The sequence below is a fragment of the Arachis duranensis genome, chromosome 2, assembly GCF_000817695.3.
Source record: "Arachis duranensis cultivar V14167 chromosome 2, aradu.V14167.gnm2.J7QH, whole genome shotgun sequence".
Classification (NCBI taxonomy): Eukaryota; Viridiplantae; Streptophyta; class Magnoliopsida; order Fabales; family Fabaceae; genus Arachis; species Arachis duranensis.
In genome coordinates this window covers 65,340,461-65,412,549 of record NC_029773.3, presented here as the reverse complement: position 1 = coordinate 65,412,549, position 72,089 = coordinate 65,340,461, and the positions used below count along the sequence as shown (strand labels likewise).

The 72,089-nt window shown below is 35.8% G+C and overlaps 3 protein-coding genes across 5 annotated transcripts; 1 reads left to right on the top strand and 2 right to left on the bottom strand.

Moving 5' to 3' along the window:
* Nucleotides 1-3,999: 3,999 nt before the first annotated feature.
* On the bottom strand, nucleotides 4,000-5,911 carry LOC107474673 (zinc finger A20 and AN1 domain-containing stress-associated protein 8). Of its 2 annotated transcripts, none has more exons than XM_052257544.1 (2): nucleotides 5,517-5,911; nucleotides 4,000-4,869 (listed from the first exon to the last, which is right to left on the bottom strand). In XM_052257544.1, the coding sequence occupies exon 2, from the start codon at nucleotides 4,866-4,868 to the stop codon at nucleotides 4,350-4,352; it is 519 nt and encodes a 172-aa protein (XP_052113504.1). In that variant the 5' UTR covers nucleotide 4,869; nucleotides 5,517-5,911; the 3' UTR covers nucleotides 4,000-4,349. The 2 variants fall into 2 exon arrangements, with proteins under 2 accessions (XP_052113504.1, XP_015949799.1); XM_016094313.3 differs by having other exon boundaries at nucleotides 4,000-4,882; nucleotides 5,517-5,908.
* A 35,776-nt stretch (nucleotides 5,912-41,687) lies between these two features.
* On the top strand, nucleotides 41,688-44,784 carry LOC107474672 (chaperone protein dnaJ 6). Of its 2 annotated transcripts, XM_016094312.3 has the most exons (8): nucleotides 41,689-41,999; nucleotides 42,863-42,961; nucleotides 43,212-43,313; nucleotides 43,565-43,624; nucleotides 43,713-43,819; nucleotides 43,901-43,983; nucleotides 44,185-44,275; nucleotides 44,359-44,784. In XM_016094312.3, the coding sequence occupies exons 1-8, from the start codon at nucleotides 41,892-41,894 to the stop codon at nucleotides 44,561-44,563; spliced, it is 855 nt and encodes a 284-aa protein (XP_015949798.1). In that variant the 5' UTR covers nucleotides 41,689-41,891; the 3' UTR covers nucleotides 44,564-44,784. The 2 variants fall into 2 exon arrangements, with proteins under 2 accessions (XP_052113434.1, XP_015949798.1); XM_052257474.1 differs by lacking the exon at nucleotides 43,212-43,313 and having other exon boundaries at nucleotides 41,688-41,999.
* An 8,088-nt stretch (nucleotides 44,785-52,872) lies between these two features.
* On the bottom strand, nucleotides 52,873-53,301 carry LOC127744951 (uncharacterized). The gene has a single exon (XM_052257847.1). It carries the CDS (start codon nucleotides 53,299-53,301, stop codon nucleotides 52,873-52,875), a length of 429 nt encoding a protein of 142 aa, XP_052113807.1.
* Between the last annotated feature and the right edge of the window lie 18,788 nt (nucleotides 53,302-72,089).

The window sequence follows — 72,089 nt, the reverse complement described above, 5'->3', positions numbered from 1 at the left end:
CACATCGACGACTATAAAGTCGATATTCAGAGTCTTGGATTTTATCCCCTTTCCAAAGGTTGTGTATAGGAGTATGAATCCAAGTGGCTTTATTAGAGTATCACCCAGCCCATATAGGGTATCAGGGTAAGCTTTTAACTCCTTCTCATCCAGTCCCAGCTTATCAAACACTGGCTTGAACAGGATATCGGCCGAGCTCCCCTGATCCACTAGGGTTCTGTGTAGATGGGCATTGGCAAGGATCATGGTTATCACAACTGGATCGTCATGTCCAGGAATGATGCCTTACCCATCTTTTTTAGTGAAAGAGATGACTTTGTGAGACCACCTTCAGCAAACCCTCTTGAGATCATGTATATATGTCTTTCCGGGATCTCTGGTGGCGGGTCTCTTTGGTCCTCGTCATCTCGCTTTCTCTTGCCATGATGGTCCGGCCTTTTCATGAGGTATTTATCAAGCCGACCTTCTCTGGACAGCTTTTCTATCACATTCTTTAGTTCGTAACAATCATTTGTTGAGTGACCATATAATTTATGGTACTAACAGTAGTCGCTATGACTTTCTCCCTTTTTGTTTTTGATGGGCCTAGAGGGAGGTAGTCTTTCAGTATGACAAATTTTTCTATAGACATAAATTAGGAAAACTCGCAGAAGAGTATAGGAGTGATACCTCCTGGGTCTTTCAGGGCCGACCTCCTCTTTTTTTCTGGGTTCTCTCTCTTTCTCTTTTGATGAGTGCCCAGGTCGCCAGTTCGGCTCCCGCAGGCTGGCATTTTCCTCCATGTTAATGTACTTCTCAGCTCTCTCCTGTACATCACACAGAGAAGTCGGGTGCCTTTTTGAGATGGACCGTTAGAAAGGGCCTTCTCGGAGTCCATTTACTAGGCCCATAATCACTGCCTCCGTGAGCAGGTCTTGAATTTCCAAATACGCTTTGTTGAACCTTTCCATGTAGTCCCTCAAAGGTTCTCCGACCTCCTGTTTTACTCCTAGAAGACTCAGTGCGTGTTTCACTTTGTCCTTCTGGATGGAGAATTGCATAAGGAACTTCCGTGAGAGGTCGTCGAAGCTAGTGACCGACCTTAGGGGGAGGCTATCGAACCATTTCATCGCTGTTTTCGTCAGGGTTGTCGAGAAAGTCTTACAGCGAGTAGCATCAGAAGCGTCGGCTAGATACATCTGACTTTTAAAATTGCTTAAGTGATGCTTTGGGTCAGTAGTTCCATCGTAGAGGTCTATATCAGGGATTTTGAAGTTCCTTGAAACTTTTTCCCTCATTATGTCCTCAATGAACGGGTCTTCTCCTCCCAAGGGAGAGTCTTCTCGGTCGCTGCGAGAGTTTCTGCCTCGGAGAGCATATTCTAATCTTGAGAGCTTTTCTTCAAGCTCTTTCCGTCGCTCGACCTCTCTTCTCAAGCTCCTTTCTGCTTCTCGTTGCCGCTCCAATTCTTGCTCCAGTTGTTCCAGCCATCATTGGTGACCGTGGAACAATCCCATTAACTCAACTGCATGGGGTTGTCCTTCCTTTCCGTATTCGTGACCCTCAGAGGAGTTTTCCTTTGGGCCTTTTACCCCTGAAGTGCCTTTTCTATGCTGGTTAGTCACCCCTTGGTGAGTGACTATAGCCTTGTCGTCGTTACCAACGTCCTGATTCTCTTGCTCAGAATCAAACGCTGTGTTTCCATCCTCGCTCAAGTCGTCCGCCATCACTGGTTGATCTCTCGGATCCCTGGCAACGGCGCCAATGTTATGTTGGGTAACCGGAGATTAATGGACTGGGCTTGTAAGGCTGGCCCAAACGTTAGGAGGAGATGATCTCTGACTTGGTTTGCGCCTGGGAGCCGCCGTCCGACTTGCGTGTATGAAGGAATGGGGGTGTACCTGCAAAGACACTCTGATGCCTAAGTCAGCAAAGGGTTTAGCAGGTTTAAAGAGAATATTGGAACTTAGAGATACCTGAAAGGTGTCGGTGTATTTATAGTGGTGAACCAATAACCACCGTTGGAGTGGTTCCACCTTTTGAGGGGGATAACCGTCTCTTTATCTGAGGGAAGTTGAGATATGACTCCTGGAAGTGAGTTGAGAGATTTTAGGGGCAGTTAATTATTTGAATAAGTGTTATCTTCCAGCTATCATTCAATTCTGACTTCTTTAGAGTGGGGTCTGTATTCAATCCGACCTCTTATGGGGAGGTCGGTTGGTAACGAAGGCCAATTTTTGAATCAGGCCTTTTTTGCTTTAGTTGAACCTGGGCCCTAATGTCGGGCCAGGATATGAACAGATATGTATTTCAAATTTTAATTTTAAGTCTTTTAACTATTTTGTATTTTGTATTTACATAAAACCAAGTCAATTGGTTCAACTAGTAATTCATCAATTAAACCAATAAACTAGTAAATTAACAATCTAACATGTTCAATCACCAGTTCGGTCTTACAACTATGTGCCTGCCTATTAAAATTTTAATTTATTTACGTATCCTACGTTTGTGTCATAACTCATATCCACACATCAACACAAACAACCTCAACTACATTCACCAACCTTTGAAAAGAATGGCACCAAATTAAAACAACGCCCTTCTCTGCTACTTCATACATAAAACAAACACCTCCATATGCATCCAAGTTGTCGTCCATCATATACATAAAAAATGGGACAACACAAACAATCCCTTAGAGTGACATTAGCAGCTACATTCAAGGTGGTGAAAATGGCAGTGGTGGCGTGAGAATAGTGACTGAGTGGGTAAGAAAAAGGTAAGAGAAATTAACAGGAGGGTGAGTCCATCATTGTAGTATACAGTCACATACACACCACTCCGATGGTGCATCTCACTTCTCCCTCCCCTTGCCTCCGCCTCCTCTCACCAACCACCCCTCGTCACGAACCCCACCACCGCTCATTTTCACCATCAGTAAAATTACTTGAGTATACATAATAGATCAACACACATTCGAGCAACGACATTTTAGTCACTAATCAGAGGAGCGTCTTGGTTTTGATCGCAAACTAGAGTCTCTGGTGACGGAGATGGCAGCAGCAGCTTCTCCGCACACCACTGCAGGGGTCCAATATTTAAAGTCAGCAATTGCCTACTATGCACCTTCACACATGATGCTTTGTCAATGACCACAATCGACGAATTTACTAACCATACGTGAAATTGAAATCCATATAGGAAACGAAAAGATAAAGAATAGAGAACTAACTTTAAGTTAGCCAACTTTAAGGTTTAGGTTTATACTTTAGAATTTAGGATTAAGGATTCATGATTTTTTTTAGAATTTAAGATAAACCAAATAATGTTAAAAAGATTAGCTAATGTTCGCCAAAAAAAAATGATTTCCTAACATTACTCAAGAAATGACCAACTCTAAACTCTCAACATTTTTTGCCCTCCTAAGGATTTCATTCAAGTTCATTCTCAATTTCTCATAGTATGAGTAGTTGAGAACAATTAGAATAATGTTCAAGAAATTCATCAAGCTAATCAGTTGTGTGTCATACCAGAAAGACCAATGGAACAAATTCTCAGGTAAAACATGACATCACATATTTCATACTTCAACGACCCTTGCCTCTATTTGTTCACAATACACAAACCACAATGATTTTGCTGATTTCTTATGATAAAATAAATCATCACTGTTAGACATATATATAGACCCACCAAAAGTTAATGCATACTTCTGTAATCAGATGCAATTTGTGTCTATCTGAACCTAACCATCCCATTGTCGAAATAATCAATAAGGTACACTAAAAAGAAAAAACGAATGAACAGAATCATTAGAGGCAGTGAGTGAAGCACTCCAAAATTAATATTCAAAATTAGATTCACTACCATGTTCTGGAATAAAATAGAATAGTTCAGATACCATCAATCATTGAGTGAATGTACCAAATGAATGAGAGTAAATATCAAGGACATAGTCCAGCAAACATCTTCAAACTGCTGAGATTGCACATAATCGACACATGAGAAGACGGGTAAACATGATTAAAACAATTAAATTTGGAAACCCCATCAAAGGAACAAATTACAAACTAAATAGGAAATTTCATAAATGCAATAAAGAGAAAAAATAAATGCAGACCAACCAGTCAGATTACAAATTGAGTGAAAGACGTCCATTAAACCAGCACAAACACTCATACCACAGCTAAAAAGTGACGCTCACCAATCAACAACTGAATGCAGTGTTTCTAAAACTGTGCTTGCTATCATTACACGGATCACCCTATACCTCTGCAGTTCGAAAGCCAGAGAACCAATATGCAAGACATTTTGCAGGTAAAAGGCGAACCATCCAGCTGAATGCAAGGAACCGTGAATCTCATGCATGCCTAGATTTTATCAAGCTTATCACCCTTGACCACAGGGTTCGCTTTAGCGATAGCATCCCGGCCAACACTCTGATAATCAAAGGGGCAGTCATGTTTGTCAGAATAGCGATGCATTGAACAAAAGAGGTTTCCACATTTGCAGCTGAAACCAGTTAATCCAACACGCTTTTGGCAAGTCGCGCATCTGCTGGGGCCTGCCTTGGCTTTCGTCTCCAAATTCTCAACAGAGGTTGAATCCACAGAAATCTCAGCAGAGACTGTCTTGGCCTCCACATTTTCAACTTGTATGTCCAACCCACCTGCACTCACAGCATGTTTGCCAGTGCTGCTGGAAGCACCATTCACGATGTTTTCAACCGATGCTGCTGCGAGCTTGTCCTGTTCCTGCTTCAACAGCATGTCCTTGTAGCATTTGGAACACATGTTCATGGTGGCAGCCCTTCCAAAGAAACCACAATTATTAATGCAAAGTATGGGACGTTCAGCAGCCTGGCATCCTGTCTCGTCGTGAGACTCCATTCTTTTGCGGCCACCTGCAAGCGTAGCACCTCAGCCTCTTCAGAAAAAATAATCAGAGAGAAACATATTTCCTTAATAAAGACTAATAATTGTTAGTAAAAATCATTGCTGCAGGCGAATTACCTCTTGGATAACCGCTCAAATAGCAACAGCAAAATCACGAATAAACCCGAGGACTACTACAAAACTATGTTTAATAACAGGTGATTTACAACGCACAATTGATATCATATTAGTCATACCAATCTCAAACTCTAAATAATGATAGCAAATGAACTAGCAATGTTCAATCCCATTTGTTCACTACTCTATGCATCTCACAATTGATAACACGTGAATTTCTTTTTCTTCCCCCAATAAAGAACATAGAGTTGTTAAATTAGGAACTCTGGACACTGAATTCCAAATTTCAACCAATTAATCAATATCAATAATTGCAGTATTACACTAACAAATCAACCAGGCTCAACAAAATCCATGAATCAAAATGTTTTACAAATAATTCTAGTATTAAAAAAGAAATCTTTAAACACCGCGTCATCTGAAACCTAAAGCCCCAACAAGAAAACTAACTAGGCAAATAACTAGAATCAAATTCGAATTTTTCATGGGAAACAAAAGAGAGAAATCAGAAACAAAAACGATTACCTGAACAGTGGGCTTGGCTTCAAGAGCGCTGACACTGTGATCAGGTGATCACTGAAATTAGGGTAATTGAAGAATCGAAGAAATAATAAAACCAACCTAGAAAGAAAGAAAGAAAGAAAGAAAGAAAGGGAAGAGAAATAAAACGGGGTGGAAATAATTGTGACCTTGGTAACGGGGGAGGAGAAGAGAAAACAGTGTGTAATAATAATTAATTACAAAAAAAAAATAAAAAAGAAGAATAATGGAAGGAGAAGAAGAAAGAAAGCAAGAAAGTGCAAAAAATATATATAAAATTGAATTTTGAAGGGGATGGCCAAAAGGTGAGAGAGACGTATAAAATGGAGAGATAAGAGATGAGAGAAGGTGTTTTGTTTGGTTGGGTTGTATTGTATGTCGTGTCTTGTAAGAAAATGAGTGCTGAAACCCCCTTTTATTTCCCAACATTTTCACTCAGTCGGTGACCGTGGCCCTTTATGAGTTTATGCTATCACATGAAGCTGTAGTAGTGCTGTACTAACAAAAATGTATGATTAACACAATAAATTAGTTATTAAAAAAATGATTTTATCTATTTTTAAAAGTGCAAAATACCAAGATCGCTCTCCATTATTGAGATTTAAACACAAAATGTTATATAAATCGCAGGTGTTTTTTTAAATAAAATAAAAAAATTATTAATTTCCTAAATTCCATTTTTTTAACTTCTCAAATACGATTTTTTTTTAGAGCAAGTTCGTTACACTCTAATGAACTCTCCTTCAAATTATAAAAAATGGCTAACTCAAATTTTTAAGCTTCACAACCATTATTATCGTCTCCAAATATATAAGAGTACACGAGAATACACAGGAATAAGTCATATTTTTAACGGAAAATAATAGCTTTTTTTAATTTATAATGAGAAAATTTTTTTTAAACATGGCTTATTTCGTGCATCTGTGTATTTCTAGACACGATTATAATGGTTGTCATTACCGCCAGTAATGTTAAAGGAGTCATGTTTGTTGTTTGTGTATTTTTATTTTCTCCTATATACTCTTGGGAGACGATAATAATAATTGCCATTGTTTATTGTGAAGCTTTAAAAATTTGAGTTAGCCAATTTTTTTTATAATTTGAAGTTTGTTGGAATTAGGCGAACTCTATCATTTTTATAGAATTCGCGTAGGGTGCAACGAACTCGCCCTAAATTCAAGAACAAAATCGTATTTAAAAAATTAAAGTTAAAAAATAAGATTTTAAAAAATAATAAATTTTTTTATTTTATTTAAGTAAAAAATTCATAAATCGCACCAAGCCAATGTAATTTATGAATTTTTTAAGAAGGGTTGTGCTATTTTATCAAGAAAAGACGTAGTGTCAACTACAAACACATAGCATCTCTTGCTTATTATTTTATCGAATCACTCTTGATGGAATTTTTTTATCTCTCATGTGTTTCTTTTTTTCTATGGACTCATTTTTTCTGAAAAGTTATATTTCGCATTAAATTATTTTTTTAAAAAATAAATTTCGTTGGATTGATTTGGCTCCAAAAAATATATTCTCTTTTTTTTCGTTCTAAAACATAAAGCTTTTTTGTACACTATTTATCCTCTTCAACGCCACAACGAAATTATGCTGTGATAGTCGACTCCTCCAACAATTAGGCTACTGCTGTCATTGAGATATGTAGTCTCCGATCTTTTGTAGTTTTATGTTCGTAAGCATTAATTGTTTAGACATGGCTACTAGTGGTTTTACCTTAATGAAATTAATTTTGAAATTCGAGTTTTAATTCGATAATTATATTAATACTGGTGATTTTTACAATTTTGGAGTTTCTGTTAGATTGTGAACGGCACTAGATGGGAGAAAACACTAGTGTGATACATATAGTTTTTGCTTGGGGTTACATCAATTTAATACCAATTTGTCTGTGAGTTCCATTGGCTTGTAGCAAGGACGGACACAAGAGGGGTCCGTGGGCTGTCACACGACCCGTATGATAGATGGGTGGGATGTTAGATGGCTCGTGTGAGAAAGTAACTAGCTGTGACACGACCTGTGTTAAAGATCAAATGGGTGTCACACAGCCTGTGTGAGATATCAGGTAGGAGTCACATGGCCCGTGTGAGAAATTATAGTTGTTTGTCTAGCTTATAAACGCAACATTCGTTGGGTTGGAAATCCATGATGGATGTGGCTTAAGGTAGTTGCAACTCATATAGTGGCATTGAAATATTTTTTATAAATTATTAATCATGGATTATTTTGGTTGCAAAGTTTTCAGTAATTACCTGGACCAAAATATGGTTGTTTTGTAGAGAAGTCAGTTAATTTTTTATGCAAATTCTTTTGGTTTCATTTATGTTTATTTATTTGATTCACTGTGTTTTGTTTGATCTTGTGTTTATGTTGTTGGTAGAGACATTTGTATTGAGAGGTTAATTTTTTCGATCCTTTTGTGATTTTCTTCCAAGGAACTTTCGAAGTGTGTTATTAATTTAGGCAGGTATTGTCATAGAATGTCAATAAAAAATTGGTGATGATGTTTCTGTTGTTGGTATGGAATTTGAGTCTATGGATGCAGCAATCGAATTTTACAACACCTATGCAAGAAGTGTTGTGTTTGACTAGAGGAATAGAGGTTCGAAAAAGGATACAGATGGAGTTGTGTACTACGTTATGTTTGTTAGCAACTAAGAGTGCAGAGCTGAGTCCAAAGTTGGTGAAACGGAGAAGACCTATCGATAGTTTGATTGTTAGGGTCGTTGAATTTTAACAATCACAAACTAAACTGCACTAACTCAAGGTTGTTGAAGAGAAATAAGGTTATTTCTATGCAAGTTAAAAGAACTTGTCAACTTGATTCTTAGTCGGCATTCATGTGTAAAACATTTCAAAAGCTGCTTCATCACGTTGTCAGACCTGATAACTTTACTTTTCAAGAGAAAGATATGAGAAATTTTATTGATTTGGATAGGAGGTCAATTGGAAAAGAAAACGGTGGTAAAGTAGTGATGGACTACTTCAAAAATGTTGAAGGAGCGAGACAATCATTTTTATTATGAAGTTAGTTATGATGCAGAATGTCAAATTAACCGAATATATTTTGTTGATCCTCGCAGCATTGTCGCCTACGAGTGCTTTGGAGATGTGGTCAGTTTTGACACAACATACCTAATAAACAAAGTACGACATGCCATTTTCTACCTTTGTCGTGGTTAACCATCGCGGACAATCTATACTACCTGGATGTAGGTTATTTAACTCTGAAGAAAAGACTTCATTTGTGTGGTTGTTTAATTCTTGGGTAAACTATATGTCTGGATGTCTGTCAATAACTATTGTAACTAATCAATGTTCCTCTATGTGAGTTGTTATTAGGAAGGCACTGCCACAAACTAGGTACAAGTGGTGCTTGTGACACATAATGAAGGTGCGTGAGACGTTAAAAGGATATGGTTTCTATGAAGATATTTAGGTTACAATAAGTAAAGTCATCCACCAACACCTACTCCTTTGAGGATAACAAATCATTGCAAGGACCGTGGAATGATCGTAGATTATGGGTTCTAGTATATATGAACTCCAATTTCTGGGCTGGAATATCATCCAATCAGATAAGCAAGAGCGTCAATTTGTTGTTTGGCAAGTATCTGACTTCAAAGACAAAATTTGGTGCAATTCGTAATCTAGTACAACAATGCTCTAAAAAGGAGGTCATGAAGGATTTTGACTCTAAATAAAATTGTGCCCTATTGCTCCAATAGCGAGATTGAAATGCAGTTTCAACTCAAATACACAAATGACATTTTTTAGAAGGTGCAGCGTGAGTTTTGATAGAAGATGAATTGTGTTGTATCGTTGACCTAGGATGAAGACGGTAACATTGTCCATGAGGTGGTCTATGATGTGAACATAGTAGGCGGACGATGGGAGGTGAGGCACTGAGTCATATTCGAGAGGTATGATAGGCATGTATGGTGTGATTGCAGTATGTTTGAATTCAAATGTATTATGTGTTGACATTCACTGGCTGTGTTTCAACAGTAGCGAGTCTCAGCTGTCCCTAACCAGTATTTGCTTTAGAGGTGGAGCAAGAGGATTTTAGAAGGCATTCCACCATCAAGAGCTATTTCATGGTGGACCATATATGGCTCCATGTGAAGCGTTATGATCACCTTCATGACCAGTTTAGTACTGTTGCGAAAGTAGTTGTACACTCTAAAGAGTACAACGACCTCCTGCACAACATGCTTAAAGAGTTTCGTGCCAGTCTTTGCCGATATATTTCATGCAGTGATTATTGTGCATCAGATAAACCATGGGAGAAAATGAGTAAACGATTATGATAAAGTTAAAATGAATACCAATCTGAGCCTCCATAGTCCCATGAAGGGTAAGCATAATGGTATCCCCTCAAAGAATAGAAAGGTTTTAATTTTTGAACATGAATCTGTAAAATATAAGAAGCGTGCACAAAAGAGGTGTATGGATTCTAATTCCGACAATGAGGGGTGTAACACTGGCCGGAAGCGACGAAGAAAGAATTCCACGAAGCACATTAATGAGGTAAATTATCATTGAAGTTTTGGACTGAGTTGTTGCCATGTTTTGGCTAGTTTAGTAATTGAATGATAATGTTTAAATGTTTTCTAGTATTGTCTTGACAAAGGCAAATTGGTGCTCCCTATAACAACGTCACAGGGGAATTGTCCATGAAGGTGATAGCTAAAAAAGAAATGGGCAACATAGCCATTATAGTGTGCTCTAAATCATCAATCTCAATTATTGTGTGATTAGTTTTTTAGAACTGAACATATTGATAAGTCACTAAGCGGATGTACACGTTTATGGTGACTCTTTGTTGTTTATCTTATTGATTTGTATTTTAAGTGTGGTATCTTTGTTGATAGTTAGATATGGTTGAGTTTTACATAAGCTATTATTTTTGTAGTCGATATTGGTGTATGAATTTTTTTATTACTGATGTTCCTTTATTTAGGTAGTTCTCAACTGATTATTTATTTTTCTTCCTATTATACATACTAGTAGTAAACCCGTGCACTTGCACGGCTTTAAAATAGATCCCTTTTTTTAATTTAAAGAATAACTATAATATTATTGTAATCAATTTATACTTTGTATGTAACAAATCTAATTAATGTGCAAATAGCATTGTTCCAATTCACTTTTTTTTTTGTAAAAATTAGTTTAATCAAATTGGAGATATTTAACCTTTGTAATTCAAGGAGAGGAGGAATCCATCTTTTGAATATATACTATTATATTTGAGTAAAATATTTCTCACATAATAAAAACAACAATATAATTAAACTTACTTAAACTATTGTACTTTTTCAAGATAACTTTAATCTTTTTTACTATTTCAAAGTATTTAAATAGATTGAAAAAAAAAACATAGAAGTTTTGAAATAGGAGAATAAATTTCTTAATATCTTTACACAAAATTTGACTGTTTCTAAAAACATACATAATTGTTTACATATTATCTTTAACTATTACACATTGTAAGTTGTTTTTTACTAAATTAAATTATAATTATTGTCTTTCATATACTTTAAACTTTCTTAAACATGATACGGTCAATAAAAGTTAGATATTAAGCACTACATTTATCCATATGCTCATCCGAAATGCTATTCAAATATTTCCTAAAAGCAAACTGTAACTCCCGTCTAATTCTCAATGGGGTAATATGTTGTGCAACATGTTTAAGCTATATGAACACTTGATATTCTTATAAATAACATCATGCATAACATGAAAAAATTATGTATTCAATACAATAAAACTAACATCCATACAACGGACCTAAGCAAGATTCTAAATATAAATTAATATAATATCTTTTATTGATTACACAATTTTTTATGAATCATATTGAACTCTGAATCTTTCATACATGTAGTATGAATTCTTGAACTACTAATAGAATCCTGTATTTTTTTCAAAAAAAAAAAGATTAAATAACATTAATATAGTTATACAACATAAATAATACACATTAAAAGAATTCAAAATCTCAAACCATACAAACAACAAATATATTAAGATTTTTATATAAAAAAGCAAAATATGAAAGCTTTGTTTTAATTAGTATACTCAATGATTTGATCTGAAAACAGACTAAAAAACATTCAAGTTGTTAAAATTCACATAAAATAATTAGAAGTAAAAAGTGAAGATATCAATTTTTCATATGGTTCCAAGAATTAAAGAATAATACTCATTTGCCTAAAAGCCTCTCCACTTATGGACTAAACAGATCTCCAATTTTTAAATGATTTTTGGTTCTGGGAATGTTAGGGGATTAAGGGGTGATAAAAAGTTTAGCATGGTATAGAACCTTAAGAATAAACATAGATTAGATATATTGGACTTGATTGAGACTAAAAGGGAGATAGCTGACGAGATCTGATGTGGCAAGAATATGGGGGCAGGATGGTGCGAGTTGGGAATATATAGGCTCTGAAGGTGCAGTAGGTGAAATTCTATTAATATGGGATGAATCAGTGTTTAAATTGAATAACTGCTATAAAGGGGAGAGATGGCTGTGTGTTGAAGGGGTATTCGTAAAGAGTAGTTCCAACTGTGCATTTTTCTTTGTATATGGTGCACATGACAGGGATGCGAAGTTGCAGGTATGGGAAGAGTTGATCTATATAGCTGGGTTATGCCAGGTGCCGAGTTGTTATATAGGAGATTTTAATGAAATCGTACATGTGGAAGAGATACAAGGTGCTGGTGGGTTACCTCGGTCTGCGAAAGAATTCAAGGATTGGATATAAGATATGGAGTTAGTACACTTTCCGCTCATTGATCGTATGTTCACATGGTTTAGGGGATGTTCTTGTAGTCGTATTGATAGAGCTCTGGTTAGCCTAGAGTGGTTAGAGCAGTTTCTGGAGACTCGGGTATAAGGTGGACCAATGGAATTGTCAGATCATTGTCCTATTATATTAGAAGACAAAAAACAGAGGGGAGGTCCAAGGCCTTTCAAAAGCTTATATTCCTGGTTTACACATGAAGGATTCCTCAGAATGGTGAAAGTGGAGTGGAGAGGTTTGGTGCAGATTCAGTTCACAGATAAATTAAAGGCGTTGACAATCCCGATGGGGAGGTGGCATAAGGCCAATTTTAGTGATATGGACAAGAAGATTACGACCTTTGAGGATGAAATTAAGAAGATTGATGATATGGTGAGCAGTGGAGTGTATGATGGAATGATGGACGCTAGACGAAAGGCGCTAGTCACTTGCTGTGAGAGGTGGTATGTGAGAAAAGAGATTCATTTGAAGCAGATGTCCCGATCGCGACAAGCTAAGGAGATGGACAAAAATACAAGATATTTTCACAATATAGCTTCAGCAAGAAGGAGGAATAACAGGATTGATGCATTGCTAATCAATGGCAGACTGGTCAGGAATCATGCTAGGATAAAAATTGCTATTAGAGATTTCTATAAGGATTTATATCAACAGGAAGAGTCTCCTATGATGGGCTTTAGGGACGGTCTGGTGGGTAGAATAAGTCAGGATGATGCTGTGAAGATGGAAATGATGCTGTTTGCTGAGGAGATCAAGAAGGCTGTGTGGGACTGTGAGTTTTCTAAGGCACCAGGCTGTGACGGGTACAACATGAATTTCATAAAGAGGTGTTGGGACGAAATTGGGCCGGAATTCACGGCAACTGTGATTGGGTTTTTTCAGACATCCAGGCTATCGGTGAGTCCAATATCACTTGGATGGCGCTGGCTCCGAAGTTCGTTGGTGCAAGGGAGATTAAAGACCTACGACCTATTAGTATGGTTGGGTGTGTATACAAGGTCATTTCTAAGGTATTGGTTAGGAGGATGAGACAAGTAATGCTAGGGCTAGTAGGGGAGACTCAGAGTGCATTTGTGTAAGGCAGAAAAATATATGATGGAGTACTTATTGCATGTGAAACTGTAGACTGGCTTAAGCGGAGGAAGGAGGAGGCAACGATAATCAAGATAGACTTCCAAAATGCAGATGATAGAGTCAAGTGGAGCTTTGTTGACTTAGTACTGCAAAAGATGGGATTTGGGCTCAGATGGAGATCGTGGGTTATGGAGTGTGTGACGACAACTTCTATGTCAGTCTTGATAAATGGTTCGCCATCAAAGCCATTCAAAATGGAAAGAAGATTGCGACAAGGTGACCCACTTTCACCTTTTTTGTTTGTACTGGTTGTAGATGTGCTACATCGGATGATTGGAGAGGCAGTCAGGAACGGCCGTATATTACCATTGTTAGTCGGGAGAGATGGTGTAGAGTTATCATATATCCAGTTTGTAGATGATACAATTCTATTTAGTCCACCAGATGAGGAGACTATAAAGAACTACAAGCGACTCTTAAGGGAGGCTCCTTTCCAGTTAAATACTTGGGAATCCTTTTAGGAGCAAATCCGAGGTTGGTGAAGACTTGGAAGCCCATAACAGACAAAGTGGAGGAGAAGCTCAGCCTGTGGAAAGCAAAAGTACTAAACAAAGCTGGGAAGTTGGTGCTAATAGGGGGTTCCTGTGGAGGAAGGATGACGGAAGAAATGGGATGGAATTAGTTAAATGGGAAGTGGTGCGGGCCCAAAGAAACTGGGAGGGTTGGGAGTTGGTGATGCTATGATTCGTAACACAGTTATATTGTTTAAGTGGTGGTGGCATTTTGCCAAGGAGGATTGCCCATTGTGGAAGAAAGTGGTGTGCTCCTGTAACAATCTAAATCCTAATGAGCTACTGTCAACTCAAGTGCTACCTACTAGAGTAGGCCCCTGGAAGGATATATGCCAGTTACAAATAACGCATCAACATGTAAGGGATAATATGGTTGTAGGATTATCCATGGAGGTTGGTGATGGGCGACGTACTTGTTTTTGGGAGGATGTATGGTTACTCTGTTGATAGTTGAAGGATCGGTTCCCCAGGCTTTTCTAGGTTTCAAACTGATGAGCGGATATTTTATATGCTTTTTGGGGGTATTTTCATATAGTTTTTAGTAAGATCTAGCTACTTTTTAGTATATTTTTATTAGTTTTTATGCAAAAATCACATTTCTGGACTTTACTATGAGTTTGTGTATTTTTTTATTTTAGGTATTTTCTGAGCAAAAATCTGATTCAGAGGCTGAAAAAGGATTGCAGATGCTATTGGATTCTGACCTCTCTGCACTCGAAATGGATTTTCTAGAGCTATAGAAGCCCAATTGGCGCGGTCTCAATTACGTTGGAAAGTAGACATCTTGAGCTTTCCAGCAATATATAATAGTCTATACTTTTCCCGAGTTGTGATGACGCAAACTGGCGTTTAACGCCAACTTTCTACCCTATTCTGGCGTTAAACGCCAGAAACAAGATACAAGCTGGAGTTAAACGCCCAAACTGGCACAAAGCTGGAGTTAAACACCAGGAATAGCCTCTACACGTGAAAGCTTCATTGCTCAGCCCAAACACACACCAAGTGGGCCCCGAAAGTGGATTTATGCACTATTTATCTTAGCTTACTCATTTTCTATAAACCTAGGTTACTAGTTGAGTACAAAAACTACTTTTAGAGATTCATTCAGTACCTCATGATATTTTACATCTGAATTTGTATCTTCTACGGCATGAGTCTCTAAACTCCATGGTTGGGGGTGAGGAGCTCTGCTGTGTCTCGATGGATTAATACAATTACTTCTGTTTTCTATTCAATCACGCTTAATTCTATTCTAAGATATTCACTCGCACTTAAACATGATGAATGTGATGATCCGTGACACTCATCACCATTCTCAACCTATGAACGCGTTCCTGAGAACCACTTCCGTTCTACCTTAGATTGAGTGTTTATCTCTTGTATTCCTGGTTCACGAGTTTGACTGCCTCTCCTGACAACAGAGCGTTCAATCCGTGAGACCAGAATCTTCGTGGTATAAGCTAGAATCGATTGGCAGTATTCTTGAGATCCGGAAAATCTAAACCTTGTCTGTGGTATTCCGAGTAGGATTTGGGATGGGATGATTGTGAAGAGCTTCAAACTCACGAATGTTAGGCGTAGTGACAGACGCAAAAGGATCACTGGATCCTATTCCAGCACAAGTGAGAACCGACAGATGATTAGCCATGTATATGGACCTTTTTCACTGAAATGACAGATGGTAGCCATTGACAACGGTGATCCACCAATATACAGCTTGCCATGGAAGGAGCCTTGCGTGCGTGAAGAAGAAGACAGTAGGAAAGAAGAGATTCAGAAGACAGAGCATCTCCAAAACTCCAACCCATTCTCCATTACTGCATAACAAGTATTTATTTCATGTTCTTTTATTTTTCGCAATCAAACTAAGAACCATTATTGATATCCTGACTAAGAGTTACAAGATAACCATAGCTGCTTCAAGCCAACAATCTCTGTGGGATCGACCCTTACTCACGTAAGGTATTACTTGGACGACCCAGTGCACTTGCTGGTTAGTGGCACCGGAGTTGTGAAAAGTGTGAATCACAATTAAGTGCACCAAGTTTTTGGCGCCGTTGCCGAGGATTGTTCGAGTTTGAACAACTGACGGTTTATTTTGTTACTTAGATTAGGAAAAAAATTTTGTTTTTTGGTTTAGAGTCTTTTACTTTCTTTTCAAAAAAAATTTTCTTCAAAAATATTATTTTTCTTTATTAATTGTTAGTTTTTCATTGAGTCTAGTTGCATGTTTTAAGTTTGGTGTTCTTTGTGTTTTTGTCATCTAAAAAAAATATATATATAATAATTAAAACCTTTTTCAAAAATAGTTTTTCTCTATTTAATCCTTGCATTTATTGAATGTGTCTATGTTGTTGTGAATAGTTGCTCCTTTGAGTCTTCCTTTCTAAAATCTTTTTGAAAATAATTTCTCTTTGTTTAAATCTTGCTTCAATTTTTAAGTTTAGTATTTTCTTGTTATTTTCCATGTGATTTTCGAAAATTTTATTTTGTTTTTCTAAAAATTTTAAGTTTGGTGTTCCTTTTTATGTTCCTCCTGTTCTTGAGTCTTGTATGTGTTTTGATCTTAAAATTTTTAAGTTTGGTGTCCCTTAGTGTTTTCCTCCAAAATTTTCGAAAAATAAGGGAGTTAGATCTAAAAGTTTTAAGTCTTGTGTCTTTTGTGTATTTTTCTCTTTCCTCATTAAGTTCAAACATACATATTTTCCATTATTTACTCATTAATTTTCGAATCCCTTGGGCTGACTTGGTCAAAATTTTTCAAATCATATCTTTTTAAGATTTTTAAAATCATATCTTTTTCAAAAACTTCCTAACCACTTTCTCTCTCCTCACTTTTTCGAAAATTCTCATAAAACATTTTCAAATATTTTTTTATTTTAGTCTTTTTTTATTTTATTATTTTGAAAAAAAATTATATATAAATAAATAAATAAATATAAAGTAAAATTTTTATCCACATCATCTCCCTTACTCCATCATGGACCTAAGTGGAAAAGAACAGTCCAAAAAGACTCTGGGGTCATATGCTAACCCCACTATTGCTTCATATGGGAGTAGTATCTGTATACCCCCCAAAAGAGCTAACACCTTTGAGCTGAACCCTCAGCTCATTATCATGGTGCAGTAAAATTGCCAGTATTTCGGTCTTCCACAGGAAGAACCTACAGAGTTTCTGGCACAATTCTTACAAATTGCTGACACAGTACGTGATAAGGAAGTGGATCAGGATGTCTACAGATTATTGCTGTTTCCATTTGCTGTAAAATACCAAGCTAAGAGGTGGTTAAATAAGCAACCCAAAGCCAACATAAGAATATGGAAACAGTTGTCAGACAAATTCCTGAATCAATATTTACCTCCAAAGAGGATGACACAGCTAAGGCTGAACATCCAAGGCTTTAAACAAGAGAATAATGAATCTCTTTATGATACCTGGGAGAGGTACAGAGAGATGCTAAGAAAATGCCACTCTAAAATGTTTTCATAGTGGGTTCAGTTAGACATCTTCTACAATGGGCTTACAGAAAAAGCTCAGATATCTCTAGACTACTTAGTTGGTGGATCTATACACATGAAAAAGACGATTGAAGAGGCTCAAGAGCTTATAGATACGATTGCTAAAAATCAGCATTTGTACTTAAATAGTGAGTCCTCCATGAAAGAAGAAGCTAAGGCAGTATCAACTGACTTTAGTCCTCAGGAACAAGTTGCAGAACTCAATCAGCAACTATCTTCTATAACAAAACAGTTAGCAGAATTTAAGGAGATGCTACAAGAAACCAAAAATGCTAATAAAGAGATGGAATCACAATTGAATCAGACAAAACAGCAGTTATCAAAACAGATAACAGAAGAATGCCAAGCAGTTCAATTAAGAAGTGGGAAAACATTAAATACCTCAACTCAAAGCAGCAGAAAGCCAAGGAAAGAACAACTGACAGAGGATGAGCAAACTGCTACCCAAAATCCCTCAAAGGACAGTAAGAGCCCAGAGAGGAATAATTCTGGCGTTCAAACGCTAGAAAAGGATGAAAAGTTGGCGTTAAACGCCCAACCCATGTCCAGTTCTGGCGTTCAAACGCCAGAAAAAGGTAGGAATCTGGCGTTAAACGCCCATTCCTCCTCCCATCCTGGTGTTCAAATGCCAATGAGGGATCAGACACATACAAGTGCTGATAATAACTCCCTCAAGAAGGCTTCTCAACCTGCTTCTGTAGGAAATAAACCTGCAGCAACCAAGGTTGAAGAATACAAAACTAAAATGCCTTATCCTCAGAAACTCCACCAAGTGAAACAGGATAAATAATTTGTCCGCTTTGTAGACTATCTCAAGACTCTTGAAATCAAGATTCCGTTTGCAGAGAAACTTGAGAAAATACCTTCTTATACTAAGTTCATGAAAGAGATCTTAAGTCATAAGAAGGATTGGAGAGAAACTGAAAAAGTCTTTCTCACTGAAGAGTGCAGTGCAGTCATTTTAAAGAGCTTACCAGAGAAGCTTAAGGATTCTGGGAGCTTTATGATACCATGCACATTGGAGGGTACTTGCACCAAGACTGCCCTATGTGATCTTGGGGCAAGTATCAACCTAATCCCTGCATCCACTATTAGAAAGCTTGGCTTGACTGAAGAGGTCAAACTAACCCAGATCTGTCTTCAACTTGCTGATGGCTCCGTTAAATATCCATCAGGCGTAATTGAGGACATGATTGTCACAGTTGGGCCATTTGCCTTTCCCACTGACTTTGTAGTGCTGGAGATGGAGGAGCACAAGAGTGCAACTCTAATTCTAGGAAGACATTTCCTAGCAACTGGACGAACCCTCATTGACGTCTAAAAAGGGGAAGTGACCCTGAGACTCAATGAAGATGAGTTTAGGCTGAATGCTGTTGAAGCAATGAAGCATCCAGACACATCAAAAGACTGCATGAGCGTTGCTATTATTGACTCACTAGTAGAGGAAATCAATATGGCTAAGAGTCTCGAATCAAAGCTAGAGGACATCTTTAAAGATGTTCAGCCTGATCTGGAGGAACCAGAGAAAATAAAAGAACCTTTGAAAACTCCTCAGGAAGAGGAGAAACCTCCTAAACCCAAGCTCAAACCACTATCACCATCCCTAAAATATGTATTTCTAGGAGAAGGCGACCCTTTTCCTGTAATCATAAGCTCTGCTTTAGAGCCACAGGAAGAGAAATCACTAATTTAGGTGCTAAGGACACACAAGACAGCTCTTGGGTGGTCCATAAGTGATCTTAAGGGCATTAGCCCAGCCAGATGCATGCAAAGATCCTATTGGAGGATAATGCTAAGCTAGTGGTTCAACCACAGAAGTGGCTGAATCCAACCATGAAGGAGGTGGTGCAGAAAGAGGTCACTAAATTACTGGAGGCTAGGATAATTTATCCTATTTCTGATAGCCCCTGGGTGAGCCCTGTCCATGTTGTACCCAAAAAGGGAGGCATGACAGTGATTCACAATGAAAAGAATGAACTGGTTCCCACAAAAACAGTTACAGGGTGGCGTATGTGTATTGACTATAGAAGGTTCAATACAGCCCCCAAAAAGGATCATTTTCCTTTACCATTCATAGACCAGATGCTAGAAAGACTAGCAGGTCATGACTATTACTGCTTTTTGGACGGCTATTCAAGTTATAACCAAATTGCAGTAGATCCTCAGGATCAAGAGAAAACAGCATTCACATGTCCATCTGAAGTATTTGCCTACAGAAGGATACCTTTTGGTCTGTGCAATGCACCAACAACTTTTCAGAGATGCATGCTCTATATCTTCTCTGATATGGTGGAAAAATTTCTAGAAGTCTTCATGGATCACTTCTCAGTATTTGGAGACTCATTCAGCTCCTATCTTGATTATCTAGCACTTGTTCTGAAAAGGTTCCAAGAGACTAACCTAGTTTTAAACTGGAAAAATGTCACTTTATGGTGACTGAAGGAATTGTCCTTGGGCATAAAATTTTGAACAAAGGAATAGAGGTGGATCAAGCTAAGGTAGATGTAATTGAAAAATTACCGCCACCCACCAATGTTAAGGCAATCATAAGTTTTTTGGGACATGCAGGATTCTACAGGAGGTTTATAAAGGATTTTTCAAAAATCGCAAAACCTCTGAGTAACCTGCTAACTGCTTATACACCATTTGTCTTTAACACAGAGTGTTTGCAGGCCTTTGAGACTCTGAAGGCTAAGTTGGTCACAGCACCTGTCATTTCTATACCAGACTAGACATTACCGTTCGAACTAATGTGTGATGCCAGTGATCATGCTATTGGTGTAGTATTAGGACAGAGGCATAACAAGCTTGTGCATGTCATTTATTATGCCAGCCGTGTTCTAAATGACGCACAAAAGAACTACACAACCACAGAAAAGGAACTGCTTGTAGTGGTTTACGCCATTGACAAGTTTAGATCCTATTTAGTAGGATCAAAAGTGATTGTGTACACCGACCATGCTACTCTCAAATATCTACTCACAAAGCAGGATTTAAAACCCAGGCTCATAAGATGGGTGCTGTTTCTGCAAGAGTTTGATATAGATATAAGAGATAGAAAAGGGACAGAGAACCAAGTGGCTGATCACTTGTCCCGAATAGAACCAGTGGCAGGAGCGTCCCTCCCTTCCACTGAGATCTCTGAAACCTTCCCTGATGAGTAACTCTTTGCCATTCAGGAAGTGCCATGGTTTGCAGACATTGCAAACTATAAAGCTATGAGATTCATACCCAAGGAGTACAGCAGGCAGCAAACGAAAAAATTGATCTCTAATGTAAAGTACTACTTGTGGGATGAGCCATATCTCTTTAAGAGATGTGTAGACGGAATAATCCATAGATGCGTGCCTAGAGAAAAAGCACAGAAGATCCTATAGCATTGTCATGGATCACAGTATGGGGGACATTTCGGAAGTGAGCGAACAGCCACAAAAGTCCTCCAATGTGGCTTCTACTGGCCTACCTTCTATAGAGATTCCCAAGAGTTTGTACGTAACTACGACAGTTGCCAGAGAGCTGGTAATCTGCCTCATAGTTACGTCATACCTCAACAAGGAATCTTAGAGATTGAGTTGTTTGACGTATGGGGTATTGACTTCATGGGGCCTTTCCCACCATCATACTCAAACACTTATATTCTGGTGGCCGTAAACTATGTATCTAAATGGGTAGAGGCAATTGCAACACCCACTAATGATACTAAGACAATGCTGAAGTTCCTCCAGAAACATATCTTCAGCAGATTTGGTGTCCCTAGAGTACTAATCAGTGACGGAGGCACTCATTTCTGCAATAAATAGCTTTACTGTGCTATGGTCAGATATGGAATTAGCCACAAGGTGGTAACTCCATATCATCCATAGACAAATGGGCTAGCTGAAGTCTCTAATAGAGAACTAAAAAGAATTCTGGAACAGACTATAATTGCCCGTAGAAAGGATTGGGCAAGGAGCTTGGATGATGCTCTATGGGCATACAGAACAGCATTCAAGACCCCTATAGGAACTTTTCCATACTAGCTTGTGTATGGGAAGGCCTGTCACCTGCCTGTGGAACTGGAGCATAAAGCCTACTGGGCAACCAGATTCCTAAACCTTGATGCCAAATTAACTGAAGAGAAAAGATTGTTCCAGCTGAATGAGCTAGAAGAATTCAGACTCAATACTTTCAAAAGTGCAAAAATTTACAAAGAGAAAGCAAAAAGGTGGCATGATAAGAAACTGTCATCCAGAGTCTTTGAGGCAGGACAGAAAGTTCTATTGTTTAATTCTAGGCTCAGATTATTCCCCGGAAAACTGAAATCCCAGTAGAGAGGCCCATATGTGATTACAAGTGTGTCACCATATGGATATGTAGAGCTTCAGTATATCGATTCTGACAAAAAGTTCATTGTTAATGGAAAAAGAGTCAAACATTATCTTTAAAGTAATGTTGAGCAAGAATGCTCAAAATTGAGACTAGATTAAAGCTCAGTAAGGTCCAACTAAAGACAATAAAGAAGCGCTTGCTGGGAGGTAACCCAGCCATTGGCATAGTTTATTTGTTATTTAAATAATAATTATAGGAGTTTGATATAAATTATCATCAGCATTGATTCTCAATTATAGAAGTTCACAGAGTTATAGAAGGATTCAGAGCATAAAGCAGAGAAAAAAATAGCTCACTGGCACAAAAATGCCAGGGGTATTTTGGGCGTTAAACACCAGAATGGGCACCATTCTGGGCGTTTAACGCCAGTGAAGATACCTTTCTGGGTGTTAAACGCCAGAATGGGTATCATTCTGGGCGTTTAACGCCAGAATTGTAGCATCCTGGGTATTTAGAAAAATGCCCAGTGATAAAGGCTTTTTGGCGTTTAACGCCAGCCAAGGTACCTGGCTGGGCGTTAAACGCCCAAAACAAGCAACAACTGGGTGTTAAACGCCAGAATGGATGCCATTCTGGGTGTTTAACGCCAGGAATGTGGAGGGGAGGAAGTTTTGTTTCCAACTCAATTTTTTTTCAAATTTTCATGTTTTCATCCATAATTTCTTGCATGAACATTTACAAATTCTCATTTTTCAATTTCAAAACAAATCTTAATCCTAAAAATATTTTTTCATTATTCTTCAAGTTCTTTTCAAATCTTTTTCAAAATTCATATATCTTTTTAATATCTTTTCAAATCTTTTTCAACTCATCATACTATCTTTTCAAATTTAGATTTATCTTTTTCAAAACTCTCTCATATCTTTTCAATTTTTAAAATTACATCTTTTGCATATCATACTTATCTTTTACAAATCATATCTTTTATCATATCTTTTGTCAAAATTTTAAATTCACATTCGGCCTCCCCCTCTCCTCTACCACTCGAGTTTGACTCTCCTCTTATTCCTCTCCTTTCCTTTCTTTTGCTTGAGGATAAGTAAACCTGTAAGTTTGGTGTGTTTTTCGTGATCACTGAGTTAAGATTCACTAAGATCATGACTCCTAAGGGAAAACAAACCACTCCAAGAGGCAAGAAAGAGAACACTCCAAAACCACTTTGGAATCAAGAGAGGTTCTTAACCAAAGAACATGCAGACCATTACCACAAAATAATGGGTCTAAGGCCAGTGATCCTGGAAGTTAAATTCGATCTGAAAGAAGACAAATATCCGGAGATCCAAGAGCAGATTCGAAACAGGGGCTGGGAAATTCTAGCTAATCCTGAGATAAAGGTGGGTAGAGACATGGTTCAGGAATTCTACTCAAATCTATGGCAAACAGATAAACAGAGAATGACTGAAACCGCCTTCTATACCTTTCGAACTATGGTCAGAAAGAAGATTATTTACTTCCACCTGGACAAAATAAGAGAGATCTTCAAGCTACCTCAATTACAAGATGATCCATAATCCTTTAATAGGAAAATGGTGAGATTATATAAGCGCTTGGACCAAGTTCTAGAGGACATATGCCTCCCTGGAACCAAGTGGATAACCAACTCAAAAGGTGTGCCAAACCAACTCAAGAGAGGAGATCTCAAACCAGTTGCTAGGGGCTGGCTGGACTTCATTGGACGCTCTATACTGCCCACCAGCAACTGTTCTGAAGTCACTGTCAAAAGAGCAGTGATGATCCATTACATTATGCTGGGGAATGAAGTGGAGATTCATCATTTGATTTCTTGTGAGCTTTACATAGTTGCAAATAAGAACTCCACTGAAGCCAAATTGGCTTACCCAAGCTTAATCTCTCTGTCATGTAAAGATGCTGAGGTAAAGATGGGAGTAGATGAGTTCATCCCAGTCAACCATCCAATCACCAAGAAGTCAATGGATGGACAACAAGTATCAGATAATTCCATCAAAGGGAGGGCGCAGGAGTTCCTCCCAGAAATCCCTCAAATTGACTACTGGACCTACCTAAAAGCATCTATCACCAAGTTGCAAGAAGCCATGGATCAAATGAAAGAAGAATAGCAAAATCAAAATAGTATGCTCTGCAAACTGCTTAAGAAACAGGAGAAGCAAGGGCGTGAACTACAGGAGCTGAAGCGCCAGAAGCTGTCCCTTGAAGGACCAGACACACCACAGATTGAAGGAGCATCCATCTCCCAAAATAAAGGTTGTTGAGTCCTAATCTTAACTCAGTGATAACTTCTGCTATTAGAGATCTACCTTAGGAGTCATATGAATAGTAGTAATTAGTATTTTTATTTTTTATTTTTTTTATTTTTTTTATCATCTCCATGTAAGCTATAATTTATTTTTCTCATCATCATTAAACATGAATAAAATAGCAGATTTTTTAGAATAAAGAGGCAATTTTTTTCGAGTTCTTAATAAGAAAAATTCAAATTATTTATATGTGGTGGCAATACTTTTTGTTTTCTGAATGAATGCTTGAACAGTGCATATTTTTTATAGTAAAGTTTATGAATATTAAAATTGTTGGCTCTTGAAGGAATGATGAAGAAGGAGAAATGTTATTGATAATATGAAAAATCATAAAATTGTTTCTTGAAGCAAGAAAAAGCAGTGAAAAACAAAAGCTTGTGAAAAAAAAAGGAAAAAGCAAGCAGAAAAAGCCAATAGCCCTTTAAACCAAAAGGCAAGGGTAAAAAGGATCCAAGACTTTGAGCATTAATGGATATGAGGGTCCAAAGAAATAAAATCCTGGCCTAAGCGGCTGAATCAAGCTGTCCTTAACCATGTGCTTGTAGCATGCAGGTCCAAGTGAGAAACTTGAGACTGAGTGGTTAAAATCGTGATCCAAGGCAAAAAAATAAAGAAAAAAAGAAGAGTGTACTTAAGAACTCTGGACACCTCTAGTTGGGGACTTTAGCAAAGCTTAGTCACAATCTGAAAAGGTTCACCCAGTTATGTGTCTGTGACATTTATGTATCCGGTGGTAATACTGGAAAACAAAGTGTTTAGGGCCACAACCAAGACTCATAAAGTAGATGTGTTCAAGAATCAACATACTAAACTAGGAGAATCAATAACACTATCTGAATTCGAGTTCCTATAGATGCCAATCATTCTGAACTTCAAAGGATAAATTGAGATGCCAAAACTGTTCAGAAACTAAAAAGCTACTAGTCCCACTCATCCAATGAGAATTTGAGCTTCATATAAAACTCTGAGATGTTATTGCCTCTTGATTTTCTTTCTATCCTATTTTATTTATCTAGTTGCTTGAGGACAAGCAACAGTTTAAGTTTGGTGCTGTGATGAGCGGATATTTTATACGCTTTTAGGGGTATTTTCATATAGTTTTTAGTATGATCTAGCTACTTTTTAGTATATTTTTATTAGTTTTTATGAAAAAATCACATTTCTGGACTTTACTATGAGTTTGTGTGTTTTTTGTGATTTCATGTATTTTCTGGCTGAAATTGAGGGACCTGAGCAAAAATCTGATTCAGAGGCTGAAAAAGGACTGCAGATGTTGTTGGATTCTGACCTTCCTGCACTCGAAATGGATTTTCTGTAGCTACAGAAGTCCAATTGGTGCGTTCTAAATTGCGTTGGAAAGTAGACATCTTGGGTTTTCCAGCAATATATAATAATCCATACTTTGCTCGAGTTGTGATGACGCAAACTGGCGTTAAACGCCAGAAACAGGATACAAGCTGGAGTTAGACGCCCAAACTGGCACAAAAGCTGGAGTTAAATGCCAGGAATAGCCTCTACACGTGAAAGTTTCATTGCTCAGCCCAAACACACACCAAGTGGGCTCCGAAAATGGATTTCTGCACTATCTATCTTAGCTTACTCATTTTCTATAAAACTAGGTTACTAGTTGAGTATAAAAACTACTTTTAGTGATTCATTCAGTACCTCATAACATTTTATATCTGAATTTATATCTTCTACGGCATGAGTCTCTAAACTCCATGGTTGGGGGTGAGGAGCTCTGTTGTGTCTCGATGGATTAACACAATTACTTCTGTTTTCTATTCAATCACACTTGATTCTATTCTAAGATATTCACTCGCACTTAAACATGATGAATGTGATGATCCGTGACACTCATCACCATTCTCAACCTATGAATGCATGCCTGATAACCACTTTCATTCTACCTTAGATTGCATGTTTATCTCTTGTGTTCCTGGTTCACGAGTTTGACTGCCTTTCCTGACAACAGAGCGTTCAATCCGTGAGACCAGATCTTCGTGGTATAAGCTAGAATCAATTGGCAGTATTCTTGAGATCCGGAAAGTCTAAACCTTGTCTTTGGTATTTCGAGTAGGATCTGGGATGTGATAACTGTGAAGAGCTTCAAACTTACGAATGTTGGGCATAGTGACAGTCGCAAAAGGATCACTGGATCCTATTCCAGCACAAGTGAGAACCAAAAGATGATTAGCCATGTATATGGACCTTTTTCACTGAAAGGACGGATGGTAGCCATTGACAACGGTGATCCACCAATATACAGCTTGCCATGGAAGGGCCTTGCGTGCGTGAAGAAGAAGACAGTAGAAAAGCAGAGATTCAGAAGACAGACCATCTCCAAAACTCCAACCTATTCTCCATTACTGCATAACAAGTATTTATTTCATGTTCTTTTATTTTTCTCAATCAAAACTAAGAACCATTATTGATATTCTGATTAAGAGTTACAAGATAACCATAGGTGCTTCAAGCCAACAATCTCCGTGGGATCGACTCTTACTCACGTAAGGTATTACTTGGACGACCCAGTGCACTTGCTGGTTAGTGGCACCGGAGTTGTGAAAAGTGTGAATCACAATTCCGTGCACCACAAACTAATGTGGATCTGTCATAGGGGATTGTGGGTTATGGGACGGGTTAGAGTGAATTTAGAATTTTCAATGGAGAAGAGAGCTCTTTCAATGGGTGTTGAAACTTCTGAGTCAATTACACAAGGTGTTGAGACCTGTGACACTATTACATAACAGAGAGGATCGAGTGGTGTAGAAATTTGATAGAAAAGGTATTTTTTCAACTAACTCATTTGTGCAGATTTGGCAGGAGGAAACAATCCCAGAGGAGGTTACCAGTTATAGCTTCACTAAGACTATCTGGAAAGGTTTAGTTTCACCTAGAGTGGAGCTGTTTATTTGGTTTGTTCTGATAGGTAGAGTGAGTACAAAAAGCAGGCTTAGTAGGTTTGGAATTATCAGCTAGGAAGACAATATATGTGTTTTCTGTAATAATGAGGTGGAGCATGTACACCACCTGTTTTTAGGATGTGGATTTGCCTGGCAGGTATGGAGTGCTTAGATATCGATGTTTTGCCGACAGTTGTCTTTTCCTGGTTCGATGAGGGAACATTTCTTATATTGGACAAAGGAACCGAGGAGAAAGGAGGATCGAGAGCAACGATTGAGATGTTTCTGCGCGATTGTTTGGAACATATGGTTGGAAAGAAATAGAAGAATATTTCAGAATGAGAGCAAAGGTGTGAAAGAGATAATCAACATGACGGTGATGAGCTCTAACGAATGGAGAGGTATAGATCCCTTTGGTTGTTGATGGCTATACCGGAGATGACATAGGGACTTTTCTTTATGTTGTTGTCTCACTTCTTCTAAACTTTTTGTGCTATTGTGTCTGTTAGTACTGTTGCTCCACTGTTTTATGTCGAGCTCTTGCTTTCAAAAAAAAAAAAAGAAATTCAAGATAAAGTTAACCCCATTCTTTTAACATACTCATTTTTCTTGTAAGATAGTAACTTGGAAATAAAACAACAAAATTGATGGAATATAAATTATAGTAATATAATTACACACACAAATAAAACACCGAAACATCCCTGATATCATATCTCACAAATTATGTCTCTTTTTTCATTGCACCAATACGGGATGCACTTTTTGTGTTTACACTGCACAAAATCAAATAACAACATATTAATTTTTTTTATAGGATGAGCTACAATTTTTTTTGCACTATAATAGTTATGTTTTGATTCAAAATAGCTTGTAAGTAAAATTGAGTATTAAAAGGGATGAAAAATGTATCATACATATGTTTTTATTTTTTTCATTTTATTTTTCATCTATTTTTCTTATTTGAGGCACTCAACATTTAGACAAACTAACTTGATAATGTCAAAGAATTTGAACGAATGTTTAATTGTTTACAATGAAATTATTGGGAATTTCTCATTGCAATTTGCATGGAAAAATTAAAATAAGACGTGAAGTATTGGCCAAACTCATAAGAATGTTACTTTTTTCATTTCACAACATAATGACGATATGATTATATCGTACTACTCTATAGCAATCTAATATATGATTCAATGAATATAGAATTTAGAACTTCATCTGTTACAACATCAAGGCTTCAAAGTTAGAGACTTAATATTTCAAGAATCATCTTCTCTCATGGGATCTCCCAGCTTCCAAGGCAAATTTAATGGATTCTAATGTATTTCAACCCTTAGTATCTGTGTGTTTTTCTTTTTGGGATGACTTTTTTTATATAATTAAAATCATCAAGTTCTCAAACAGCATACAAATTCCATGTTCTGCATCACAGTATAATCTCTAACCACTTTTTAAAACAAAACTATCCAAATCAAAACAAACAAAAACAACAACATAAGTAATAATAAAATCAATAACAAATTAGCTATGTTATAGAATTCCACCTATCACTTCCACCCCGTTTGTTTGGATTTCTCTTTCCTTTTTCCATGTATCTCGCTAATATAACACCTCATTCTTCATCTCATCAAAGTTTAAAAACTTATTTTGAAAAATAATGTTATTTCTTGTTCTTGATATAGTCCATATTGTTACAAAAATAGAGACTCTCATATCTTTTTCTCTCTTTGCTATACCCGCCATTGGCCAAACTTCAAAGCATTGTTTAGTTGTTCCTGGCCATATCCAAATTTGTCTCTAAGCTCCAATAATGCAGTCCATAAATTCCTCGCTAACCTGCAAGAAAAGAAAAAGCGGTGCATGTTCTCCATCTCTCCCCTTGATCATTCGAATCCCTCTCTACTCTCTTTTTCACTAAGTATCCATCCTCAAGCCATTGCATCCTTATTTCGTGTCTGCCTCTCCTTTTCCCATACTTGGCTCTACTGTTTTATTTCCCATATCAGCTCCTCAAGTTTTATATTTTCCCCCCTAAATATCATGTTATTGTTGTTGTTAGGAGACAACCTCCCATGAAATAATTGAAATTACCCGCAAGCAATAAAAGTATAGAACCTTTCAAATTCCAACCATCAAGTGTTAGAAAAGAGTCTATACATCTTCTAGGGGTGAGCTATGTATGGTTCAAGATCTTTGTGCACATGGATCTAGATAATTTTCTCTCCATTTTAACCACATACTATACTCATCCTAAAGATAGCAATAGGATTAATGGTACCATATATAGAATGAAAGTTATACCAAAGAGTCTTTGATTGTCTCCACAAGTAAAGTTTGAAAAGAAGTGATTGTCTCTTTTCTTCAAATTTTCACCTGCACCCTTTCCATTTCCAGCTCTTCTCTTTCCTTCTTTTTTCGAAGCTCTCGTTCTCTCTCCCTCAACGTATCCTGTAAATATTTTGAATATAATTAACATGTCAAAAAAGCTATTCAAAATAAACTGCTGAGTGAACACCAGGATATGACTAAAGCAATAAATCAACACAAATAATAGATGCAGATAATCAGTTACATTATAAAAAAAGTCATCTCTGAGATGTATAACAAAAGTGCTAGAGAAACACATTTATACCGGTCGTTCCTCCCTTTTGGCTTTGTTCTCTTATTTTGCAACATATTCAACAGCTTTTAATTCAGATATATACTTATTGAACAAAATCTTCCTATCCTTTTGTCTCACATATTTATATCTTGGGTCATCCCTTAAACAACAGATTTTTCGTTCTGACTAAAAAAGTTGTAATTACCGCAGCACTACAACAAAACCTAGGGTTCTTATTTCCTAATCCTCAAAACAGGTTATGATTTCGTTTTCAGTTAGGTTCTGGCTTAAATTGCTTCCTTAAAGTGAACTTGCGATTCCAGTGATTTTGCATCTTTGTTGAGTAATTTTACACAAACGAACAACACTCCTCAAAAAGAAGGCAAAAGTGGATGAACATAATGTGAGCATTCAATAGTTCAAAAAGTTTACACTTGATACACTGAGACCTAATATTCTTATTCTTCAGCTTGATATATTGATTAAAAAGATCAAAAGTAGAAGAAAACTTTTCTAACTTAATAGGAATATATAACCTATCATAGCTCCATCACTATCAATATCACCATGGTTCTTCTACCATTGGTATCATCACCATTCACCAATTTCACTGTGATGTCTTTTACTGCCACCTTTTCTTAATCATGTAATCTTAATGTTAAAATTTAAATCTATATTATAATAGCAATGATATTTATCACTATTAGATTAACAAAGATAAATTTCAATTATATTAAGGACATAAGACTCTATATTATAAATCAATTATGAAAATAAGAATGAACACTATAAGATAAGTCATATGAATAACTAATCTGAATCACTATAATTATTACTTTAAGTATAGAACCATGCAAATAAGAGTAGATTTATTATTGCTATCATGCAAATTTAAATATTCATCAAATAGGGATAGAAATAACAAAGTGTGTAAAAGTAAAAAAAAAATTATAAACAAACATGAGCATAGAACCATAATAGGAAGGTATAAGTGAAAAATGTAGAGTGTATATTCTTTTGCTATATAAAATGATTCTTACACTAAATGAAATGAAGCAAGAGATGACGACATCAACAACAATATAAGCATAAAAGAACAAAACATGCATTACACGTTTTACATAAAGTGTAATCTTTTTTCCTTTTTTCTTTTTAGTTCATGTCATAGTTGTCGACTTGGTCATTATTTAAAATATGGTATTTTGAGTTTTGACCTGAATCTATGGTTTTGAATGTATAGAAGTAGAAAATTACTGATTTGACATCTATCTATTGACAGTTAATTTTTATGTATCTTATCTAAATCTAACTTCATTTTTTTATACTTGTTTATTAAGGTTGCCAATAACTTAGTAACTATTGATAACTATTTTTGGTATAGAGAAGAGTGAAAAAGAAAGAGAAAGAGAAAGTGCAGTAAGCCACAAGTAAAATAAGTGCATCACTTACTTCGTACTTTGTTGACTCATATGCACTCATTGACTCACTTACTCTCCTTGACTAAAACTTTTTGATATTTTCTCACACCAATGACATAAATAACAATAAAATTCAGCAAACAATATTTTTTACTTTTAACTATTATAATTTCTAAAAGTATAAACAAATTATAATTTTTATATTCACAAACACTAAAGTCTTTGTAATTATAAATATCTAATAAACATAATTATAAACTAAGTTTTCATCCAAGACATAATTATAAATATTGTTCCCAAAGAAAAATAAACATAATCCAAAACATAATTATAAATATTGTCTCTAAAACAAAATAAACATAATCCAAAACACTCAATTTTCATCTTCATTCTCTTGTAAGTTGGGTTGGAAGAAGTTGGGTTTTGGTAAAAAATATTGTAAAAATACCCCCTTGCTAAAAAATACTAAGCCCGACGGGGAAGCCCGCCCCGTCCCGCCAAAACCCGCGGTTTAAGCGGTGCGAGTTAAGCGGGCTTTTGCTATTTGGCGGTCCTAATTTTTCAGCCCAGCCCGCCTTTTTTGGCGGGTTACGCGGGCCGACTCGGCGGGTTCAGGCCCGTTTGCCACCCCTAACTTTAGGCAGAATAACAATGATGCACAATATCCAACACAAGTTAAGCATAAGATGGTGATGAAAAACTTACAAAATTAATGCAACATTAATAATTGGATGAGGCAGAAAAGGTTGACTCATTAGAAGATGACATTGTTTTCCACTAATCTACAAATATACTCAACTGCTGACCTGTCAAAGTCATCTTCCAAAGTCATATTGCATAAAAAAATGTCTGAGTAAAATACATTTACACTCACCTACTTTAGAATTGTCCCACCAAAGGGGGATGATTTTGTAAATCAAACAGCACGGCATTTTTTAAATCATACTGATATTATATACATCTTTTTTTTTCTTTTTTTTGGTAATATTTTAAGTTCTTGATAAAGCATATTAATTTCAACAACAAACAATGCCCAGATATAAAGCACAATCACAAAAAGTATAAAAATTCAAAAGTTATCTTCTTCTACTTACAAATTACAATGGTTTAACAAAAACTCTCAGTAGCTAGAAATTTTGTCATGACTTCCATTCTTTCTGTCCAAAAGGAATGAAAAAATATATAAAATGCCACAAATTTGAACTAATTCAAAGAAAAAAGAACATTAAAGAGATTGTTGCAATAAATAAATTTCTATTTTACAACCCTCTAAAACTGCAAAGATATTTTATACCATTTTCATGGGCTAGCATCAATGTTCACACTCCAACTATAACAAAATTTACCACTACTTTCTTAAAATTCACCCGCAATGAAGTAAGAAATCAAATCAAAGTTGAATAGCATACGAAATTGGTGGTATCATAAGCATGTTAGGAAATTATTTTAATTTTCTAATTTGTTTGTGGGCAATACATATATTAATTATAATCACAAATTATGCTATTTCAAATTAAATCACTTATATAATGATGATCTCATGTATTGTTATAAATGCTAAATTGAATAAGTCATTATTATTTTTGGTTTGGAATTAAATGAGAATAAAATTAGATATTATCTTTTGTTCCAAATAGTCCCTTCAGGGTTTCAGTCCCCAATATACCAAAACCGCCTTTGTTGCTCTTTCCCCATTAAAAGAGTCACAATTCAGCCACTTAGGGATGCAGAAGATTTTGGTTGATAAAGATCGAAAGAACCACAAGACTGAGACAACTCTTCCGTCTAATTTCTAATTTCTACTAGAAAATATACACTTCTGCATTATGTTATATTTTTTGGTGATTCAATATGAATGATTTGGATTATTTATTCCAACAAAATTTACATGTTACATACAGTGAAAAGTTGTATATATCATCCAATAATATACATATGAGTAGCATGTAATATATATATCAGCGTGAACCAAACAACATAGAAGGAATACGTTTTATATATATGTACATATTAATAATATTTGAATAATAAAAATATTATTTAATTGTTACATAAGAAAACTAGTAACAATTTAGATTATTATACCCACCTATTTTATAAAGATTTGGTTTTGGAATAAATTGATTGAACATTATGCTGACAAAGTAGCCTCTTTTATGAAAATTGATTTATTCAAAACATAAAGAATATGGTGATATATAATTCATGCGAATATTGATCAGCACAAAAGAAAATCTATATTTGTCCGAATTATATACACATATTGATAGTAAATACATGTTTGAGTAACTAATTAAGAATAAAGTAATGCTTATTATTTATGCGGATAATAATCGACCCAAAGGAAGTTTATTGTTTGGCCAAATAATAAGTATTGCACACTTTTGTTTATTTTCTATTAATTATGCGGTCAATAATCGGCCCAAAGGAAGATTATTGTTTGGCCAATTAATAGAAAATATATGTGGTAATAAATAGGTTGCGAAGTTTAAGTCTCCATGTGCGCATTAAGTCGGTCCAAAGAAAGGCTTAATGCATGATAGGAATTTTGACAATATTTGATTACTGTAATGAGAGTATCACTTACAGTTAATTTTTCTATCCAAAGATTGAAAATTAATGTTGTTCTAGATATCTCAATATGGATTTTTCCCATTATTTAACTAATATTTACTGCATGTTCCTTTTGTTCTAATCCAGAAACTATGGCTTCAGCTACCAATGTTTCTGCACAAATTAGCAGTATTCCTATGCTGAATGGTTCAAACTTTAAAGTTTGGAAGGATACCGTGGAGATTGTCCTCGGTTGTATGGATCTAGATATAGCTCTTCGAGAGGAGAAACCCACTTCCACTCCTGAAAACCTCAATTAGATTAAAATAGAGAAGTGGGAGAGATTCAATCGAATGAGCATTATGATCATGAAACGCTCAATTCCTGAGGCGTTTCGGGGCTCAATTACTGAGGATAAAAATGCCAAACAGTTCTTAAAGAATGTTGAAAAATTCTATACTAAGAATGAAAAGACGGAGGCAAGTAGTCTTTTGAGCAAACTTGTTTTCATGAGGTATAAAGGTAAAGGGAACATAAGGGAGTACATTATGGAAATATCTCATCTTGCTTCAAAATTGAAAGTACTAAAGTTAGAGTTGTCTGAAGATTTACTCATGCATTTCATTTTGATTTCCCTTCCTGCACACTTTGGGTAATTCAAAGTGAGTTATAACACTCTGAAGGACACTTGGTCCTTAAATGAGCTTATATCTCACTGTGTGCAAGAAGAAGAGAGGCTACAGCAAGATAAGACTGAAAGTGTTCACATAGCTTCATCTTTTCAGTATAAAATAAAGCGTGATACTACTGCGAATGTGCCTTCTCAGTAGAAAAAGGCTAAGAAACAGGATCAAGTTTCAACTTGTTTCTTCTGTAAGAAGGTGGGACACATGGAGAAGAATTGTACCAAATATGCCACCTGACGTGTAAAGAAGGGTATAATTCTTACTTTTGTTTGTTTTGAGGCTAGTTTAAGTTATGCACTTGTTGATACTTGGTGGGTAGATTCTGCTGCTACTACTCATGTAAGTGTTACTATGCAAGGTTGCCTGTGGAGCCGACCGCAAAGTGATGCTGAAAGATACATCTATGTGGCAGACGGCAATATAGTTACAGTCGAAGCTATAGGAACCTTTAGATTATGTTCCACAAGTGGATCTTACTTGGATTTATTAGAGACATTTTATGTACCATCATTCAGACGGAATTTGGTTTCTATTTCTTGTTTGGACAAATCAGGTTATTTTTGTTCGTTCAGAGACAATAAAGTCAGTCTCTTCTATAATTCGAATAATATTTGCCCTGGTCATTTGGTGGATAATCTATATAGACTTGACTTAAATTCTTATAATAATAAAATACTGCAAACGGGTACAAAATGAAAACTAAATGAGAATTCGGCATCATTATGGCACAAATGCCTAGGTCACATCTCTAAACAAAGAATTCAGAGGCTCGTATCGGATGGAATTCTTGGACCCCTAAATTTGGCGGACTTTGAAGTCTGCATTGAGTGCATAAAGGGAAAAAGGACAAACGAAAGTAAATTAGGTGCCGATAAAGCTAAAGATGTCTTAGAACTGATACATATCGATATATGTGGTCCATTCCCTACTCTCTTGGAATGGACAACGGTACTTTATTACGTTCATAGATGATTACTCTCGCTACGGGTATCTATATTTAATTCATGAAAAATCCCAAGCCTTAGATGTTTTCAAGTCTTTCAAAACTGAAGTTGAACTTCAACTTGGAAAGAAAATTTAAGCTGTCAAATCTGATCGTGGTGGTGAATACTATGGAAGATATGACAGTTCAGGTGAGCAACATCTTGGGCCTTTTGCTCTTTTCCTAGAGGAATGTGGTATTGTTCCACAATACACCATGCCAGGCAAACCTAACATGAATGGTGTTGCAAAGCGAAGGAACCGAACTCTTAAGGACATGGTGAGAAGTATGAAATTTGATAGGGTACATTCTTAATAGGGTGCCAAGCAAAGCAGTTAACAAAACCCCATATGAAATTTGGACTGGAAAAAGGCCCAGTATAAAGCATTTGCATATTTGGGGATGTCCAGCTGAGGCACGACCTTATAGGTCGCATGAAAGAAAATTGAACTTAAGGACAATTAGTTGCTACTTTGTTGGCTACGATGAGCGTTCACGAGGGTACAAGTTTTACAATCCTACATCAAGGTCTATTTTGAAACAAGAAATGCGAGATTTCTTGAGGATGTTGAGTTTGGAGGGAAGAAAATATTAGGAATGTTGCTTTTGATGAGGATTCTATAACTAACAATGATCAGGTCTTTGTGCCTATTATTGTTCAAGATGCAGTTATAGTACAAGAGTACAATGAGAATCCTACTATAGATTCAGTTACAGTACAAGAGAACCATAAGAATATTGTTGTTGCTCAAGATACTGCTACAGCATAGAAAAATAATGAGAATCCTCCTCAACCCCAACCCATATAGCAAGCTCAACAACGTCAAGAAGTACCATTAAGAAGATCCAACAGAAAAAAGGAGAAAATCCATCTATGATCTCAAACAAGCTTCCCGTCAATGGTATCACAAGTTTAAGGCATTACCTCATATGATTTTGAGGTAAATATTATAGATGAATGTGTATACTGCAAGTTCAGTGGGAGTAAATACTTTCTTTGGTCTTATATGTTAATGACGTTCTACTTGCCAGTAATGATATAGGCTTGTTGCATGAAACTAAGAAACTTTTATCGAACAAATTCGAAATGAAAGATCTTGGTGATACCTCTTTTGTATTAGGAATCGAGATACTGAGATCGCTCTCAAGGTATTCTTGGATTGTCACAAAAGAACTATATCGAAAAGATTTTAAGTACATATGGCATAAAAAGATATAGACCAAAGGACACACCCGTAGCTAAAGGAGACAAGTTTAGTCTCAAGCAATGCCCCAAAATGATCTTGAGAAGACAGCAATGCATGAGAAACCTTATGCATCAGCACTAGGAAATTTAATGTATGCTCAAGTCTGCACACATTCTGATATATCATTTATAGTGGGAGTGTTGGATAGATACTTGAGCAATCCGGGCATAGATCATTGGATAGATGTTAAACGCATAATGCGTTATCTAAAGAGAACAAAGGATTACATGCTTACTTATCGGAGATTAGAAAATTTGGAGATCATTGGGTACTCTGATTCCGATTTCATGGCATATGGTTGCGAAACTTTGTCATTGAGCTTCGTATAGTAGATGACATTGAAAGGTCATTAAAGATATTTTGTGAGAATAAGTCAGCAGTACTATACTCCAACAACAATAAGAGCTTGACAAAATTGAAGCATACAGACATCAAGTTCTTAGTTGTCAAGGAGAAAGTTTAAGAAAAACAGATTTTCATAGGACATATAGGAACAAAGTATATGCTAGCAGACTCATTAACCAAAGAATTGATCCCTAAAGTCTTTCATGAGCACACTGCTCGGATGGGTGTCAATATTTGTGATGCCTTGGTTTAGTGGGAGGTTAATTTTATGCTATATGTCCTATGACAGATATTGAGTCATTTTTCTGCAGAATTAAGTTGATGGTTTATTTCATGTTGTATGAAATGTTCATTTTGCAATATTTGTTTTGTGTTTGATCTCAATAAAGTTTTAAAGTTGGACTAGCTGAAAATAGACATGCATGAGATCACTTGGCATGTAATTTCCATATTACTCATCCAAATTTGATCTATGTCGTTAAGTATATTAGGATGGTGATTATCGTGGTTTAGTCACGACATTAATGTGATAAAAGCTGTGGTAGTTCCATATCTAATGTATGAGACGGACCCGATTGTTAAAGTAATGAGAGAAATATCATTCAGATGCGCGCATAAAGTTTATAAGATGTGATTGTGTCAAGAAAGAATATATGTATAGCCCAAGTGGGAGATTGTTAGGAAATTATTTTAATTTTCTAATTTGTTTGTGGGCAATACATATATTAATTATAATTATAAATTATGCTATTTCAAATTAAATGACTTATATAATGATGATCTCATTTATTATTATAAATGCATAATTGAATAAGTCATTATTACTTTTGATTTAGAATTAAATGAGAATAAAACTAGATATTATCTTTTGTTCCTTAGATAATTATCTTTTGGATTTTAGATATATTATCTTTTGGACTTTAGATACTATTTTATTTGGGCTTTAGGGTTTAATGGGTGCCATACTCAAATATAAATAGTGCCTTCAGGGTTTCGGTCTCCAATATACCAAAGCCGCCTTTGTTGCTCTTTCCTCATCAAAAGAGTCACAATTCAGCCGCCTAGGAATACAGAAGGCTTTGATTGAGGAAGATTGAAAGAACCACAAGACTGAGACAATTCTTCCGTCTAGTTTCTAATTTCTACTAGAAAATGTACCCGCATTATGTTATATTTTTTGGTGATTCAATATGGATGATCTGAGTTAATAAAATTATTTATTCCAACAAAGCAAGCCAAGATGGGTTCAATTCCTCTACCTTCGCGCCGCACCAAGGTAGGTTCGATTCCTCACTGCAATCGCGTCCCACCCAAGATGGTTCGACTCCTCTCTCCTATCGCGCTGCCCAGATAGGTTCTTTTCTCTTTTGTTTAGCGCTGCCAAAGTTAGAGAAGTGAATTGGAGTTGGTTGCGATGGAGTTGAATGGAGGCAGAAGAGAATGTTAAAGAAGCAGGAGATGCTGCTGTAGCTAACTTATGCAGATTCTTCAGCTGATGAACATATTCATCATTTGAATAGATTGATTCCTCTTGCAGAAATTCAAAATCCAAAGAAGGGTATTTGAGTTTTTCAATAAAAATAGAAGAAAGAAAAGGTAAGAAAGTATCAGAAATAGAAAAAGGAATAAAGTAGAGAGCAAGTTTTTACCAATTTCTTTTGACTATTCTCACCAAATTACTTACCTTTTGAATTTCTAAATAAAATTCATTTTAAAAATTCAAAATGTTAAAAAAATGACATGTCAGCCTTAACTCTTCTAAATTTACTAGTATAAAAGATATGTTTTGCAACTTCAACCATGCGAAACCTGGTAAAGTATAAAAGATACGTGGTTAGGATAAAATTTTAGAGGGAATAATTTTATCATTACTATAATCAACTAATATTTTAACTTCTTATTTTACTCAAATAGAAGAAGGAAGCTCAAAAAAAAAAAGCATAGTTGTAAAAATCAAACCGGACCGGCCGGTTCAACCAAAAAACCGGTAAATCGGACCATGAACCTGTTCAGTTTACCTCTTGAACCATTTAAGGAAACAAACCGCTATGAACCGGTAAGAATCGGAACAAACCGGTTAAAATCGGTGCAAACCAGTCTGTTTGAAAAATTATTCAAAATGTCTCAAATAGGTTTCGAACTTTGCAAGGGTGCACACTTGCCACTCAGCCATGAAGCTTCTTACTATTTTTAGTGACAAATATTAATTATATAGTATACATTCAATAACACTATTTTATACATATCTAATTTAATTTAATTTCGCATTCTCTATTTTTCAAATTAATTATATTTTAATTATATACCATTATTAATATAAATGTAAAGTTTACTAAAACTTTATTAATTAGCTTGATTTATTTCAATACTAGTATTGTAATTAAGGTTATTTATTTTGATGTTAGTGTTAAAATGTACTGATATTATAGTTAGATGATATAATTTGTGAATTAATTGTTACTTTTATTGTGTCAAATTAAGATACTATTGTAGTATTACTGAAAAATTATATGTTTTTTTATATTGGTTATTTTTAGAATTTGAGACTTAATTTTTTCATAAAATGTTAGTGAAGATATGTATTTCAAATTTTAATTTTAAGGTTTTAACTATTTTATATTTTTTATTTACGTGACACCGTTTTACCGATTCGACCAGTGATTTATCGGTTGAACCAATAAACCAGTAAACCAATAACTTGACCGGTTCGATCACCGGTTCGGTTCTGACAACTATGAAAAAAAGAGAGAGGATATTTTTTATGATTTTAAATCTTTAATTTTTATTAGTAAAATATAAATGAAAATATGGTAATGAGATAAGTGATCTCATTTTCTTAGGTCAAATTAAGAAATTGAAATTAAATATTTATTTTTATTAAACTGAGTGATTCATGATATTATATTATATTATAGAATAAATCCTTAAATTAGTCTTAAAAAAGTTTAGTTCGGTATTTTATTTTTAACAAATTTTTATTATTTTAAAAATTTTTAAAAATTGTTTCTCTCAAATAAATTAATATGTTTTAGGCAACTAACTTGTTGTATAATGATATTTTTAAAAATTTAATTATTTTATAATAAAATTTATTAAAAATTTATTAGTCCATACACATTTAAAATTTGATTGTAATTGATGAAGAGACCAATTCATTTTATATAAGTGCTTCTTGAGACTTTCATAGCAATAAAAATTTGATGAAATCACACTGACCGATCTCAATTTTGAGAAATACTAGAGGGCAACAGAATTTAGGAGTATTTATGGATATAAATAATTCTATTATCTATTCAAAATTAATCCAATCCGATTATATTAATTTTGGACTCATGGATAATCAGATCAAACTCAATTAAATTCGATCTTAATTGGTTTGAATATTAATTCTAGAGTCGTAAAACCCAAACCAACTCAATTATTTAATTAATTTAATATTAATTAAAATAAGTAAACAAAATCTAATATATATATATAACTTTAATTTATCTTCTAATCTTAAAGTACTCCAAATAATGATATTATTTAAGTTTGACTCAATGATGTTTTTTATTATTTTATTGTATATTTACAGTATTTAAAAGATTTTTTTATTTTTTATTTTTTAAATTTATATTTTAATCTGAAACCTAATTACTCGAACTAATCCAACATGAGTTTAATCAGTTCGGATTGGTTCAAATTCACTTAAAAAAAGTTTAAATTTGATCCAATTAAAATTTAATCGGTTTGGTTTCTTTTTTTTTAACTCGAACCAATTCTACCAGTAAATAGTTATATAAGAATTTATTATTTTTTGTCATCAATTAGTCATTAGTATTTAAAATGTGAGTTAATCTATATGATTGAATTACTACTAAAAAAGTTAGGTTGATAACTAAAAATAATGATTAAAAATAATAAATTCTAATAGTCTTTTAATAATTTTTCACATATATTAATATATTAAAAATTTAAAAATTCTATTGTTATACTATTAACCTATTTATTTCAGAAGATACCAAAATCAAAGAATAAAAAATAAGGCTAAAATTTTTTATTATGAACAAAGAATGTGTGCAATCTAATTTTATTAATTTTGTATTTTTTTTTGTTTTGGAATGTGTAATCGGTAAATACAATTACTTTGCAAGGAGATTTTTAAAAAATTTGAGAAAAGGACAATTAATCTCTAATTTTTTGGTTTGTGGACATTTAAACTCCTAAAAATTTAAAAATATAATTAAATTTTTGACCTCTTCAAAATCTAGACACATCGATTTTTAGATTTAATTTGTCTAATTTTAAAAATTCTCCCTCATGGACATCTGTATCGGCTATATCAATATAATGGGAGTTACGTTTAATTTTTCCGTTAGGTCTAACATATTCAAGTGAACAGTAGAGATCAATGTGTTCAAATTTTAAAAAAATCAAAGACTTAAATGTATTTTTAAATTATTAAAAACTTAAATTTACGAGCCAAAAGATCAAAGACTTATTTACCATTTTTCTAAAAAATTTTTTAATATCAAATCAAAAGATTCATTTTATTCGTTGTTTAAAAACTTAAACATTATCTATGCATTAGATACCCACACAATAAACTTACATACACGACATAAATTCATTTTAGATTCATTTTTACTCTCATAAAACTTGAATCCAAATATAGTTGTTAAGGAAGTATAGACTATACCACTCAACCAAGCCTCCAACCACAATTTATACGCTTTAAATCAAAGGATGTCACATTTGATTTGGGATTAACACCTTTACTATATATGACCATAAAAAACCCTCCCAATGTAAAAAATAATTTGCGAAAAAATGAGCGCGCCAAAATATTGACACACCGAGTGGCGAGAATAATAAAAGAGCACCCTAATCCCGATCCGTCCTTTTCTTCTGTTTTCCCTTTGCGCTTATTAGTTTTCATTTTTGTCATCGCCAAATCAAAGTTCTTTGAGACCAAGTTACAGTCTTCTACTAACAAAAGGAAATAAAAAATGGCGCCAAAGAATAAGAAGAGAGCTAGGGTTTCCAACGACGAAGAAGAAATCGAATATGAACACCCACACTCCCCTCAGAACAACAACGAAAACACCCTCTATCAGGTACCCGACATAATTTGGATTAATTAATTGTAAGATAGTCTTCTTCGCTTTTTCGATTTTTTAATTTCGATTTTGATTCTTAGTTTCTTGTTTCAATATTTACCGATGCTTATTGCTTTATGGGATTTCTTATTCTATGTTCCTTGTAGTCTGCTTTTGAAGCTGATGGAATAAATTGTTGTTTTCAAGAGAGATTCTCTGTTTTACTCCTATCTGTAGTGAATAAACCTAGCCTAGTATATTGTAGTATGATGTTTGTGTTTTTATTAGCTTATCAAATGAGAGTTAAGCATCGATATATTGAGCATAGGCATGATTCACGATAGGGTGCAATGGCATTGTTTGATATGTGTAACCAACATCCACTTAGTGGGATAAGTCCTTGTCTTTGTGTTTTTATTAGCTTTATTTTATATGAAGTTACAATCAAGATCTTTCTGCTACAGCATTTGGAAATGGAGAAAAAGGCAATTATTTCCCTAGTGATGTCAATCCATACATGTAAAATGTGCTGATACGATCTAAAGGTTAACCCCTTCATCACATACCAACAGTCTTCCTTATATAGAACTTTATGGGCTGCAACCATTTCCATTTTGTTTCTATTTTTGGTCCCCTTTAATTCACAAGAGTTGGTTTTATTTGACGTCCTTTGGTTTTAACTTTCACATAACTGCTGTGAATATATTCTATATATCTCAGTTTCTTATAACATTAGCACTTTGGACTTTGGATCCCTTAGGTGATCATCTACACTTTGAGATATGAGTATATGACATTACCCGTTTCCATTTCTTGATTTGTATCAATGCGCAGAGAGCACTGATATTTTGGACACTGACCTGTTGCTTCTTTGCTCTTAGGTACTTGGTGTAGAGAGAACAGCATCACAACAGGAAATAAAGAAGGCTTATTACAAGTTAGCATTGAGGCTGCATCCTGACAAGAACCCTGGTGATGAGGTATTTATCTAATGTTTTCTGTTTTACAGTAAGCAGGGTGGAGCCATGTTGATATCCAGAGATTCCATTGTACCCTTTAGTATTCTGAAATTTTTGAAATATCCATGAAAATTTAGTATCTTCTCAGCAAAATACTATTCAAGCTCTTTAAACACTCCATTTAACAATAGCATCAAACAGGTTTTTGTCTAATTAGGCCTCTGACCATCTATTAAATTTGATGTTTATGGTTCCAATTAATCATTTACAGGAAGCTAAAGCAAAATTTCAGCAACTGCAAAATATTATCTCGATTCTTGGGGATGAAGAGAAACGAGCCATTTATGATCAGACTGGTTGTGTTGATGATGCTGTGAGTGTTCTTGATTTCTTATATCTGTAGATGCATTTACAACCTTAAAGCCACAAGATAACATATCTGTAATTTTCATTTTCTAGATTCATTCAAATTAAACTTTTATGGTCTGTCAACTGTTAGTGGAGGAATCTGCTCTTGTTATGATGATTTTATGTACAGCAGAATGAAATATAAGCATTTCAGCATTTTTTTTTCCGTGTCATGTACATCAACATTATTCATTTATATTTGTTTCTGAAAATCAGGACCTTGCCGGGGATGTTGTCCAGAATCTTCACAACTACTTTAGAACAATGTACAAGAAGGTTGTTTGCGTTGATCCTGATTTTGTTCTGATTTCTTGTTGCACAGTTCTTATTTGCATTTACAAGGTTTTATTATACTTGCTAACAGGTCACTGAAGCTGATATTGAGGAGTTTGAAGCAAACTATAGGGGATCTGACTCAGAGAAAAATGATTTGATTGATTTGTACAAGAAGTGCAAGGGTCATATGAACAGGTAAGAAAGGCATATTGATGAGTGAGAGCCATTTTTCTGAAAAGACTTTATTGTAATTTTGCGTATGACTTCCCACTGCAGGCTATTCTGTTCAATGCTTTGTTCTGATCCCAAATTTGATTCTCACCGATTCAAGGATATTCTTGATGAGGCCATAGCAGCTGGTAAGAACATTATAAGCTTTTATTTCCCCGAATTCCAGTCAGACATGTACTCTTTTTTAAGGTTTATATTGCCATAATGAGGATTGAATACCATTATGCTCGTTTATACTTGTAGCTGGGAGATTCAGCTTATATTAACATAGGCAAAAGTCTTACTTGATCCTTTTGTTTGATGCTATACCTTTTTTTTTATATCTTTAGGAGAACTTAAAGAAACAAAAGCTTATAAGAAATGGGCAAAAAGAATATCAGAAATCAAGCCACCAACTAGTCCGTTAAGGAGGAGGGTCAAGTAAGTTTATCGGGGAAGTCTTGGGCTTGCCTTATACTGTTTACATTTTAGTTTAGGAAATAATGATGTTTATCATCTTGCAGACCAAGTAAGAAACCAGAAACAGATCTTTATGCCATCATCTCACAACGTCGAAATGAGAGAAGAGACAAGTTTGAATCTATGTTTTCATCTCTAGTTTCAAAATATGGTGGAAGTAATGTGCCGGAACCCTCTGAAGAGGAATTTGAAGCTGCGCAAAGGAAGATGGAAAGCCGACGTTCCGCAAAGAAATCAAAGCGGAAATAACCAACTTAATGTTTGTATAGTTTCTTGACTTTCTTCTGAGTATGAACGTTAAATTAGGTAATGCAAGTGGAGATTGTTATTTTTTTTTTCCACTGAAGTACCTGATAGTTTACTTGCATGTTAATGTATCTGCTAAAGAGTGAAGGTTAGCTCCTTTTAATTTCAATTTTAAATTAGAACTGAAACTATACTAAAATCCCCCTCCCCCACCCAAAAGAAATAATGGCAAAAAGTAAAAATCAATGTTCATTCTATTTTTGAATGTGGTATCAAAATTGCTCTCAATTAAATTCAAATTAAATGTTGGTGATATTTTTAAGATTTTGAAAATTAAATTGGCGACAGAATTGATAGTTAAAGATTTAAAAGTATAAAGTTAAGTTCAATTCAGATTGAATCGAATATAATAAAATAATCAGGGGCGGAAGTAGAAGAAATATTAGAGGGAGACTAAAAATATTTATACAATAAAATATTAAAATAAATTTTTGAAGAGGACTAAACTGAAATCTATATACAATTTACATGTAAAAAATTAAAATTAGGAGGGCCGTAAAAAATTAAAATTAAGGGGTTGTTGCCCCTTTTTTACAGTGTGTAGCTCTGCCCCTAAAAATAATCATATATAAAATATATGATTTTTTTAAAAAAAATAATTTTTATATTTTATTAAATTGGTTAATTGCTAAAAGATTGGATTGGTTAGTCAGTTAATTAGTTGTTTAATCGATTTTTTTGGTTTATTGATTGATTTATTGTTAAATGGTTTTTATTTTGAACTCAACTGATTTAATATAGTGGAATTGATTGATTTGGTGCGGTTGTCTAAACAATTTTTATGACTTCAACGCTCTCAATAATTTTTTGAAGCATCAGCAGATATATGTGGGTTAATAAATTTGGAAAAATATAAGCATTCGTGGTTGCCTGCTTTATGCTGCTAGTGGGTAATCTAGAATGGTCCGATGATTTGGAAATTTTATCTAGTCTCTAATCACAAATGCATAAATTTTAATGAAATTGCATCAGATGTTTGGATTAAAGATGCCTTAGAAGTTCCACTGGTTATGGTAATAATAATTAAACAATAATAATAAAGAAAAAAAAAGTAATGCCGATTGAAGCTAACCGGGAGAGGTTTTGCCAAGCTTAAATTTAGGACAAGTTGAATATCATCAAAATTAGCAAAATCTACCTCCTTTATGGATACTCCACACTTTGCTTTTCATAAGTTGGTGCCGTCTTGTAACTAGGATGGCAACACCACCCGAATTTGCGGGTATCTATCCTGTTCTTAGCCGTTTAAGACAGGTAATTATCCGTCCCGCATCGGAGCGGATTTTTGAGTGGAGCAGGATAGGATCGGGTTTAGATAATATTCGTCTTTACCCATTCCGGTATATATATAATATATTATGTATGATATATGTAAAATAATTAGTAAATGATTAATAATATTGTATCATATTTAAAATTTTATTTTAATTTATGTTATGTATATGATAATGATTATATAAATTTTGAAATTTAATTTTATTTATTGGATTTTAATAATTATAGGAGCGAGTAGGAACGGGGCAGATACTCGTAGGGGCGGGTTAGGGTTCAACATTTTACTACTCGCAGATAAAAAAGGGACGCATTCTACGCTGGTTGTTGTACGGCGGAACGGGATTGGGTAGAACAAAAACCCACTCTTACCCGTCCCGTTGCTACCCCTACTTCTACTTGTACCACCAAAATAAAAATAAAAAGAGAATTTTTTTAACGTTTCGAACAAATTTTAAAATATATCTAATATTTATTTTAATATAATTTAATTTAATCTAATTTTTAATATCTAAAATATATTTTAATTCTACATTTTTTCAAGTTAATTATTTTCTTTTCATTAATATTATTCTTTATGTATACACCATATTATCATCATTAGTATTTTAGTAGGGTGTTCAAAATTTGGTCCAATTTGAATCTGTCAGATTCGAATTTGTTATCCATCATTATTTTCAGATCGTTTTCCAATTATGCTTCAAGTGACCGAGTCCAGTTTGAAATTATTTTTTATTAAAAATNTTATATATACCAATTTAATAAAGAGGTCGATTCGGTTTAACCCAATTTATTTCAGATTATTTCGGATCGGTCTAAAACTAGACTTAATGGACTATTAAGATCGAGTCTCGGACCGACTCGACCATAAACTCTCCTAATTTTTGTCAACATCATCACATCATCCCATCTTTTCTTTAAAGATTAAAGCGGGCTATCCGTCCTATCTTGCTAAGGCCTTCCCAAAAATAAGACGGATTTGTTCGAATCGCCAAAAAATGTTAAACAAGTTTAAAATACTAGTAAAATTTGTAATCTATTACTATATTATAAGAATGTAGTGGATAGGTTGCTGCTCGACAAGTGGAATTCTCTGTCCTTGACAAGTGCATAACTCCATTGGCTAACACGTGAAAACTAAACAGTATACAGTTATGTGAATAAAATAATGGACTAGCGCGGTAAAATCATATTCTCATCTTCTTCAAAATTCAAACTCACCTATAAAATGCTGTTCAGGACACGTTCTGAACCATTACGTTAAACCTGAAACTATTTTAGAGAGTTATCTACTCAAAAATAGTGAGTATATTTCTGTTCCAAACCTGCAAAAACATAGCAGAAATATATGATATGTTAATGGATGTTAATCCAATAAAACTTCAATGAAATTTCAAGATTTATGTTGTGCACTTATGGAAAGTTCCAAACAGATTTAATGACAAGGAAATCAATGGCATTGAGATGCTTTTTCAGGATATCAAAGTAACTGTGTTGGATATATAGTTTATCTGATTATTTTCTGGCTTCTAATAGTGTTCCTACTGAGATGCTATTTTCAAAATTTCTAGGGTAGTAGAATCCATGCTTTAATTCCTAAAACTATTGGTCAAGAAGTAGAGAGGTAATATTGTGGAGTTTAGCATGTATGTGATGTCTAACTTCGTAGTGGTGGATAAAAAAGAGAAAATAAAGACAACTACAAATAGATGGACCATCAATTTTGCACAGAAGACCACTGTTCTTCCGATACCACATCCTAATTTTATTTTGGAGACATTTTCTTTTAAGCCTATTGTGGAGCTGCTTGGAGCTGACAAGATTGATGATTCAATACTCATAGGTAAGGAAAAACTTAAAAAAATGTTACCAGTTATAGATTTATCTAACGAATGTGTCGTGTGAGAAAATTAATTTGATTTGGACCTTTCATTGTTGTGTAGATGTCATTGGTGAAGTGGTTAGAAAAGAGGGTCCAAGATAGTTGATTACTAGCAAAGGCAGAGAGACTAAGCATTTGGTTATTTTGATCAGACCTTGAATAAGAGTTCTCAATAGTAGTTTAATTTGTTCACCTTGGTTATGACTGCACTTATTTACAAAATTTTTATTATTCTAACATTGTGATGCAGAAACAACAGCATTAGGTGTGTGTTATTTGGAGATATGGTGGACCATATTCTACCATATCTCGAGGAAGAAAGGGTGGAGCCTTTAATAGTTATAGCTCAATGCTTTAAATTGAGCAGGTGGAATGGTATCCATTTACACCAAATGGGTTGTTGTTTTGATTACTATTAATGGCATTAACAACTCAAGAACATGTGACTCACAATAATCTATATTCTCTTATAGAAAAAATATCAATGTAGAGTCCCTTTGAGCATTCCAAGTTACGTATTAATCCTGATTTGGAAGAGGTTAGATGTAACACCCTAATATTCAAATCATTATGCTCGAGTCATAAGTCAATGATAATAAGGTGGTACGACTCTCAAGGGGGATTTTTAATACATAATTATAAGTAAAATTGAAAGGAGCATTAATCAAGAAGCCTGAAAAGAGTAAAAATAAAATCGCGAAGTTGTATCACTCACACATCGACAACTAAAAGATAAAGCATGAAGTCAAAAGTGATATACAGATAAAGACATAAAGGAGAGTAAGAGAAGGACAATATATAGATATATAACATAAGTAAATAGCCACTAGTCGCGACTCGCGAAGTTTAGGCCGGCTAGGATACAATATAAAAGTAGTTGACAACAGTATCTCCTAATCTCGCCCAAAAGAAACATAAGAGCATCTATAGGCAAGTTCAAAAGAGTTCAATATATAATATAAGTTTTTCAAAATAAAGGTAGAGAGATTCTAAGCAAAATATAAAGTAGAGAATATAAAGATCTTCGCCATCTCTCATATGAACCACAACTCACTTCTGAGCACCTAGACCTGTATCTGAAAAATAAGAGATATATACGGAATGAGAACCCCCAACCCATGGGTTCCCAGTACGATAAAAGTGCCAAATAAATACAATGCATTGTAATAAAAACTCATTAAGCATCCTAAACTTCCTTTCACCGAATATTCATCCTATGTTCTCGCTAATCCATAAATAGGCAACTGATATAAGGGAATGCTAAATCTAATTCCTATTCCTCATGCTTCCCAACTTTCTAACTCTCCGACAATCCACAATCAGAATTATAAACAAAACCATCCCTAGCTATTCTGTCTCAGCAATTCTATGTCATTACCTCATATCTTCACCTGGAGCAAGTGAAATCACTTCATTGCGTCTAACCAAGGAGCTCAAATGATCTCATTTTCTACCTGGAGCAACTGAACTCACTTCACTGCGTCTACCCAGGGAACTCAAATTATATCATTCAATAATCATCATTTTAAATTATTCATGTCATTATTCCATTTCAATAAGAATAGCGCTCAACGTCAACCGACACCAGCATAAGGGAACTCTCAGTTGTACAAACACAATCAATACAGACAAGTAATACACAATTAAGGTACAAGTAGAACAAATAGCATATAGTCAGGTAACAAAGCATATATGATATAGCAATCCAAAACAAATAGGCAAACCCAAAAAATTCAACATATGCAAATGATATATGCCTGCCCTAAGGCTGATGAGTCTCATCTGTCAGTTATAAAGGCAACCCGACAAGTCCTGATAGCTAACCATTAGACTGTCCTTCTGTCGTGCATCCCCAACTCGAGTTATTCACAATCATAATCATAATCACACAACACCCACATTGGTGTTTATCCATGGGGGCAAGCTCATCCTGAACTTTCATAGTGTCTGGCGACACTTACGACATAGGGTCACATGTGCGCGTCGCCCACGTTCATGCGTGGTAGTGGAAAAGTAGAGTGACGCGTGAGTGTCACCCATGCGCACGCATGGGAAGCAGAAAGGTAGCACGACGCGTGCGCGTCAATCACGCGTACGCGTGAGTACGTTTTGTGCTCCTTGCACAAAACCAGCACAGTAGCAGCACAACTCTCTGGATTTTCTACGGGGAACTCGCATCAGTGCAGCGACACATACGCGTCGGCCAGGCGCACGCGTAGGTGAGTAAAACTTGAGAGTGATGAGTGCGTGTCGGTCACGCGTGCGCGTAGAAGCACGATTTGCCAAAAATTTTACTAAGTTAAAAGCTGCAGAATTTCATTGTTTAAACCTCAAACTTCCGCCACACATAACTTCTTCTACAAAATTCCTTTTCAACTATTTCTGAACCATTGGAAAGATCATTGAATAAACTTTCATAAAAATCTGGTTTTGAAGAATTCCTAACTCTGAGGACCGAGTTACGGACCGCCAAAATTGGTCAAAAATCAGTTTTTACCCAAAAATAGAAATCACCAATTTTTCCAATGTTCAAAAGCCAAATTCATTTCCACTCATCCAAATGACTACAACCCAACCACATTCACATAATTGCACTCAACTAAAACCAAACCTACCTCATCTACACAATTCCACCCAAAACTATCAAATTCCACACCTCAATTCCTCAAACCTTATTATTCAATAATCAAACCAATTATTCACACATTCAATATCTAAAATCCATTCAATCTCTTATATCATCACACAATACACAAATCAACTTACCTTCCTTACCTCTTTTCGACCTCCGGCCCAAGATTCACGGTCTCCGGCCCAATATTCACAATTTAAATGCATATTCCATCCAATTCATCAAATTCTCAACACACCAAACATACAAATTCACACAATTCTCAACCCAATCATTAATTTACATTACATATCAACTATGCATATTAGTTCCAACCATTTACACAATCCAAACTTAATCCTAGGAGCATCTAACCTAGGAATTCTCATCACACCACACGGTACTTAAATGAAACTTAATCTGTACCTCTTGTAACCAAAATATATGAGCTTCTTCTTGGAAGTCTCCACCAACCCTTAGCTCCAAGCCTCACCAAAGCTCCACAAGCAACACCAACCTCCCAATTGTGCACCAAAATCAACTAATACTCTAACATAACCAATTTCACACTTATAATCAACCTAGGATTCATAAAATCGATAAATCACAAGGGTTAGAGGGTTCCTTACCTTAACCCACAAAATTTTGTGATGAATATCACCAATGGCTCATACTAGAGCACCACGAAAGAACCAAAATCACAAGATTTTCTCAAAACCCAAACCAAATTCAAAATACAAGAGGAAAAACGAAAATGGGAAGAGGAGAGTTAAATACTCACCACAAAACTTAGATAGACTCAAAGAGGAGAAAAAGAGTGACACGTGACTACAAACGACTCGTCAATCGGAACTCTATAGCTCAAGTTATGGTGATTTGAAGATCAAAGAGAGTTAGGGTTTCTCTCTTCTCATCTCTCTCTTTTCCTTTCAGCAACAAACACACTAAATGAGGGTTATGGTGAATGAATGGCTTTAAGTTAAGGTTATATATGCTGGGCTTGGGTCCACTTGGGCCTAAGTCACTTAGTTTAGTCCGTTGGCCCAATTTTGGGCCAAAACCTTTAAGATTAGAGTTTTAAATCATATTTTAAATATTTCTACCTTCCCTAATTATAAATCCTAATTTCTTAGCCTTATTTACTTATAATCAATTTTTCTCAGCTGCAGTACCAGATAGATTTCAGCCGGTACTGTCGGTCAAAATTCTAGTGCGCGTTTTTACGCAGAACACTATGTTTTTCGACTCAGAAAAATTCACTGAATCCAAATATCATATTTAAATTATCAAATTCCGATTGCTAAATTTTTTAACCATATTCGCTCCTATTTAATTATTTATTTAATTAATTACGGTTTGACTGGGTTTTACATTCTACCCACCTAACAGAAATTTTTGTCCTCGAAAATTCAATATCAAATCTTCATATAAGCTCTCTCAATAACTAATAAGATGTTATGTTTATCTCACCCTTCATAAGACCTTCTCTAAAACCGAAACTTACCACCCTTCACCGTGTCCCTCAAGTTAACCTCAATACAACCTTAATGTTTCAATTTACTGCCTCCCAGCTCCATCATCCAAAGTCCAATAATTTATCCATCAAAATTTAAACATAAATTCAATTACACCTCTAGTCATTTATACAACCATTTTAGAATCAATCTAACCCCAAAGCCACAATTAAACTTAACTACTTGCAGATCACTATTGGCATTAGCTCACTAAACCTTCCAGGTATTCAAACATAGAGTATTTTTAATCATTCTCTCCAGCTCCCATTTGCAACTATCCTATTTTAATACTTCCACAAACTTCCGCTGTGCCACTCTAATTTCTCGTCTAGTACTAATCTTATCACTTATTTCCTCAAGTACTAAACCACAACCTAGCATGACCGACATTCACTAGATTTCTATCTATGATAGTCAAAATGAAATACCAACTTAATCGTACTTTTAATATGTTGTTACCAATATTTCACTTACCTTTTTCCGAACAGTCGGATCTAGCGGTATCTTCCGTCGTCCTGGTGAACACACGACCCGGCTGTTGGGCCTTTGTAGCATTCCGGGTGGCATTCTCAGGACAGTTCCAAGACATGTGTCCAGCTCCTCCACAACTATAGCAAAGTCCAAATCCAGTTCGACACGGAGTTCCCGAATGATAGCTTCCACACCGCCTACAAGTCATATCATTCTGAGGTTGCTTTCTATACCTCCTCCCTTGATGATTATTGTTGTTGTTCCTTCGAGAATTGTCTTGGGCTTGCTGAGGTTGTGGATTATAACCTGCTCTCTTAAAATCTTGATCCCTTGGGGTAAAGTCCCTTTCTCGAATCTATTGAAAAGGTCCCCTATGACTTCCTCTCTCTGCAGCCGCCTTTTTTACACACTCTTCAACAACCCTACTCTTATTCACCAACTCTGAGAAAGTTCTGATCTCCATTGGCCCCACTGAACTTAAGATATCACTTTGGAGCCCTCTTTAATACTTAATGCACTTCCATTCCTCGAAGTCTCCTGTAGCTCCCTGACACATGTGGGAAAACCTGAATAGCTCCTCAAATTTGTCTGTATACTCCAATAGGGACATAGCACCCTGTTTCAGCTGCAGTAACTCAAGTTCCTTGGCCATCTTGGCAGAATTCGGAAAGTATTTCTTATAGAATTCCACCTGGAAGGCATCCCATGTGATAGGGTCATTCCCCTGTTGCAGGAGACGTCGGGCTCCCTGCCACCAATGTGATGCTTCCCCAGTGAATAGATAGGTAGCAAATTCAACACACTGCTCCTCAGGTACCAACTGCGCTTGCAGTACTCGCTCCATTGCCTGAAACCAAGTATCCGCTTCAGTCGAATTGGTGGTTTCCTTGAACTTAGGCAGATTAACCTTTAAGAAGGTTGCCAGTGTCATCGGGCCCTGAGTTCCACTTCCACCATTGCCATTATTGTTTATCTATGGTCCAAGAGCCTCCGCAGTGGCCTGCATAGCAACAGCCATGTTCTCCAACACCGCAATGAACTTTACCGGGTTATTAAGGTTGGTTTCCAGTTCCTGAGTAATAGTACGATCTCTTTCATAGCCTCGACCGCGTCCACAAGGCGCCATCTGGTTCCTATACACACCAAACAATCGATATCAAGTTGATCAATCTCAATATCTCAAGTTAAGTGCTTCAATTTACCAAAGGTACACTCATGAACTTCATGCTAGACGTATCAGTCAGATACCCTAACTAACACAGGCACAAACTTAGAGTATGCATTGAAGCATAAGCAGTTCCATCCCCCAGACTCACGAGGACGAACTGCTCTGATACCATAATATAACACGCTAATATTCAAATCCTTAAGCTCGAGTCATAAGTCAATGATAATAAGGTGGTAAGACTCTCAAGGGGTATTTTTAATACATAATTATAAGTAAAATTGAAAGGAGTATTAATCGAGAAGCCTGAAAAGAGTAAAAATAAAATTGTGAAGTCGTATCACTCACACATCAACAACTAAAAGATAAAGAGTGAAGTCGAAAGCGATATACAGATAAAGGCATAAAGGAGAGTAAAAGAAGGACAATATATAGATATATAACATAAGTAAATAGCCACTAGTCGCGACCCGTAAAGTTTAGGCCGGCTAGGGTACAGTATAAAAGTAGTTGACAACAGGATCTCCTAATCTCCCCCCAAAAGGAACATAAGAGCCTCTATAGGCAAGTTCAAGAGAGTTCAATACATAATATAAGCTTTTCAAAATAAAGGTGGAGAGATTCTAAACAAAATATAAAGTAGAGAATATAAAGATCTTTGCCATCTCTCAGATGAATCACAGCTCACTTCTGAACACCTGGACCTGTATCTGAAAAATAAGAGATATATACGGAATGAGAACCCCCGACCCATGGGTTTCTAATACGGTAAAAGTGCCAAATAAATACAATGCATTGTAATAAAAACTCACTAAGCATCCTAAACTTCCTTTCATCGAATATTCATCCTATGTTCTCGCTAATCCATAAATAGGCAACTGACATAAGGGAATGCTAAATCTAATTCATATTCCTCATGCTTCCCAACTTTCTAACTCTCCGACAATTCACAATCAGAATTATAAATAAAACCATCCCCGGTTATTCTATCTCAGCAATTTTATGTCATTACCTCATATCCTCACCTGGAGCAAGTGGAATCACTTCACTGCGTCTACCCAGGGAGCTCAAATTATCTCTTTTTCTACCTGGAGCAACATGAACTCACTTCACTGCGTCTACCCAGAGAACCCAAATTATATCATTTAATAATCATCATTTTAAATTATTCATATCATTATTCCATTTCAATAAGAACAGCCCTTAGCGTCAACTGACACCAGCATGAGGGACTTCTCAGTTGTACAAACACAATCAATACAGACAAGTAATACACAATTAAGGTACAAGTAGAACAGATAGCATATAGTCAGGTAACATAGCATATATGATATAGCAATCCAAAACAAATAGACAAACCCAAACAATTCAAACATATGCAAATGATGTATGCCTACCCTATGGCTGATGAGTCTCATCTGTCGGTTATAAAGCCAACTCGACAAGTCCTGGTAGCTAACCATCGGACTGTCCCACTATCGTGCATCCCCAACTCGAGTTATTCACAATCATAATCATAATCACACAACACCCACACTGGTGTTTATCCATGGGGGCGAGCTCATCCGGAACTTTCGCAGTGTCCGACCACACTTACGACATAGGGTCAACAGAATCTCGGATCTCAACCTGGAGCAAGTGGAGCCGACCCCCTGCATCTACCCAAGAAAATTCGAAACTCATATAATTTCACAAATCTCAAATCAACCTCGACTGGGAGTAAGTGAGGGCTAACCACTGCATTTATCCCATGAGTTGCAAACCAAACCCGGAGCAAGTGGGATCAATACCACTGCATCTACCCAGGCAGGTATATCTCATCACATCCCGGAGCAAGTGGATCAATGCCACTGCATCTACTCAGGCAGGTATAACTCACCACATCCCGGAGCAAGTGGATAACACCACTGCATCTTATCCGGTGTCCTTGCCTCTTACCCGGAGCAAGTGGATGGCACCACTGCGTCCTACCCGGAGGCATATCACAATCAAATTCAAGTTCATTTTTATTATTATTCCAATTCCTTCATAATCATTAATTCGTTAATTCATTTTCCATACATTCTTAGCATATCTACACTTCTAAATCATACACCCAAAGCGAGTGGTCATTTTTACCGCCTCTTACCCGGCACCTCTATCTCATTCAATCATATGCATATGCATATACAAACTCCACCAAAAATTAATATTTATCACAGCCATTCGGCTCACAACATAATACATAACTAGCCATAATTCACTAACAAACACAGCCCTTTGGCTCATGGCATACATAGCACTCCCACCATTATTACTCATCATTCATCATTGATTCTCACTTTACTTCATCCACAAGTTATCACATGTCCTAGCTTCTTTTCATTACTAGGCATACTATAAAGATTTAGGACTTAGAGAATGAAAATGGAGGCTTAGAAGTCTGAAATTTGGCTTTAAAAACTCAAAAATAAACTTTTGCTGAAAACAGGGTCACGTGTGCGCGTCGGCGCGTGCAAGTGGAAAAGTAGAGTGACGTGTGAGCGTTGCCCATGTGCACGCATGGGAAGCAGAAAGATAGCACGACGCGTGCGCGTCAGTCACGCGCGCGTGGGTACGTTTTGTGCTCCTCGCATAAAACTAGCACAGTACCAGCGTAATTCTCTGGATTTTCTACGGGGCACTCACATCAGTGCAGCAACGCGTACGCGTCGGCCAGGCACACACGTGGGTGAGTAAAACTTGAGAGTGACGCGTGTGCGTGGAAGCACGATTTGCCAAAAATTTTATTAAGTTAAAAGCTGCAGAATTTCATTGTTTAAACCATAAACTTCCGCCACACATAACTTCTTCTACAAAATTCCTTTTTCAACCATTTCTGAACCATTGAAAGATTGTTGAATAAACTTTCATAAAAAATCGGTTTTGAAGAATTCCTAACTCCAAGGACCGAGTTACGGACCACGAAATTTGGTCAAAAATCAGTTTTTATCCAAAAATAAAAATCGCCAATTTTTTCAATGTTCACATGCTAAATTCATTTCCACTCATCCAAATGACTACAACCCAACCCCATTCACATAATTACACTCAACCAAAACCAAACCTACCTCATCTATACAATTTCACCTAAAACTATCAAATTTCACACCTCAATTCCTCAAACCTTATTATTCAATAATCAAACCAATTATTCACACATTCAATATCTAAAATTCATCCAATCTCTTATATCATCACACAATACACACATCAACTTACCTTCAATACCTCTTTCCGGCTTCCGGCCCAAGATTCACGGCCTCTGGTCCAAATCCACAATTTAAATACATATTTCACAAACCAATATTCATGATCTAAATCATCAAATTCTCAACACACCAAACATACAAATTCACACAATTCTCAATCCAATCATTAATTTACATTACATATTAACTATGCATTTTAGTACCAACCATTTACACAATCTAAACTTAATCCTAGGGGCATCTAGCCTAGGAATTCTCATTACACCACACGGTACTTAAATAAAACTTAAACCATACCTCTTATAGCCAAAATAATTGAATTTCTTCTTGAAAGTCTCCACCAACCCTTAGCTCCAAGCCTCACCAAAGCTCCACAAGCAAAACCAACCTCCCAATTGTGCACCAAAATCAACCAATACTCTAACATAACCAATTTCACATTTATAATCAACCTAGGGTTCATGAAATCGATAAATCACAAGGGTTAGAGGGTTCCTTATCTTAACTCACGAAATATTGTGATGAATATCACCAATGGCTCAACTAGAGCACCCCTAAACAACCAAAATCACAAGATTTTCTTAAAACCCAAATCAAATTCGAAATACAAGAGAAAAAATGAAACTCGGAAGAAAAGAGTTAAATAATTACCACAAAACTTAGATAGACTCGAAGAGAAGGAGAAGAGCGACGTGTTGCAACAAACGGCTCGTCAATCGGAGTTCTGTACCTCAAGTTATGGTGATTTGAAGATCAAAGAGAGTTAGGGTTTCTCTCTTCTCATCTCTCTCTTTTCATTTCAGCAACAAACACACTAAATGAGGGTTATGGTGGCTGAATGGTTTCAAGTTAAGGCTTATATATGCTGGGCTTGGGTCCAACTGGGCCTAAGTCACTTGGTTTAGTCCGTTGGCCCAATTTTGGGCCAAAACCTTTAAGATTAGAGTTTTAAATCGTATTTTAAATATTTCTACATTCCCTAATTATAAATCCTAATTTCTTACCCTTATTTACTTATAATCAATTTTTCTTAGCTGCAGTACCAGATAGATTTTAGCCAATACTGTCAGTCAAAATTCCAGTGCGCATTTTTACGTAGAAAATTATGTTTTCCGACTCAGAAAAATTCACTGAATCCAAATATCACATTTAATTATCAAATTCTGATTGATAAAATTTTTAACCATATTCGCTTCTATTTAATTTATTATTTAATTAATTACGGTTTGACCGGATTTTACATTAGAGATTTTCGTAACAGGTTAGTTAACATTCACAATGAGTTATTATGCGAGAAGAAAATTTTTTTGTGTATGGGTTGTGATGTCAGTATTTAATAATTTTGTAGGAGGCTTTCTGAAAAACTGGCAAACTCGACCAGAATTAGTCAAGTTTTATATCATGTCTCGCGTTTTGGTGCCGACGAGCTAAAAAAGGGAGATGTTAAAACTATAGAAGAAGCTATCAGCTCAACACAGGCGAGAACAATTATTAAAAGAATCTACTTAGTCTATTTTCATTGCTAGATTTTAAAATTTCCATGCTATTATTTGCAGGAAGGGCCTATATGGATTATTGGTAAAATAGTTTTAATTAACTCCGACAAGAATGATTGGTATTACAAATGATGCCGAAAATGCTAAAAGAAGGTCAAAACCCCTATTGGAAACAAATACGAGTGTGGTAAATGTGGTCACACCCACGGAACTGCATCACTTAGGTGTGTGTGACATATATGTTAAATTTATAAGGAAAAACTACCATTTGTACCCATGAACTTTGCGAACACTAACAAAAGTACCCATAGAAGATATTGTGTAGCCTTGGAACCCTCAATCCTTTCTCTTGCTGTTGCAATTGACCTATAAATTTTTCATTCATTTACAAGCACATCAAACTCAATTCTAAAGTAGTTCTCAGCATCCTTTACTGTCATATCAGGTTGATTCCTTATTCTGTCTTCCAACTTATCAACTACCCATTTTCCATTAGCAGATTTACAATGCAAGTTCCGTGGGCAAGTATGCTCATTCACAAAGGTTTTGACTTGATAACTCACCGGATATGATCTCTTGGCACAGTAAATTTGCCACGGGCAGTTTTCATCATAGCAAATAGCTTTGCATCTTGTTGAATCAATCCTTGGGAAAAAAATACTTCTTCCAAGGTTAATATTAAACTTTCTTACAACTTTCTTGAACTATTGCAGAGTCTCAAACTCCATTTCATGCTCCAGTCTCACCTCCTTAACAGGTGCATCGGCATTGCCCTGTGGAAATGACCTTCCCTGGTCATCTTCATCACTTCCAATGCTGTGGAGGCCTTCTGACTCATAGCAATGAAGACCAGGTTCATCATCTGAATATTCTCCCCTATCCACCGAAATAAATACTGATAGAGGTTGATTCGGATCTGTATTAGGGATAAATGTTTGTCCAGTTGAAAGGGGTCTCTTAGTAGGTCTCCTTATCTGTTTTCTTCTACTACCTCCAGTACCCTCTGCTGTGTTGTTATTCTGTATTTCTGGAGCATTTATTGTGGCAGATGGATTGGTAAAATGGGTGTTGGTTGGGGGTTTGATGTGGTTAGGCATGGATTGGGAGGAGGATTGATTCTGTGGTAAAGGAACATATTGTGTGAGCAATTCATCTTGTGGATCATCAGAGGTAGAGGGTGGCTCTGTGTATATTAGTGACTTTGGCTGGGCATTGTTGTCAACGTTAAACTAGACAGATATGTCTCCCAAGTTTTCATGATCAAGAGGAATAGATGTTGCTGGAACTGTGTTTGGTGTAGCAGATTCTTCAGATACTGGAACTGTATTTGGTGTAGCTGGAACTGATGGATTTGGGCTGGCATCTGCTTTGGCCTTTTCTGTACCATGGGTCTCCTCTGTAATTTGGGCTTCTGTTTGTACCCCTTCCAGTTGAAGAATTCTTCTAGGACCTTTTGCCTTCTTTGGAGTTGGAGTCCTCCTAACACAAACTTTCCTCCTCCTCCTTGATGGAGTAACATTAACCTCACCAGGTGCTTCTACACCAGCTTCTTCATTTGTATCTATAACATCTGCTTGGCTAATTGGGTGCTCTGTGTATAATTCAATCTTATGTCCATTCTCCACAGCAGCTTCATTCATCTTATACTACAAGAAAAAGCAATATTTGTAAAAAAATTTTTTTTACAAAAAATCGAAATTTTGAAACAAAAGGATTTTGTAACAAAAAAAAAGGGGTCGTTGCAGTATGTCCCGTTACAAAAAATTTTTGTAACAAAAAACGGAACTGTTACAATTCAAAGTGATATTTTGTAATAAATTTTTCTGATACGAAAAACCAGAAGTCGTTACAAAAGTGGTAAAAAATTTTGATCTTCAAGGTATTTTTTGTGACAATCTATTTTTTCCTATCATAAAATTTTGTTACAAAATATAACTTGATTTTGTAACATTTTTTTCTTTAGTTACAAAATACTATTTATTTTGTAATAATTTTTTTAATACAAATTACATGCATAATTTGCCAAATTATATTATTTTTTAATTAATTAATATATTAACTAATTTATTTAGTAAGTCAACATTCATATAATATATAATAACATAGATAGTTCAAATATCTTTCATTTAATTAAGATTGTTTTATAAATCTTCAACATATAAACTTTAAAGTATAAACTAACACGACACATTGAAGAACCCTAATGAACTAGATACATAGGACAAGAAAAACAAAGAATTATAAATCTTTAAAATATAAACTACAAATTACAAACTCCATCATGTTCATACATCTTCTTTCTCATGGAGAAACTTCTAATAAGTGACACACACCTGAAAAGATGACCAACAATAACAATATGATGTCAATTAATGCAATTCTAAAAAATTGTCTAGAAAAATTGAGCTTTACTGTCTCTAGTACCTATAGTTTTAAATTGTTCAGTTAGCACAAACATGTGAGGAAATCACACAGCGAACATAACCAAACGGTTCAACTCAAATTAAATGAGACCTGCAACATTGAAAACAAGACACTTTGCTTTTAGTTCCTTTTTTCTCTTTTTAATCAAATGAATATTCAACAACAACAAAAATTTCAACACTAATAAAATTTCCATCAGTCATTTTAATCAATCCAAAACAAGAAACCGAACAAGCAAAATTCAATTCAATTTTTATTAATCATTCATCCTTCTAACATATGCCCATACCTGACCTCCCAAGTCCCAGAACACAAGTTTTCTATTTGCAGCTTCAATACGATTGATATTCAACCCCACAGTTGGAACGATTCGATCAAGAGGAAGGCTTTCTATGTTTGAGTACACTGACTTCATCCTCTCCAACAAAGTTTGTAAAGTTAATGTATTCAGCAACTCATGGAAACATAACAAAGTTCAACAATTTTGTAAAAAAATGGCATTCGAAATATGCATTACTGTTTTCCCAGCCTTGTTAAACCTCAGAATGAGTACGTGAATAATAGTGGAGCATTTGTAACAAAATTCAACTAAAAATTTCAATAAATAAATTCAGTTTATTGTATCTACTAAACAAGTTAATGTATCCTCTAATTTGACGACCTTCATCTAAGTTTTTATAGGCATCCAACTCTTGTTGTTTCAGCTTCTTTTATACTAAGTTACAAATGATTAAATAGACTAATTCTATCATTAAATCACTCCTTGACCTTAACCTATTACGGATGTAAAGCAGCTTATTGTTTCTTTATTCATGTATGTTAATAACATGAATGACAACAATCAAGAACAATCTAAGCAATTTGTAATTATATTTAGAGCATGTATGATATATTTCCTCCAGTTATTTAGCTTAGCAGAAGGCCTTAGTTGCCTTAAGGATGGTAAAAATTACAACACATACCTTATGTTTCAAATTTAAGTGGCACTTGCTAACCTGTATGACAAATACTTGGCTATATATATTATGTGATGACTTAATCTGTAAGTACTAAGTAGTGGTAAAACCAGTATTGAATCATTGAGAAATATCATACATACATAACTTCCTAAATTTCATAGATCTTGGGCAGGACCAGAATTTGTGCAACCTTGCAGATTCAACAATCAACATCAGCATATCCAGCACCGAATTCATCAATCAGCAATCCCAATCCGATGATTCAGGCCAACTCAAACTTAGAATTTTCACTACTCAGCAACAATGCAACAAAGCTAGCTGCAGAGAATTCAATAATCACAGAAATAACCAACTCACTATCTCAATACCAACTCAATATTCAGAAATAGCCACAGTCAAGTAAGCAATCACATTCATTCAAGGCAATTAAGCTCAATTCATAAGATTCCATAATCATAAAAAATATTTATTTGCTTAAACATCAATGTATAACAATTCTTAAGAATAAAAATGAGTTTAATGAAAATGGCCTACCTCAAAGTCAAAACTCGCAAAATCAAAACGCACAAAAACCACTTTTCCTCGGCCAGCAACCGCAGTAGCCGTAACCTTAGCTTTATCCATCATCCGTAGCAGTAACTGCATCTCTAAGCGCGACACGCAACAACTGAAACTCGAACCTACATTACCAACATCTCAGAATCTTTATCAAATTCATAACAGAGCAAACATACACTAGCAGTGAAGGTTTTGAAGCAATGGCAGCAGCTTCGACACCTAAAAGAACAAAACCCGGCATAAACGAACCATGGTCGGAACCCAAACTGGGGTGGGATAGGGTTTGATAGAGCTATAGGGGAGTCCTCCAGCGGCTGCAGCAGCGGTTTTCCAGCGCCATTCGGTGAGGCAGAACAACGGCGGCAACTTCCTCCACCGTCACCTCCTCTCTTCCGGCGACAAGCTCCAGCGGCAAGGATGGTGGAGCTCCGTTCTAACAATGGAAACGATGTTACTTTCTCCCTCTCTGCCTAGTTCGATGGCGACGGCTCGGCTGGGGTTCGGTGGCAGTGATTTCTTTGTCGGCGACCACAAGATGCGGCTTCTCGGTTGTGTCTCTCCTCGGGCTCCCACAAGTGATGGTGATGGACTCAGAGGCGGTGGCGACAACATGCGCAGCAGCAGTCCGTGATGGTGACGATGGCGGCGCTGGTTTCATGGCGAAGATGATGGCGTCTGCAGGAACACTTGGAGACGACGACGGACGCGAGGACAGGGGCTTCTCCTTCCTCGCGCACGCTATCTGGTCCCTGACGACGGTGGTTCAGCCATGGTTCAACGGACAGAGGAGAAGAGAAAGGAGCAGAGGAGGAAGAAGAAGAGAAGGGTGGTTCGGGTAGCTAAGGCAGTGAGCTCGCTGAGGAGCAAGGGGGTGAACGGTGGTGATGAGGTGGTGATGATCAAACTTGATGATAATGGCTGAATGGGGAATGAAGTTGCTCTGAAGAGGAGAAGAAAAGTGAAAGGGAGAGGCTGCAGTAAGGTTCCTGGGTAAAAGGGAAAAATTATGGGTTAATTAGGGTTAGGGTTTATAGGGTTTAATTTGGGAATTAGGGTTTAATTTGGGGCAAAAGTGAAATTAAGAATTTTGGGTAAATTGGGATTTGGTAAATTTTTAATAAAATTAAAGTATATTGTATAAATTTGAAATCTAATTTAATCTCTTAAAATTACATTAAAAAAACTACTCAATTATCAATTTACTAATCAGCTTTTAATCAAGTATTCTAATTTAAAATTAGAAATAATATAATTTATTTTCTGTTTATAAAAATTAAAGTATTAAATTCTAAAAATCTCAATTATTTAAATTAGATCATATAAAATTCTTATTATTTTATATTTGCTAAACTTTATTATTTAAATATAGAAAATAATTCGATAATTATAAAATCAAATAAAACCTTAAATTACTTTAAACTCAATTAATCAAAATTTACTTTAATTATCTTTAATAAAATAATTTCTGAGATTAAAGTACTTAATAAATAAATAAATCAAAATTAGCTCTTAATAAGATTTTTTCTGAAATTTATGCATCTTACAACGCACACGACGAGACGAAGACCACCGAAGACCACCAGGCCGCCGCTCACAACACAACGGCAGAGAAAACGGTAATAACAGACGAGACGACGATGAGGAGAACATTTTCCGGGAGCTACGCCGGTCCTTCTTCTTCCGGCAGATCTCCATTGTGCTTCCTGGAGTGGTAGACGACGCAGAGTGTTCATAAGTGAGGGGGTGGGGAGACTTATAATTTTTTACTGCAGTGTATCCTAAAAATTAATGAATACATACATTATGTAAAAAATTTTAATTTTTGAAACAAAATAAAATTATTTTAAAAAAATATATACACATTTTTTTATTTTTAAAGTGTTTATCATTTTGAAAAAAGAATTTGTTATAAAATATACTTATATTTTGTGAAAAAAATTAACTTGTTACAAACATTATTTAATTTGTAACAAATTAATTTTTTTGTTACAAAACAATTAGAGTTTTTGAAACAAAAAGTTGTTTTGTTACAAAACAATTGGAATTTTTGAAACGAAAATAAAAATTGTTACAAAATGTTTTGATTTTTTGCAACTTGTTTTTTTTTGTTACAAAATATTACAATATTTTGTAACAAAACACTATATCGTTACAAAAACTAACATAATTTGTAACAAAATAAAACAGATTGTTACAAAATATTATCATGTTTTGTAACAACTTGTAATGTTGTTACAAAACATTATTCTTTTGTAACAATAAAAAATTGTTATTACAAAATACTATTTTTTTGTAACAATTTTAAATTTCATACAATTTTTTTGTTACAAATGTTTCATTTTCTTGTACTGTTAACAACATCCATGTCAAGTCGCAGAAGCCTCAAACCACCCTCAATTTCCATTCCAGGCTATCACCAGTAGAAATCGGAGATGATTGGATACCCAATGTCTTTCAGTAGGTCACTAATGAAGAAGTCATTCAGAGTATCCACGTTAACATTCCACACCTCAGTAATTTCACCTTCTGCATAACACAACTTGCCATCCGACCCCCTTTTAAGTCTACCTCTATGGTGTATTACTAACGTGATATGCGTCGTTGTAGCCATTTCTGTCAATAACAAAAAATTTCATATCTTCTAATATTACCCAACGCCTAAATGATTGAATCATCAAAAATTGAATGAACCATCAATAAACATAATCAGTTTATAACAATTTTTTTCAACATTAAGACATGAATAAAACATCAAAAAATGAACAGTCCATATCAATACGCCTACTATTGTATATGCTCGTTTATGTTTAAGAACACATGAGTAAGCAACTCAGCAATTCACTAAACAAAACATGGTATGCACTGCTACAAATTTCACCAAAAATATGATTAAGAGCTAAAATCTGCACAAATTAACCAAACAAATTCACCAATTTGGTGTTCAACAAGGACATTCAACTAGCGCATAATCAAAGTATAATCACAATCATCATCAAGAAGTTCAGAAAACTGCATACTTGTGAATTAAAATGCCTAATGAAAACAAAACTTAAGCCCTATGTTGATCAGACATAAGGTTTAAATCAAAGACCCCATTCAGGCGATATATCGAGCATGTGGTGTGCAGCCAATTCAGACAGCATGTTTAGTCTGATGTAGGCATCAAACAACCCAGAAAATTCAGCCACAGCAAACACATTCAATCCAAAACACAGAAATCATCTAACTTAACCTAACTAGATCACTAAAACAGAATGAAAAAGCAATAAAAATAAAGAAAAGAAAGACAGGGAAGCAGGGGAAGGGAATGGAACATGCGTTGATGAGAGGGAAGGACGAAGAAAGTGGGCGAGGAGGAGGAGTGGTGGTCGCAGCGGCACAAATGTTTGCCGTCGTTGGTTGCTCACCGGACTGGAAGATGCGTAGCAGGGGCTGTTCGTGCAGAGACAAGGTGACTTCGCGCAAAGGAGGGAGGAAATGGGAAAATGGAGTAGAAAAGGGAAGAAGGACTGGGCGATGCTGGTCGTTGATAAACCACTATTTTATGGTTTATATTGTGTTTAATTGAGTGGTTTTATCAAGCTTTTCATCCATTTATTCATATGATTTACATGTATTTACAATTCCTTCCTAAAAATATTCTATGATTGAAAACATACTTCCTAAAGACCTTTTAGATGTATATTTTTATTTTTCCTTTGTACCATTCGATGCCGTGATTTGTGTGTTAAGTGTTTCAGGCTTCATAGGGCAGAAATGGCTTAGAGAATGAAGAGGAAGCGTGCAAAAATGGAAGGAACACAAGGAATTGAGGAGATGACCAGCGAGAAGTCATGCGGTCGCATGGCTCACGTGACCACGCAAAATGGAAGAAATCAGAGTGACGCGTTCGCGTACCTGACGCGACTGCATGGACTGGAAGCTGCACGAACGACACGAATGCGTGCACGACGTGCACGCGTGATACAAAAAACGCTGAGTGACGTGATCGCGTGGATGACGCGGTCGCGTGACGTGCGCGATCTGCAGAATTACAAAAGTCGCTGGCAGAGATTCTAAGCCGCATTTCAACCCAGTTTTTGGCCCAGAAACACAGATTAAAGTCAGGGAACATGCAGAGACTCAGAGAACACTTCATACAACAACGATTCATTCATTACTCACAATTTTAGGTTTTAGATGTAGTTTTTAGAGAGAGAGGTTCTCTCCTCTCTCTTAGGATTTAGGATTAGGATTTCTATTAGGATTAGGATTGTTTCTTCATACCAGGTTGAATAATTTATGTTTCTCTTCTATTTTTGTTTACTCTGAAGCTTTTAGTTGTATTTGATTTATGTTGCCCAATTGGCTTATGAACTTTTTCATGTTAGAATTGAGTCAATTGACATCTCCATTCAATATAATTTGAGGTATTCTAGACTCATGATTGATTTTTCTTATTTTTAATTTAGATTATTTACTATTGGCTTTGGTTAGGTAATTGGTAACACTTGAGTTGTCAAACTCAGTAGTGATTGAAATGGGCAGATTCTAATTGATCTAGATCGCTATAAAGCTAGTCCTCCCACAGGGATTGACTAGGACTTGAGGATCAAGCTAATTAGTCTACTTGACCTTCCTTTGTTCAATAAAGGATAACTAAGTGGGATTAAAACCCAATTCTCATCACATCTGATAAGGGTAACTAGGATAGGAATTCCAATTCTAATACCTTCCCAAGAGTTTATTTTATCATTACTATTTTATTTTTCTTATCATTTAACATACTTGTTCCTTACTTTCAAAACCCCCAATTTACAAGACTCATAACCAATAATAAGAACATACCTCCCTGCAATTCCTTGAGAAGACGACCCGAGATTTGAATACTTCGGTTATCAATTTTATCAGGGGTTTGTTACTTGTGACAACCAAAACGTTTGTAAGAAATAACTTTTATTGGTTTAAAAGCTATACTTGCAACGGGAATTTATTCTGAATTCTAGACCACGCAAAAGTTCTCTCTTCAAAATGGCACCGTTGCTGGGGAATTGCAAACATGTGCCTTATTATTGGTTATTGTAAATATTTTTCTTTTACTTGTTTCTTTGTTTTTGTTTTCCCTTATTATTTCTGATAGCTACAATGAATTCTCACCCCTCTCGCTTTGAGTTTGGTTTTAATTTTGTTGAAAGGAATGGAAGCTATAACAGGACTATGCATCACGGTCAAAGTAATCGAAGATGGATGGAGCCAAGAGGATATGATCAACCCTTTAGGCAACAACACCTTTCTAGATATCACAGACAAGGACCGTTCTACAATGCATGCCAAACTAATAGATATGGTGGACCCCCTTGTAGCTACCAACAAGTCCCACCCTATGCTCAGAGACCATCCTCTCAACATAGCTTCGAACTACCATACTCACAAACTTCTTTTTGCCATTCGCCACCATATGATCCTTATCCGCCCCAACGCCAATCCAATTATTCCCAAGAACCACCACTCCCTTATGCTCCATGTCCATATCAATCAGGCCAAGAATCACAGGTTCGCTTCAAAGAATCAGTAGACCATTTTCATACAACCCTTCATCAACTACAGCAAGCAATAAATCAATTATCTTCCAGACGTTCAGACACTCAAAAAACTTCCATGGCTTCATACGGAGAATCCAATGAAGAACGTAGCATGAAGGAAACACTAGAAACTCCAGTGGACAGTATAGAGCATAACTTCATACTAGAACGAGTAGAGGAAGAAGCTGTCACTATAGAAAAAGAAGAATTAGTTGAAGATTTAGGAGATGCCGAACCTCCGCCAGAATCCAGAGTTGTGGAGAATTCCGTCAAAGATGTTACAATTGATGCTAAGGAGGATAGTGCACAACCCCCAAGGCAGGTATCCTATGAGGAATCGGATGGAGTAACCCAAGACACATGTTTCCTTGATGATGATAATCACAAGTTGAGTTCTCTTAGTGATGAACTTGCATCCGCAAGTGAATTCTTTGAGATAGAAGAATCTTCCCCAAGTGAATACGAAGATGATGCAGGTGTAGATTTTTCTCAACCTCTTAATTATGACTCGAGTGATGAGGAAGATATCGAAGACTTTGATCAAGACATGGTTGAATTTGAAGAAGTTTGCAAAGAAGTGTTGGAATTCACTGAAGACCACAAGGGAGTAGAGCTTGCAGAACCACAGAAAACACCTATCCCGAGACCATTACCACCGAACACAAATTTCAAGTGGGTAAAATTCTTGACCTTTATCTTTAATTTTCCACTTGAATATGGTTTGCTTGAGACAGATGGCCAGCTTAGAGCTCTCTGCGGCTTTAAGAGCAGAAGGGAGATGACTCACACTCAGAGCTGGTATGCGAGATTCAAAGAGGTTCCGCACTTCAATTTGAGGTGCAAGAATTGGTGTCAAGCTCAATTGAAAGGATCTCAAAAGTTGTTTGGTCACTACAGTGAGGATTCGGATTACCTATCACCCGGCTGGAAAAATGTAGATCAAGACAAAGACGGGTGTAGAAGAAAAGTTTGGGATCCTGTAGTCTGTTCTGACATTCAACACCCCGGGAACCTTGAAGCCTGTTTGAACTCACCTAAGGGCTTTACATGCCTCGTTTGGGACCCCGGAGGCTGTTGGAATTCCAAACACTGGTGGAGATTTCTGGAAGAATTCAAGCATAAGCCACCATAGTAGGAAGCTCATCAAATGTCCAACTTAAGAACTTTAACTAAAAGTGCTAGGTGGGAGACAACCCACCATGGTATGATCGTTCCCTTTCCATTTTGCTTTGTTTTTGAATTTTGTTTGAACCTAGAATTTCTGCATAACGTTCATTGCATTTTGCATTCTTCATACTGCATAAAAAAAACACGCACGAGACGCGTAAGCGTCGCTGACGCGTTCGCGTCACAAGTGCGTTGGGAAGAAAATAAGATTGAACAGAGAGTCACGCGAGAATGTGGTTGGAGGCGTGCCTTTGGCACAAATTGGTCCACGCGGCCGCGTCGATGACGCGTCCGTGTCATGTGGGAAAAACGCCTCCCACGCGTCCGCGTCACCCACGCGAACGCGTGTCCTGTAAATCGACGTATAAGGGTGTATGGCCGAAAGTTGAGCTGGAATTGGGCTGGACTCATGCTAGCAGCACAAGTCCTACCACGCGAACGCGTGCCCCACGCATTCGCGTCATTTTTAAAAAATGGCCATTCACGCGATCGCGTCCCCCACGCGACCGCGTCACCCAAAGATTTGGCAATATGAATTTCAAATAGAGAGTTGCGCGACCGTGAGGCTGCCCTCGCGCTAATGGCACAAATCGATCCACGCGACCGCGTAGATGACGCGTCCGCGTCATTTCATAGAAGCTCTATCTGCGCGAACGCGTCACTCACGCGTCCGCGTCGACTGCGCCGCACAACTTATCTTAATCTACCAAAATATCTTATCTTTTTCTTCCCCAAATCCTACTTTTTCTTTTCCTTTCTTATTTCTTTCTTCCCGCTTCCTCCTTCTTCCTTCTTTTTTCTTCCTTCTTTCTCCTTTCTTTTTTTTAATTTCATGCATTTTTATGTTGGTGTTGGAGCTTTATTTGGATTTTACTTTATTATAACTGAGCTTGTGGATATTATAAGGATTGGTTTGACAATTGACATTTTAAATTTGGATCTCATATATATTTGGATTTATTACTTTCATTCCTCTTTTAACTCACAATACTTGTAATCCACCTGTATTTGAGATTATCATTCACAATTTTCATCATACAAGTGCTCTTTAATCCAACTTATTTTCACAATTGATGCTTGACCTATGCTTCTCATGCCTTTGCCTACATGCTTTTACACATCTTGCATCTAATTGTTTTAATATGCCTTGCTATATTTTCATTGATGTTCTAATTGCATGTAGTCGCGACCATGTATTTAAGACATTATCCCTTACCTTGGCATTGATTATCACTTGGACCTTCATCCTCCCGGTTCTAGCTATTTGAATTACATGTCCCTTTCCTTTCTCCCTTTTTCAGGATGGCCACCAAAAAGGGTAACGAGAAAGCCTCTAACAAGCCACCGGCAAAGAGCGGAACAACAGAGCACTAGCCAAGGAACCACAACCCCCATCCACCTACACATCTTAGCATGCACCGAGGACGGTGCAATCTTTAAGTGTGGGGAGGTCGATACCAATCTCCGTGGGTTAGTCACCTTCTTCTCAACACCAATTTTTGTTTTTCATTGTTGCATTTGCATGTTTGTTTGATTTTGTGCATATATTACCATTACTTGGTTGAAGTAATATTTTCTTTTTCAAGAAACTTTTTATAGTATTTCACTAATTTAAATTAAAAACTTTTTGAAAAACTTGTTTGAAGAAATATTATATTGGAACATGATTTAGAGCTCGAACACACAAAATCAGGGAGATTTTGAGCCTACCTGATTGGTTGCATTTTACCAACCAATATTTTATTTTTGGTGTGTGTTTTTCTCTCTAAAATTGTGATTTTTGTCTTGCTTAATTCTATATTTCCATTATTTGATGTATGCATGCACTTGTATGATTGAGGCCTTGTTTCACTGAGCTTACAAACTCATATAGCCTTACCTTTCATTATCCTTTGCAAACCAATGTTAAGCCTATTTTACCCCTTTGTTCCTTACTTTAGCTCATCACTAACTCTAAGCGGAAAATAATAATGTCCTTAATTTGAATCCTTGATTAGTTTAGACTAGTGAAAGTGCTCATGAATTAAGTGTGGGGAAAAGTGGGTTGGAAACGTTTGGTTTGGGAATTGAGTATGTTAGACTTTCTGTGAAAATGCAAAAAATGTTAAGAACATGTTTATGCATTCAATACCTTAATCATATGCATTGAAAAAAAATTATTAAGAAAAGAAAAATATAAAAAAAGAGCAGAAAAATAAAAAGGGGACAAAATGCCCCAAAGTAAATGGTGATAGCAATGCACATGTATTGTACTCAAAACTTGGAATGCAAAAATATGTAGTAAACGCAGTTAATGGGTTGTTATTGATTCTATATTATGGTTACATGGATTGTCCTAAGTTAGGTGGAATGTTTAAGTTAATTAAGGATTCAGATTTTAGTCCACTTGACCAAATACAATCCTACCTTGACCCTAACCCCATTACAACCCTTTAAAGACCTCTTGATATGTGTATCTGTGCATTAATTTTTTTTGATTGTTAGATGAAGAGCAAGCTATAGAAAGCAAGATTAGTAGAGAATTGAGAGAATTGACCCTAGACACTTGAGAGTTAGAATGATATACACTACCAGTAAGGGTTCAGTGCTTAATTCTATGTTCCCTGCTTTCATGAGCTATCTTCTTCTTGCAAGTTATTTGTATTGCATTTTTATGATTTGAATTAGTGAAATCCAGTTCATATTTGTTCTTGAAAGATTTATTTACCTTTTCACCAAGTAGGTAGAATCATTTTAGGATGTAGTTGCATTCACATTCATAGGTTGCATTACATGAGTCCTGCTTTTCCTTACTCATTTATTTTGTCTCCTTGAGCTTAGCATGAGGACATGCTAATGTTTAAGTGTGGAGAGGTTGATAAACCACTATTTTATGGTTTATATTGTGTTTAACTGAGTGGTTTTATCAAGCTTTTCATCCACTTATTCATATGATTTGCATGTATTTACAATTCCTTCCTAAAAATATTCTATGATTGAAAACTTGCTTCCTAAAGACCTTTTAGTTGTATATTTTTATTTTTCCTTTGTACCATTCGATGCCGTGATTTGTGTGTTAAGTGTTTCAGGCTTCATAGGGCAGGAATGGCTTAGAGAATGAAAAGGTGGTGCACGAAATTGCAATCACACTTTTGCAATCCCGCACAACTAACCAGCAAG

Excerpts from the sequence above, each read along its gene's own strand:
- LOC107474673 (XM_052257544.1), bottom strand. The coding sequence starts at position 4,868 with ATGGAGTCTCACGACGAGACAGGATGCCAGGCTGCTGAACGTCCCATA.
- LOC107474672 (XM_016094312.3), top strand. The coding sequence starts at position 41,892 with ATGGCGCCAAAGAATAAGAAGAGAGCTAGGGTTTCCAACGACGAAGAA. Across the intron at positions 42,000-42,862 it reads ACGAAAACACCCTCTATCAG|GTACTTGGTGTAGAGAGAAC; the intron begins GTACCCGACATA and ends CTTTGCTCTTAG. Across the intron at positions 43,625-43,712 it reads TTAGAACAATGTACAAGAAG|GTCACTGAAGCTGATATTGA; the intron begins GTTGTTTGCGTT and ends ACTTGCTAACAG.
- LOC127744951 (XM_052257847.1), bottom strand. The coding sequence starts at position 53,301 with ATGACACTGGCAACCTTCTTAAAGGTTAATCTGCCTAAGTTCAAGGAA.